Source organism: Pyxicephalus adspersus, chromosome 2 (assembly GCF_032062135.1).
Source record: "Pyxicephalus adspersus chromosome 2, UCB_Pads_2.0, whole genome shotgun sequence".
NCBI classification, from domain to species: Eukaryota; Metazoa; Chordata; class Amphibia; order Anura; family Pyxicephalidae; genus Pyxicephalus; species Pyxicephalus adspersus.
In genome coordinates this window covers 20888315-20960403 of record NC_092859.1, presented here as the reverse complement: position 1 = coordinate 20960403, position 72089 = coordinate 20888315, and the positions used below count along the sequence as shown (strand labels likewise).

Here is a 72089-nt window from a genome sequence, read left to right as displayed (position 1 = left end):
TGAAAAACATTGTAACTTGAATATACAACACTACATTTTTTAGGTTGACAGAAAACTATTGAAATGATTGGAAGTAAGAGGCAGCGGATAGGAAGTGGATGGAAGGTGGTAGAAGGTATATTTATACCTTTTATTTATTGACAAATGTACATGTGCCTTTTTTTGGAAAAACATATACAGGTTTGAGTAGACATATGGTATGAAAAAATAATAATAAAAAGTAGACAATCCTTTTATGTTAAGTAAAAATTCTGTGTGTGCTTTTATAAAGTATAAAAAAATGGTGCAGCACCGCCCTCTAATTCTCGAACACCTAGGCAGTCGAGAATGAATGGGAGCGCAAAGCCTCCAGACATACCTACGTCAGGCATCCCGAGAGGCTCTTGGGCACTCCTTCTGCACATGCCCGAGCATCTCAAGCATGTGCAGAAGGAGCCTTTTTGCATGTGCAGTGAAATCAGCAATTTTTTTTGTCATCCTACGTCACCTGATCTCGCGCTGGGGTCGGGTGAAGTAGGAAGAAGAACAGGAAGAAGAAGAGAAGATAGACGCGCCCTGAGCGCCGGCTCTGGGACGAATGCTGGGACCATGCAGGACCCAATGCAGGACACCCCCAGAGTGATCGGACTGCCCTGCGGGCTTGAAGGTAAGTGTTTTATTTGTCGTTTTGGGTTTAGTTTCCCCTTGGAAATAATATCCCCATAGCATGAAGAATGTCTAAATCAAGGTCAGACAGTAGAAAAGCTACTCAGAGGTTAGCACTCTTTTGCAGCAATAGGTCACAGGTCCATTTTGCAAGGAATTTGTCTGTTCTCCCTGTGTCTGCATGGATTACCTCCAAGTACTCCAGTTTCGTCTCACATCCCAAAAAAACGCACTGTAAGGTTAATTGGCTGTCCTTTAAAAATTATCCTTAGTCTTCGTTAATGACATATGGCTATGGTGGGTACATAGATTGTGTTAATGCCATATGGCTATGGCATATGAGGCACAATTAGGGATATGACAATGTAAAGTGCTGTGTAATATGTCGGTGCTATATAAATACTGGCTAGTAATAATAATATTAATAATAATAATAATAATATTAAAGCTGTCCATATAGTTTGTATACTTTTATGGACCAGAACTGTATACAGAAATAACATGAAAGATGCGGCAGCAGTGAAGAAAAATAACAGATCTTTTAAAGGACTACTTTTTGTGTGTGTATCAGCAGCAGTAACAGCTGTATTTTCATTTTTCCTGCTGCAACCTCATCTATATTTTATTTTCTCATCCTTCTTTTATTGGGATTTAATTTTATCTTTATTTCAACATTGAATTTTTTTTTTTTTGGTATTAGGTTAAGAAAGTCTAAAAACTATGAGATGATATTTAGAAACTTCAAATGCCTTTAATACTTACAGTATAGATGCAATGTAATTGCAATCTACAAAGAATCAATTTCAAACATTTTAATAACATAATTACAAGTGACACAACTGGATAAAGATTGAGAAAAACTCTACTAATACAGCTTAACTATATACAAAATTTGAATAAGTTTAGTTACTAACGGAAGATTTTAGAGTGCACTTGTGCTTGGTTTAAATGAAGTATCTTCATTATTGCTTTTTTAACTTCTGCATTTTTAAAACTATATACAAGAGGATTTAACAGAGGGGATACTACAGTATAAAAAATGGAAAAGACCTTGTCTGTGCTATCTGAACTTAAACCCAAGCTTGGTCGAAGGTAGATCCCAAACACTGTGCTATAGAAAGAGATGACTACAATCAGGTGGGAGGCACAAGTGGAGAATGCTTTGGATCTTCCCTCTTTTGAATTAATTCCTAAAATTGTACAATAAATGGACACATAGGACATCAGTATCACAAGCAAAGAAACAATCCCCATTACAAAACATAATGAAAAAACAACCAACTTCCTAGCATAAGAATAAACACATGTAAGTTTTAAAAGTGGAGGAATGTCACAATAAAAATGATTAATTTTATTTGAACCACATAACGGGAATTTAAAAATAGTTATGGTATGAGTGATAGAAGCTAAAAAGCTACATAAGTAGGCTCCAAATACTAATCCCCAGCATGTATGTTTATTCATCGTGCTGTGGTAAACCAGTGGTTGGCATATAGCAACATAGCGATCATATGCCATGGCAGTCACCAAAAAGCTTTCAGATGTGGCAAACATGGCAAACAGAAACATTTGACTGGCACATGCTACAAAGGAGATGGACTTTTTTTCTGAGACAAAATTTGACAGCATTTTGGGGGTGATAGTCGAAGAATAACACAAGTCAATGAATGATAGGTGACTCAGGAAAAAATACATGGGGGAAAAAAATTCTGTGTGTTTGTTTTTTTTTTTAAGTACAACACCCTTAAAAAAAAAAAAAAAAAGGGTGCAGCACCGCCCTTTAATTCTCGAACACCTAGGCGGTCGAGAATGAATGGGAACGCAAAGCCTCCCGGCATTACTATGTCAGGCATCCCGAGAGGCTCTTGGGCGCTCCTTCTGCGCATGCCGAAGCATCTCAGGCATGCGCAGAAGGAGCCTTTTTAGCATTTGCAGTGAAATCTGCAATTGTTTTTTCATCTTATGTCACCTGATCTGGCGCCTGGGTCGGGTGATGTAAGAAGAAGAATAGGAAGAAGAAAAGAAGATAGCCGCGCCCTGAGCGCCGGCTCTGGGACGAATGCTGGGACCACGCGGGACCTAATGCAGGACACCCCCCCAGAGTGATCAGACTGCCCTGCAGGCTTGAAGGTAAGTGTTTTATTTGTCGTTTTGGGTTTAGTTTCTCTTTAGGTGGAAATAATGTCCCCATAGCATGAAGAATTTCTAAATCAAGGTCAGACAGTAGAAAAGCTACTCAGAGGTTAGCACTCTTTTGCATCAGGTCTAGGTCACAGGTTAGAATCTTGGCCAGGACTCTTTTTGCAAGGAATTTTTCTGTTCTCCTTGTGTCTGCATGGATTTCCTCTGAGTACTCCGGTTTCCTCTCACATCCCAAAAAAACATGCTGTAAGGTTAATTGGCTGTCCTTAAAAATTGTCCTTAGTCTACGTTAATGACATATGGCTATGGTGGGTACATAGATTGTGTTAATGACATATGGCTATGGCATATGAGGCACAATTAGGGATATGACAATGGACTTTGTAAAGTGCTGTGTAATATGTCGGTGCATTATAAATACTGGCTAGTAATAATAATAATAATAATAATAATAAAGCTGTCCATATAGTTTGTATACTTTTATGGACCAGAACAGTGTACAGAAAAAACATGAAAGATGCGCCAGCAGTGCAGAAAAATAACAGATCTTTTAAAGGACTATTTTTTGTGTGTGTATCAGCAGCAGTAACAGCTGTATTTTCATATTACCTGCTGCAACCTCATCTATATTTTATTTTCTCATCCTTCTTTTATTGGGAATTAATTTTATCTTTATTTCAACTTTGAATTTTTTTTTTTGGTATTAGGTTAAGAAAGTCTAAAGACTATGAGATGATATATTCAGAAACTTTAATACTTACAGTATAGATGCAATGTAATTACAACCTACAAAGAATCAATTTCAAACATTTTATTAACATAATTACAGGTGACACAACTGGATATAGATTGAGAAAAACTCTACTAATACAGCTTAGCTATGCACAAAAAATTGAATTAGTTTAGTTACTAACTGAAGATTTTAGAGTGCACTTGTGCTCGGTTTAAATGAAGTATCTTCATTATTGCTTTTTTAACTTCTGCATTTTTAAAACTATATACAAGAGGATTTAGCAGAGGAGATACCACAGTATAAAAAATGGAAAAGACCTTGTCTGTGCTATCTGAACTTAAACCCAAGCTTGGTCGAAGGTAGATCCCAAACACTGTGCTATAGAAAGAGATGACTACAATCAGGTGGGAGGCACAAGTGGAGAATGCTTTGGATCTATATATATATATATATATATATATATATATATATATATACTGAATAACTTGAAATTGTATTGGCAGTTGTTTCCTGGGCTTTAGCAAATGTCTATCATTTGGGGTTCACAATTACCTTACACTAATATGCAGTTCATGTACAATATCATTGTCATTCTTTAAGTAAACATGTACAAACACAAAGGTAATAGAAAACTAAAATATTATATTAATAAAATTTTAAAATGTTAATAGAATGAATTACAATAAAACACTTACTAAGATAATAAGAAAATTGTGAAATGTATAACAATCAGCTATGATCCATGTTCTTTGTATCCACATTTTCAGTATATGCCTCTTTTATATCCAAGATTGTAAACTCTTGGGGCTTGGTTTGTATCCTTAGGATTAATTATAGCAAATAAATATTAGGTAATAAAAACAGAGAAGCACAAAGGAATTTATTAAAATAAAGCTCCACTTTTGTCAAGAGGAAAAACACCAACAATACAGAATCCTATTCACAAGAATTTCCTAATTATTTTTGTGGAATCTCTCTAAATGCACAGTAGTCTTGAACTAAAAATTAAAATAATCACTACACAAACCAAAAGACTGGGTGTCTACCACTTTACCTTATGATCTGTGAAAAACATGTGTTTTTTGCTATTTTTGGGAAAACATAGGTTGCTTCAGGGTACAGATAAAAAAGGAGTATTTTGTAATTAAGGATTTTTAAGGATTTTTGCCCACCAACTCAATGACTAACATGGAGTTCCCCCCTATTTATTAAATGTCCATTAGTTGTTCACTGCAATACAGGGAGCCACAAAATCTAGTTTACAAAATGGGCCATGTACCAATGACATGCTGGGGAGGTGAAGGGGCCTGCAGAAACTATATTTGATGCTAGTAGCCTGACAAACATCCCTTTGGACATCTACATTACATGGTTTATACCCAGCTCTGAATGATTCTGCCCATTTCTTCTCTAGTGAGGTCTGTGATTATATATATATATATATATATATATATATATACTGTAAATTTTGACATTTTATTGGCAATTGTTTCTTTTCTTTATAGCAAAGTACGTGTCTATCATTTGCGGGTTCACATTTACCTTATACCAATATGCAGTTCATGTACAATATTATTCTCATTCTTTTTAGTAAACATGTAACAAACACAAAGGTTAATATAAAACTAAAAAATATATTAATAATATTTTTAAAAGTTTAAATAATGAATTACACTAAAACACTTACAAAGATAGTAAGAAAATTGTGAAATGTATAAATATCAGCTATGATCAATGTTCCTTGTATCCACATTTTCAGTATATGCTCCTTTTATATCCAAGATTATAAACTCTTGGGGCTTGGTTTCTATCCTTAGGATTAATTATAGCAAATAAATATTGGATATTAAAAACAGACAAGCACAAAGGAATTCATTAAAATAAAGCTCCACTTTTGTCAAGGGGAAAAACACAAACAATACAGAATCATATTCACAAGAATTTCAGCAAAATATCACAGATTCTTATCTTGCTTATTTCTGTGGAATCTCTCTAAATGTGCAGTAGTCCTGAACTAAACGTAATTAAAAGATTAATTACACAAACCAAAGGACAGGTACCACCTTACCTTATGATCTGTGTAGAAGTCTGTGACTTTTTGCTATTTTTGGGAAAACAGGTTGCTTCAGGGTACAGATAAAATATAAAATGAGTAAAAAAGGAGTATTTTGTAATTAAGTATAAATGATGCTAGCATCGACTTTTGCCCACCAACCCAATGACTAACTAGCCTGACAAACATCCCTTTGGACATCTACATTACATGGTTTATACCCAGCTCTGAATGATTCTGCCCATTTCTTCTCTAGTGAGGTCTGTGATAGGACTAGCAATGAGCTTCTTTTAATCAAGTGTGACTATTTCAATTTCATCTGCATATTTTTTCATTTCCACAGATTGTAAATTGATGATTACATTTCAGATTTGGGTGACACAAACCTAAACATTTAAATATACATTATCTCCATACCTGGGTACTGTAGCAGTCTGTACATGTATGAAAAGAGAATTCCATATTTTAGGAAGGCCTTTTACATTCTTATTAAGGCCTGCCTAATTCTAGGCCATTGTCATTACCCATTTAAAGGGCTCTCCTCTAACCTTTCTGGCTTGTCAATGCTGTTGTCCCAGTATGGTTCCCTGAGCTATCTGAACTGCTATACATGTGTTCTGAATAGTCAAGAGCTGATGATCTTTCGTTTGTTACCAAGAAATGTATTTGTGCCTGTTATACTGTGCCATACAATGGCAGTGCCACAAGCTAACCTTTAACCAGCAGAGGAATATAATTTTACTTTTTGTTGCCGCTCTCTACTACTAAACACACTTCCAATTTTTATATTGATTAACCCAATGTTCCCTAGAAATTTGTTAGTCTTCTGATGGCATGTTGGTGCATTTGACTGCTGTAATGACTCTCCCAAGAGTTTGATTCAGTATCTAGTACTCTTTCCTTTGCCCTACTAGGGCTCCAGGTACAAATCTTGGTCAGGACACCATCTATATGATGGTGGCATAGGCATTGTGTGTAATACAAATATCTGAAATTTGTGATTAAAAAGGGCCAGACCAAGATGTTTTTTGCGCCAGCACTGTTGCTGTGGTCTGCGATGCCAGAAGCATCAGGAAGGTAGACAAAAATTGCTAGTTTACTTTATGAAGTGGATGACATGAATGCCAACCCTCAATCCTACAATACTTAGCTGAAAAATTAGGCAAAGGCAATGGTACCTATCAATGTAGCAGTACTGGGGGTTTTCCTCTGCAGTTTGTTGGCCTTCCGGTAGCAGCAGAAATGTAAAGTATATTGCTAGGTGGCACAATGGCAAGCATGACATTGGAGATGAATGCCACCCCTGTACGTTGTGTTACTGATTCAACCGAGTTAGGCTCAGCTGACAGGGTGTTGGTGATAGTCAGCCACAGACTCAGCACAGGAGCAGTGTGGGTTCACAGAGGCATCTTGGTTGGCCAGTGAGTCTTTGTGTCAGTCAATCAGTGACATCTACCGACCTTTCGTTCATTTTCAAAAAGGTGGGGAGATTGACATTTTACGGCGACAGTCGTCATTGGTTGTCTGTAACCACTCTGCCAGTGGCACTGAAGGTTCTTTCTGACAGAACACTGGATGCCAGGCACGGAAGAAGCTTGATGGCATACTGTGCAAACTGATTGGCAGATTTCAAGCCTGTACCCAAAAATTAATGGCGTCACTACTGTGAGGACAGTCATCCTCCTTATAACTGCTGTTGTAAACACCACCAGCCAGAAAAGAGCCAAAGTAATCGTGCATCATGCGCTTTATGCGTTCTCGATGGTTGACCCCGCACTTCACTTGTTTGAGGTGGCCGCATTAGGTTTCGCCAGGCATCCTGAAAATCCCCCCTGCCTTGGCTTAGACTTTTGGATGTGTGGGGCCTGCTGTCACTATTGCTGCTGCTGCTGCTACAGAAGGATACGGTGGAGGCAGTGTCCACCTGAGCTCCCTGTGTGGAATGTGGTGTGTGGAACTCCTCACAGAGCTGGTGGCATAGTAGTCTGCTCAGACAGGTCACCTTTTTTTTCTCTTGCGCCGGGATGGGTAGAAACTGTGACGTTTTGTCTTTGTAACGGTGATCCAGAAGGGTGGCCAGCCAGTAATCATCCTGGTTTTTGATGCTGCAAATGCAGGGGTCCCTCCGTAGACATCTCAACATGTGGACACACATATGAAAGAGATGTTCCCTGGGCTCATCCTCCTCCTGTCCCTCAATAGGCACCAAAACATCTCTCTCCTCATCGCCCACCTCCTCCTCTTAAAGCTGCAGCAGTGCCTGTTGTTCCATTGCCCGCACAATGCCTGGGGCGTGACAACACAAATGCGGTTTGGACGGGTCCTGTCCAGCAGCCCCAACATGTCTCTCTCATCATCATTATCATAATCATCTTCCTCCTCCTCTTGGAACTTCTAAAGCTGGCCAGTGTCCCTTCTTGCTCCTCCTGATGCTGGCTGTTCGGCATGGAGTGTAATGTCACCCTCATCCTCCTCCCCTCTTTCTTCCCCTCCTCTCCCATCGCCACATTCTATTAGACCACACAGGGTATTAACAAGCAGGAAGATGATGGGTATGATGTCGTTCCAGCCTGAGTTCCCCCGACTCACAATGTTTGTGGCCTGCTGCTGTGGCCAACATTTCATGGCATTACCGCCCCCTGCTTTTTCCCTCGTTTGTTTGTCGAGAACATGACCCCATGCCGAATCACAAGGCTGTTCTCTCTTACATGTTTGGTAAATGAGATTCGTAAGGCCCAATTTGCTGCAAGATCGAAATTACAAATCTCGCTTGCTCATCCCTAGTGGTATGTATCACAAAGTTTTGGAATCAGTGACCATGACTGTGGCAGAGGACTAGCATTCAAGTTCAACCACCCCTCTCCCCCCTTCAAATTATCCCACTTTCCCCAATAATACACACACAAATTGGTAAATGGCTCGTAGGCTGTGTTATTAGAAAACATAAATAACCTTTACAAACCTTTTAATTATACTCAAACATTTTAACCAATATTTTAATAACTTAAATAAATAAATAGCATAAATAAATCAAACAATAAACATATAAATATCAACCATAACATCTACAATATCCCTATTAAACCTATAAAGTTATTGGTCATTGAGGGTCTTTTCCCAAGGCATACAAACCCCTCCTTTGGATCTGCACCATCAGGATAAATTTATGTTCCCAGCCGTAACCCAACCGGCTCAGGAACAATATTCCTAATACTATGCAGTCCTCATCCCAAACACTCCAACCATTACCATCACTTTACCACAATTTGGAGAACTCCTTACCAAAGACAGATCTCCAACCCCTCACTGATACCACTCCGAAAACCACTTACCCCCAAGGACCCTACTGCACAACAGTAACCTTTATACCATTAGAACGGGAGGGCTGGAAACTTTTCTCTGCGCTGCCCTCCTAACGATTAGCCCACCCTCCTTTACCACCCTATCTTAAACTTTTTTCCCACCCCCTCTCAATTCTACTTTACCTTCAATCTCCCTTCCTCAACCGTTAGTCAGGCCAGCGTCTGCACCCACTGATATGATCACAAATATGCATGCTGGGTGTGCTTGTGTACAAAAATCCTGTTTGCCCCATGCGTAATAGCTATACACACTGGCATGAGAATAATATTTCCAGGCCTGTTAACTGTAGACTGCATCATCAATGAACAATTCTGGGCACCCTTTTTGCTATTTTACAGTAACATGCAATTTTAAGGCATGGCATGTTTGGTATTTATTCACGAACCAAATAAAACACAAAACACAAAAAAAATTCACAAAACACAAATTACATATTATTAAAAAATGGATTATTTTGTGTTTGTGTGTACTGTGGATCCCTACTCTGCCCTTCTTTCTAGTTAGGGAGGTGGCATAAGGTTAATAATAGCAAGGATATATCTATAATAATACACATTAGTTATATATACTAAACATTTTGGTGTAATACATGGTATAGCAAATATTGTGTGATATAAAATAATCTGCAACTACCATGTTTTTTACAAAATATATATTTTGGGGGTTTTAGGCAATCTTCTGGCTCAACATGTATGCAAAAAACAAAAAACATTATTTTTATTTTTGTAGTTCATTTATGACTATCTATTTTGTCACTGCTATATATATATATATATATATATATATATATATATATATGTCTTTTGTATTTCTTATGATACTGCTTATTTATTATTTGAATTGTAACAATAATACTAAACAGTTAACTGATTTTCAAATGAAGCACATTTCAAATATTGGTTATAGTTCATATTATTCATTACCATTAATAACTTCAGAGATTATCCCCGAGATGCTATCAGTGTAATTAGTCACTATGGGACGTACTGTGTTTACAGGTAACCAGTCTATTGTCAATTACTAAGAATTTAACTGTATTATTTCTGTGGGGACTGGCTCTCAGCAGATTCTCTAGTACAATTCTCCTTGGCATTCCTGTTTGTTTCAGATCAGTCATTTCTAACAGAAGCTGCTTTGCCCTGATGTAACCTTTGTAAATGCTTTGCAAGGCTTTCTAATGCATTAAGAAAGTGGTTTCTGTCAATTGTATATGAATGGCAGAAAGTTAACATACATTAACATATAGGACTTGATTTATTAAAGCTGTACAAGAATGGAAAAAATGGATCACCCAGGTTCACCCATAATAGTCTATCTTCTCCAGCCTTAAAGAGCTTTAAATAATCAGGCCCATATAGTCAGTGACATAAATTAAAGCATATATGTAATCCCAATCGTTGTGTCATAAATGCCATATGAAACACAAAGATCCTAGTGTTTCATATGGACTAAACTTTTTTTGTTCCTGATTATTCAGTTCATATCCAATGTATTTTTAAATTTGTTATGTATATAAAAGCACAATAACAATCCTATTTACAGTAACAACCTAACTCAAAATGACTTTATGTGGAAAATGAACCACCTCTCTGTATCATGTAAATGTAGTTGAGGAATAGTGAGAAAGAAAGAGGTTTGAGGCTCTGGTTAGTTCTTTGAAAAAAAAAATGTGTGTATTCGAACTTTTTTACATTGATAACAAATCATAGTACATGAAGATACAGTATTTACCACTGTCCTGTTAGACATTAACAGGACAGGGGTTCAGCATACTATACTTGTAGACAACTATTAGAAAGTCATTACCGTCACACAAAAAGTTTTTTATGACTGTATCGTATTGTGCACTAATCCGACGCGTTTCGCCATGGTGGGATTCCTCAGGGATAGGTATTTTAGAGCACTAAACGGTCTGTGTGTACATCTAAGTATGCAAAGTGTGAGAGATACAAAACAATAATCAAAAATATGCATATAAGATATAAGTCTAAAATCATGTATTCACCAATATTTATGGATAAACAGTGTATCCATGAATTGTGGTGAATATATGATTACATTATATACTTTTATACATTTTGTTTAATATTGTTTTGTATCTCTCACACTCTGCATTTCTAGATTGTTATGTCACGGATATAATTTGTTACAGTTTATGCAAATATTGATGGGTTCAATTTGAAGTTTACACAGAGAGATAACACAAAGACTTGAAAGATTATACTATTTAATAATAAAGACAGATAGATAAAACAATGCAGTTACAAAGACTAGATATAACATAAATACTTAGCTGCGGAAGTGAGTTGCATTCATCATCCAAGGAGTCGTCCAAATTAATGGCTTGGCAGATGATCAAAAAACATGTTGCATACAGTTACTTCTGGTCAAGACTAGTTATAAAGCATGGTACTGTGTTTTTAACTATCCAGGAAACTGAGACAATGGCCAGTGTTTGACCAGTACTGACCAATGATCATCCCTTAAACCAGTATTTTACCTTATAAGGATACCAGTTAAAGGATATGCTGCATTCCTTTAGGATGACCTCATATATGGTATACATGTACCAGTATATACTGGTAAAGCAATATTGTTGGTGAGACATTACTGATATTAAATAAATTGTGCTAACCCAACATAGATGTACACACAGACTGCTAAAATACCAAAAAACTTTTCATGTGACGGTAATTACTTTCCAATAATTGTCCTGTAAATTTCTAACAAGACAGTGGTAAATACTGTATCTTCATGTACTACGATTTGTTATCAATGTAAAAAAGTAATTAGCAAAGTCAATTCTCCCCATCCTCTTTTAACCTCCCTTCTTCTAACTTATTACCTGTATTTATCCTTTGTTCCTGATTTCTTTTAAGGCAAACAAAGGCCATGGCCTTGGGTGCCATGTTAGCAAGGGGCAACATTTGTTCATCCCCTCCTACCCTGTGACACATAGCTGTCCGCTTCCCTTCCTAAAAACCCAATAGCTGGTGTACACATAGCTGGAAGCTTACATTTTTTAAGGCCCAGTTTCTCAGGAACCAGAAGATGTAGGGACCTGAAGATATAGTAGTAAAAACAGGTACACCTTAGCTATCTATTGCAGATTTGATGGGGATAGGGATAGATGCAGATTTGATAGTGCATGTAGTAGTTTCTGCTTATTGGTCCAGAGATAGTAAGAAGGGAGCAATATTTGACAGGTCAGCACTGTGATAGCTTTAGTTTTGAAACTTTCATGCTGCTGGGAGAACAGAGGGCAAAAGCTCTTGGCTTTTGAGGAGAAAAAAGTCCAAATCAAGCCCTGTGTATGGTGGGTGTGGGGTTAGTTCCAACAAGTTTTTTGTAATGAAAGTTTTATTGAAATTTTCATAGGACAGAAAAGTAACAAGTCAAGGTCAAGTCTGTAAACTTAGTGAAGATAGGTCAAACAGTTTACGTCAACATGGTTACATTTTAGGGAGCAACCAAAAAAGATGTGGGTGAGTCCCTTCAGCTAAGACATTAGGAGTCTTGAATTTTTCAGGGGAGAGTTTTTGAGAAGATTTTTGGCGTTGGAAAAATATGAACAAAAAGATGTATGTTCATAAGTTACAGTGTATATGTTTTTTATTTATGTATAGATGGGGAAACATGTAAAATTAAAATATTGTATTTAGCTTTCAGTTCGCAGATTTGCACCCAAACAGCCCTGGGCATACTGATTCTTCCCTATTCAACTTATCAGTGGTCAAAGGGATTGTATCTTGAATATGGTGATTTTTCCAAACCCTCTGTGGAAAAGTTTGTCCCAAGGTAGAGAGAGGTAAATTATTAAAATAACTCCTTGTAGAGGGCTGTAAGTTTTATTGCTAGGTAAGTAAGGCCAGTTTTGATCCAATGAAATGGGAAGAAGTGTTTGAGGGTCAAACCTGTCTGTGGGCTGAGGGAGATATTTAATGCCTATTAATTATTATTATTAGGATATCGAGCTGTAGAGCGTAAATTCTTCCATGGAGACATATGATTAATAGTCAAATGTTATAGTCAAAAAGTCAGATGTTATAGTCAAGTTATTGTCAAATAAATAGTCAAAAAAAAAGTTAATTGGCTTCTCCGTTTCAGCTCAATTTTTGTTAAATATTTAATGACCCGATGGAATATATTGTGTGTTTTACACCTGAGGTTAGATTTAAACAGTTTTAGAACCTGCTGAAGACTAGATTTTTTTTATTATGTCCTGATACATAAAAGACTGTATATACCTGCCTGCTGCTACAATCTTTGCAACTTCTTCTGCTACGCAAATCCTGAGTAACCTATTCCTCTGCTTTATTATCCAGACACCACTAACCAAATGGTTTTTCCAGAAGCCTTCTAAAACCAGGCTGCTCCTGGTATTGGAAATAACCCTCCACTGAACATGCTGGGAATAATTCCACTGCTCTGTCTAGTCTTCCTCTGAAGAAGCCCAATTGTGGGAATTAGAACGCGTCAGGAATTGGGATCAATTTGTTCTGCTTCCTTAAGGAACGGTCACCTCAATTATATTAGATTTTAGAAACACACCTGTGTAAAACCTCCTGCAAAGGGTTGGTAAAAAAAATGATTGTAGCACATTTTCAACATGTCCTCTGTTAAACTAATACATGATATATACCAAAAAAAAACCCTCTTTATTTCATTCCTGAACCTGCCAGTTCAGACAATTGTTTTGTATTTTCTAAAAATCCAAGGACTGGCAAAAAAACACTGCAAGTGTCACTCTTTGTTAGATGCTTTGGTGACTACGGCTTACAGGGATATACACATTACATATCCCAGGTGGCTGTAAGCTGCTCCCACTGTGCATGCCTGAGATTGAGCATACGACATAAGGAGCTTTTTCTATAATGTAAAAAATGTCACCTGGTTTCATACCTGTGCGGATGCACAGCATCTGTTTTGTGATGGAAACTTAGGTTGAATGACAATCTTATTTCATTTTCTATTTCTGCTGATAGTCTTTGCCATACAGCTTAAAAGAGCCTTAGGATTTTGTACCATATGTATTATAAAACTACTGGATAACCTTCACATTTTTCATTGTGAAAAGCTTTAAAATGCACATTTAATATCTTTGTTTCCTAAACTGTATATCAGAGGATTAAGACGACTAACAGGTGTGACGTTCAAGTTGAAAACGCCTTTTTCCTACCCTCTGATGATTTAATGCTAATAATAATTTTTATTATTTTGACATATGACAATAAACTGAACAAAAATGGGAAAATTCAACACAAAAATGCTTCAATAAAGATCATTTCTTGAAATCCTGCATCAGTGCAGGAGATTGTCGATAGAGCTTTAACATCACAGAAGAACTTGTGAATTTTATTATTATGACAAAATTCTAATTTTGATTCCAAGAAGGTCATAAAAATTGCATTCACTAAGCCTGATCCCCAACTCAATGACAAAAGTAACATACATTTCTTTCTATTCAAAACCAGCTGAATAGAGTAATAGACTACAGATAGCAACATAACGTTCATATGCCGTGCAGGACAAAAGAAAAATTTCTGTACTGCCCATGACGATAAAGAAAAAAGTCTGTGTCAAGCACGTTATAATACTAATTTTTTTTTCCTTTTGGTCAAAAGGATGACCATTAGTTTTGGGAGTGTAACTGTAGGGTATACGTGATAAATTAACAAGAAGGAGGTACATTGGAGTATGAAGGTGAGAATCACAACAAATCACACTAATAATAATTAGATTCCAGACTACTCCAATAAGGTACAGCAATAAAAATGCATCAAAAATGGGATGACGTTCTTCTGAATAGGATGAAAATGCTAGGATGTAAAATTATTTAAATTGTGTTATATTGTCCATTAACATGCTGTACAGAGATCACAAGTTGTTAAGTACTTCTTAACTTTGGAATAACCTATAATAACACATAAAACTTTTCTGACATGTTTGAAAGTCTCTTTGTGACTGATCAACAAACACTTAATTTGTTTTTTTAGAAAGAACAAGCCATTTATGGCACTAAGAGTGTCACAACTGTTCCTTGTCCCTGGTAATAGATATCACTTTTCATAGATATTGGCAGAAGATGGAGCAGTTTACCCATGGTCACAGGTATAACGTTTCCCTATTACAGTATAATCATTCACTTTGCTAAATAAAGGGATGGAAAGAATCAGTATAATTAAAGTATTTTTACCTTAGGTACAAGTATAGGACTGACCATACCACTGACCAAATTAAGATTTCCTTAATGTCACAACTGAATCTTAATCATATCAGCCTGATATGCACATAGAAAAGCCTATATTATGTATAGCTTAGAATCGGGATTATAAATATATTTCTGAAAATACCAGGAGAGTCACTGTGTTCCGATCTGAATGGCACATAGCTTCATTATAAATGCTATTTTCTGTGCATATCATTAATTATTCATTACTGCATTTTAATATTATGAGAACTGTGCAAGATTAAATCATCATGGGAGAAGGACTGGTAACTCCTTGTTAATATTACTGAAATGAAATGTATGCGAGAAGAATGGTCAACAAAGAGGAATACACTGATGTACTGATAAAGGTGTAGGACTATGGAGGACTTTTGTTGTGGCAAAACAAAAGAGCAGAGAAACTACTATAGGGGGAAGTACCCCCAGAGAGGAGAGCTACCTAGAGGGACAGAGTCTTGGACTCTTGGGATAGAAGGAAGTTGGCCAGAGCAACCAGAAACCCGATGACAATAGCTTTAAGTTTTGTCTGTATCATACAGATTAGGCTATGTGACTTGGATTGTGATGTGCTTGTTGTGTAATATTTTTTCTGCATGTATGTCTCTGTATACAATACAATGCAAACTTTTCCACAAAAGGTTTGGAAAAATTAACATATAAAAGATACGATCCCTCCGAGTTCGCTCAGTAGTTCTATGTTCACTCCTTTGCTTACAACCACTTTAAAATCTATAGGAGGAAGTTTGTTGTTGAATTAATATTCATTTTCTTATATGAATTATCATCATGATATTGATATAATTTTGTGTACATATTGACATCAACGAAGAAAGGCCCAGAGCCCCACAAAGAAGCTTATATGTGGAGGGGCTACATAATGGGGTGACAAGGTCCCCCAACAGAGTAAGGGTTAGGGAAAAGCTAGAAGGAGGGGGTTAGGGTGAGATGATTGTTGGGTAGGTGGGGGGAAGGTGGGGTCAAGGAAAATGTTAAGAGTGCTGAAGTGGAGGGAGGGACATGGCCAGTTGGTGCTGGTAGGGAGTATAGTTAAGTTATTGTTACTTTGGGGTTGTTTATTGTTATTCATGTTGTGGAAAATAAAGAAAATTTTGTTGGGATTATATCTTTACCATTTTGTACAATAAAGAACAGCTGTGTCAGCCAATTCTGTTCTAGAGTTGGTGTCTGTGCAGTTATTGGGTGACTGGCCAAGGGGAGAAGGGGGTGTGGGGAGGTATTAGAGGGGGTATCGGGGCTACCCTAGTTTAACAAAACTTTTGTTGTTTTCACAGCGGAAAAGATTAGTAAATGGGGGCTGGAATGGTAAAGGTGAAAGTAAGAAAAAAGTAGTTAAAAGTAGTGAGTAGTATGAAAGGAGAAGATGGAAAATGATATAGAATACATGGGAGAGGACAGATACTGTGAAGAAAAAATCTTTTCCTAGCATTTACAAGTAGAGTGAATTGTCCAGTCTATATAATACAGCAGCAGTCCAATATACAGTATGGGGAGAAGTTTGGAGTGCCCAATCCTCCAGAGTTTTGTAAGAAAAAGAAGTTGGCAGTTTATTGTTGAATATTTAAAATTCAGACAAAACTGGAAATGAAGGAACTCAGCTTTTTGAGCTAAGAGTTCAGGGTGATGAGGTTTGTAAAAGGAATACAAATCTCAATGGGATCCTATCTTTAATATGGTGATTTTTCCAAACTCTTTCTGGAAAAGTTTGTCCCAACGTAGAGAGAGGTAAATAATTAAAATAACTACTTAGAGAGTTCTCTGAGTTCTGTTCATAGATAGGTAAGGCAATTGCTAATCCAATTAAATAGGAAGGAGTTTTTGAGGATCAAAACTATCAGTGAGCTAAGGGATCTGTTTAATGACTCAAATGTTTTATGATTTATTTTAGGGTAGGATATGGAGCTGTAGAGCTTAAATTCTTTAAGGAGACAAAAACTGAGAATTGATTAAAAAGTCACATGGCTTCTCCATTTTGGCTTCATATTTGTTAAATAAAAAATGACACAATGGAATATGTCGTGTGTTTTACACCTGAGCTTAGATTTTAACAATGTTAGATCCTGCTAAGAATAGGATAATAAGATAATGTCCTGATACATAAAATCTTGGATTTTAGATAGGGTGTACATTCTCTGTCCCAAGACTGTATATACATTTAAATATTGGAAAATTACACTTTGGATGTAAAGAGTATATTACAGTAAGTAAATAACCCAAAGATGGTCAAACACAATTATACATTTTTACCCTTTTATAATCAGAGATCATTAAACCTTATATGCCTTCAATAGATTTAGGCATTAAAGGCTTAAAAGGCAGCAAACAAAAAAATGTTTTTTCAAAACTGTTTATTTGGTAGATTGTTTTCATACACCCTATTTATGTTTTATTTTATTATATAAATGGACAAACAATATAACATGCATTTGGAGCTTGGAATATTTTTTCAGAAACATTATATGATCACCTCAGTTGGCTGTTGGGATGAATATACTGGGACCCACTTTGAGTGAACCCCTCACGAGTTCAACAGTTCAAATTTTGGAAATGAATTTATGTTTTTATTCTCTAGATACTTTGCAATCTACAGTTTGTGCCAGTGAGTTATTTTGTAGATACCCTAGAGAAGAGAACAACCCTAAGTTGTAGAAACAATGATGTCCAGGTGTTCGTGGAGCTTGTTTTTAGATGTTGTGGGTTAATCCTATTACATTTTCTGTTTCTGCTGATAGGCTTAGAACAGTTTAATGATTTTGTGCCATGTGTTTTTTTTTAACTACTGGATAACCTTCACATTTTTCATAGTGACAAGCTTAAAAATGGCACGTTTAACATCTTTGTTTCTCAGGCTGTATATCAGAGGATTCAGCATGGGAGTTACCGATGAATACAAGACAGAGAAAAAGTGATCCATAGCATCAGAGTTTTCAGCTGGTGGCCTCATGTACATGCACAGAATGGTAACATAATATAATATGACAACTAACAGGTGTGATGTGCAAGTAGAAAATGCCTTTTTCCGACCCTCTGATGATTTGATGCTAATAATAATTTTTATTATTTTGACATATGACAATAAACTGAACAAAAATGGAAAAAGTCCATACAACAAGGCTTCAGAAAAAATCATTACTTGAAATCCTACATCAGTACAGGAGATTGTTGACAAGGCTTTAACATCACATAAAAACTGGTTAATTTTATTAGTATTACAAAATTCTAACTTTGATGCCAAGAGGGTCATAAAAATTGCATTCACTAAGCCTGATCCCCAACTCAATGACAAAAGCAATGTACATTTCTTCCTATTTAAAACCAGCTGATAGTGTAATGGACTACAGATAGCAATATAACGATCATAAGCCATGCAGGACAAAAGAAAAATTTCTGTACCGCCCATGATTATAAAGAAAAAAGTCTGTGTCAAGCATGTTATAATAATAATTTTATTCCTTTTGGTCAAAAGGATGTCCATTAGTTTTGGGAGTGTAACTGTAGGGTAACATATATCAACAATTGATAAATTTGCTAGAAACAGGTACATTGGAGAATGAAGGTGGGAATCAAAATATATCACAAATATAATAATTACATTCCATACTACTCCGATAAGGTACAGCAATAAAAATGCAACAAAAATGAGATGTCGTTCTTCTGAATAGGATGAAAATGCTAAGATGTAAAATTCTTCAAATCGTGTTAGATTGTCCATTAAAATAGAGACCACAAGTTGTTAGGATTTTTAGTATTTCCTGAAAAAATAATGTTTAACATTTGAGTACTTGGTTAAATATATAATACTTTAAAGCCAATATCTAGAAAAAAATATGTAGTTTTATAGTTTTAAATTTACAGTAACAAGGTAAACTTTTTTAAATGAAATGAAAGTCTTGCAATCACTGGGCAAAAATATACATATAGATGTAGGTTGTTGTTGTTAAACCCACAGGCTGGGTTTGTTGTTCAAATTGTTTTATTATTAACTAAAAAAAATATTAAATATTTAAAAACTTTGCTAAAAAATATGATACATTAAAGTCTATACATATGTAAAAAATATATACTTTATAGGACCCGTACATTTTACATTTATTTTGACAGATTCATTTAAATATTTACTTTTTAATTTTATAGAAATGTTAAATTTACCAGTAGCGATGTAATTAAATTAATTAAATTAAAGTCTTGCAATTGCTAGGTGTACATATAGCTAAATATTGTATATAGATTACATTTTCAATTAATCAGTACTGTGTTAGATGTGTTAACATGAGCTACATATACCCCAAAATACAAAGTGTAGCAGTGGAATAAAAACATAGAAATATACAGGAAGCACTTTTTAACCCTGGAATCTACTCATGGTTACAAGGAATCATATTTATATACATTTTCAAATTACAGTGTAATCATTCCCTTTTGCTAAATGAACAGCCTAAACTCCTTTAGCATCCTTATGCAGAAATTAAAATTTTACAGTATACTTGTTTAAAGTTTTTTTAATACTTGCATAATCTTTGCTCTTGCTAAAGTGTAAAATTTGACTTAAATAACATGAATATTTTACCAATAACATAACAGACCAAGTTCCACTTTTTCCAAAGAAGAGGAAAATGAAGGAAAGAATAAAAGCATACCTAAACTCAGAAATTTCACTTTACTTAAAAGGGTAGACAACCCTTTTATGCAAAGTAAAAATTCTGTTTGTTTGTTTTTTAAGTGCAATAGGCGATCGAGAATAATTAGGAGCGCAAAGCCTTCCGGGATACCTACGTCATGCATCCTGGGAGGCTTTTGGGTCCTCCTTCTGCGCATGCCTGAGATGCTCAGGAGCCTTTTCGTTAGAAGAGAAAAATTTGCTGATCTCACGCATGCGCAGTAAGTTTTTTTTACAACCTACGTCACCTGATCTTGAGCCTGGGACAGGTGACATCGGAAAAAGAACCAGGAAAAAGAGGCGAAGGTGGCGGCGCCCAGCTCAGAGACGGATGCTGGGACGACGCAGGACCCAGATGGAAGACACCTCCGGACCGATCGTATGCACTGCAGGATTGAAGGTAAGTGAATTTTCTTTTGTTTTCACTGTTTTTCAGTTTACTTCCTCTTTAATATACTTAAAGCATTTTTAACTTAGGTACAAATATAAAATGCAGTCTGCAAAGCTTTTGATGCATATGTCAAGAACCAACCATATTACCTTAAATGATGGCACAACTGAATCATAATGGCCTTACATGCACACAACAAGGCCTCCCTTTGTTTGCATCTGTAGTTAGAATCAAACTTATAAATATATTTCTGAAAATACCAGGTTCCCATCTGAATGGCATGTGGCTTCATTATGAATATTATTTTCAATTCCATTATTTACATTACCATTATTGATGCAGTCTCAATACACTTCATTAAGGAGCCTCTTTGTCTAACTATTACATCAAATGCTAAATTTTAACATCTTCATTAAAAAAAAAGTATAACTCAATATTTTATTATGGAAATGGCTAAAGTGCCATTTTTTATTTTTTAAATTTTGTATATTTCATCTGTTACAGGGGGTTTCCCTCACTTTTTCTTTAGTCTTTGCCTCAGGAAATGTGTATGTACCAACTTTTCTTGTCCATTCCAGGTTCCATGCTTTTCCTTAAGAGGAAGGAGGGCCCATAGTTAAAACATGTTGCCTCTTTTCTACAACCTGTCCCCTAAATGGTTGTATGGGTTGGGGGTGAGGCTAATGGGGTAATTTGATAGCCCCCTGTAATAAAGGGGCTCCCCAATAGCCATTCACTTACTATAAGGAATGAGTATAGGGGTACAGAAATACCCCTTTCCAATTCCTAGGTTAAACAGAAGGTGAATGTAGTGAACAGTAGTAGAAGCAGTAAATTACTGTGCACAGTGCTGGCTTTCTGATGTGTACAAAAAAGTTTGGTTCACTTGAACAGGGCTAATGCTTATCAGAACCGTCTAAAAGTATATCCAAATTCAAACACAATATTCACGTCAATCAGGACAAATGACAACCAATGGTCTGAATATGCTGACAAAGGTTGCCAAAATAGTTTTTCAATTTTTATGGCCAGCAGGCTAAAACATTTTGGACACCTATTTTTTTTTTTTACAAATATTAACAGTGTTGGTAGTGCTCTATGTCTGCAAATTGTGGGTGTGGCTAAATTGTGGGCACAGTCACACTTTTTAGGTTCTGTTAGCCTTGCCTTAGGACCTCTACAAAGCCCAACAATGACTTTAACAGACCACATTCCTAATGCATCAGGATAAGATGGCCTCAGTGTAGGAATGCCTAATCAGGCAGGAACACGGTGGGTCAGGGTGAAGTAGTAATACAGACGGAGGTCAGGGCAAATTCAAAATAGCAGAATCGAGAGCATGCTGGGCAGAGTATTATAACACACTAAGGATCCCGCAACCAGGACCAATAACTAGAGAGGCCTAAATAGGACCAGCAGCCAATAGCAGGACAGGATAATGACCAGGAACCAATCTGCTCATTGGCTGCAAGGCATACTGTCTAATTCCCTTGGTGTGCTGGGGACATTGAAATGGACAGAGTGCATATGATTACAGGTAGTCCCTGGGTTACATACAAGATAGGGACTGTAGGTTTGTTCTTAAATTGAATTTGTATGTAAGTTGGAACAGGTACATTATTTTATTAAATGCAAATAGGAAATATGTTTTTCTCAACATATTATTAGTCAGCATGGTATATAAAATCCTCACTGTGAATTAATCACAAACAAAGCAAAAAAAGAAAAACTTCATGGAGCCTAGACATTCATTAACTTCTGGAGCAAGAGGTACTTTAATATGCAAAAAGAAACAACTGCAGAGTTTTGTCTTGGTCATTAAAGAGTTTCAAGAGATTGCAGAAGAAGCTCACCCCCTTGGATAACCCACAACCTCAGCTTTGTTTAGCAAAAGATTTCTTCTGCATGTCATGGAAACCACCCCCTCCAGCCTCAGGGAAGCGCAGGGAAGCCCCATTCGTATCTAGGAGGCGTCCGTATGTCAGATGTCCTTAACCCAGGGACTAACTGTAAAGGCAAGACGCTGTAAGCTGCTAAACAGAGTTGGTGGGAGCGAAGTGATAACAGTTCCTTTACCCTAGTTACCCCAATTCATCCCTGCTGTTTTAAACTTTTGAACTGCCTTCATCTTTATTTTAATGTAATTTACAAAAGAAGCAATGTAAGTGGCATTCCTCCTACTTACCATCATACTAATAAACTTTGAGCTGTGGATATTATTATTGTCAGGGGTTCCCTGAGTCCTAAAAGTTATTTCAAGGGTTTCCTCTTTTTAAAAAGGTTGGGAACGACCTTTGGATGGTGGTGGTCAGGATGTTACGGAGAGTTGGCTGACATAGGGTTGTAAGGTTCATCCTGATTCTTTCAAGTCAGCTCCTGGTTCTGAGGACAAAACTCAAGCTCTTGAAATGTGTTTATTTGGAGCAGCCAGACATTGTGCATTTAGGGTTATTGGCTTATTGGGGTTTAAGATGTATTCATTCTGCCTCTGCTCGATTTGTTTAATTTTTAGAAAAAACTTCTTCAGGAGTTTACAGAAGCAGCTTAGGAAAAAAGGCATCTAATGTAATGTAGTGATGGAATTTTCAGAAATACACAGGTTGCACAAGCACGGAATCCCTTTGTAAATAGTCACTTTGCATAAGAATAGGGTTCATTATTCCAGTACATAACCAATGATGTCAACATGCCAACATCAGGATCCTGTCTAGCTGTCTACATGTTGAGTAGAGGCAAAATTAATATATCCTAAATCTAAATATGAAAAAACGGGAACTCCCTTGAATAGAGTCTTTACTGGTCAATTGGATAATACTGAATTTTGGCCTTAATTGGCACCTATTTATGTAATATGAAATGTGTATGTGTTTTAATGTTTTAGCCCTGCCTAACTATACAGATTATAATATGTAATAATGTAATATAGGCTGATGGGGCATCGGACATGACCCAGAGATGGGTCTCTAGATTCCCCTGCTCATTCCCTAACCCCTCACCCCTTAGTACATTGGGTTATTATGGCACATCCTCATTTGTAAACTGAATTTTGTTTTTGTTTGGGTCGATTTTATGATCTTTCCAAATTCGAACAGCAAAAATAGTTATGGGAATGAAAAGAGGGGGAGTTGTTTTGTAAGTTGTCATTAATTTTTTTTTATATACTTGGTTTTACATTATTTCTGCTAAGCTGAATTGGGGTTTAAATACACTTTTTACAGGACTGTGTATTTCAACAACAAATTTCTCATAAGATTTTATGTGCACATAATATATTTTAAATATGTTGTTTCCCTATAAAAGTCACTATTGTACAGATATTTAAAATACTTTTTGTGCAGGCCGCCATCTTGGATGTGAGATTAGCAGCTCCTGTAGACACAAGGCTATAGAAGATAGACTATCATGGGTGAACCTGGGGGATCCAAAAACTGGGAAAGGATTTCTTAAAATAATTTGCTATTATTTGGCAAAGATTTTCAGCAGTAGACCAGATCCATTTCAGGTTTGCTGGGTAACCAATGATAGTCTTTCTTTGCTAAATTAGGTCTAATTGAATTGATTTGCTTAAGCAATATAGGCTGTTCACATAGCGAAGGGATTTATCCTCTAAGGATTTTTCACTTAGTTTAGATGAAACCCTGTTGACTTTGAAACATCCAATCATACACAAGGAAAAATCCTGCATTTAGGATTTCCTTGCAAATGATTGGGTAGTATCACCACATTTACCAAGCTAGGGGAATTATTCATTTTAAGGTTATAATTCACCTTGGTAAGTGAACAGTCTGAATTCCTTAATTTAATTAATCGCCCTCTATGTTGTCACTCAAGTGATGCTCTATAGCAGTCTTTCTCAAACCATATAACATAGGGAAACACTCGAAATAACTTTCAGGTCCTGGTATAATTATTGTATCCACAGCTCACAGTACATTAGTGTGGTGGTCTGTATATACTCAAGGACCCCCTAGCAACATCTGGAGGAACCCTGGCTGAGAAACACTGTTCTATAACATTTATTTTTATTCATCCTTTCCTATATGTTATGCTACCCATACTTTTTTGTCTCAAAAAAATTATGGATTTTTGTTTTATTATGTTTTTATTATTATTGCTGGGAATTGTAATTACATGTTTTTCATCAACAAATTTACCTCTTATTGGAGTGATGTGCTAATGAGTCTTTTGTGTATAAAGATGAATAGGTGGTGCTTGTCCAGTTCCCAAGGCTATATGGGTTTTTTTAAAATACAGTGAAAATGTAAACCTTCTCTAACTAAATTAGATTTTTCTAAACATCTTTGAATGCAGGTAAGACCACAGATAAACCACCACCACGAGTATTGTTCCATGCTATATGTTGTATATATTTTGCATTGTATGCTTTTTTTTTAATAAAAAAAATAATATTTGGCTATCCTGTACACATATATATCAAAAGATGTAAAGATGAATAAGAAATATTTCTTACCAAGTTTTCACCTTCCCCATTATTGCAGGGCAGAGATGGATATTAGGGAATAAAAATGGCAGGCCAGCAGCACTATGATGGTCTGATTTAGTTTTGACCTCCCGTTCTTGTCCTAAAATACAACAAAAGGAAATAGGTTTACAGTATTTTTCCTGCAGGATAAAGGTGCACAGACTAAAGATTTGGTTTTGCCAATAGTCGCTAAACTTTGCCCAAATCCCAACTTTTCCTGTGCCAGTGACATTGAACACTGATCCAATTACTGGTACTAATTTCCAACTGAATTGTAAAAGACATTTCCAAGAGTGTCAATATTCTGAATATCCTGCAGTTCTCACTGATGAACAACAGTTATTTATTCATACACTAACACCGCAATGTCAATATAGTTGTGGGATTGTTTAATCTGTTCGACTTGAAAAAGTATTGCCCAAACTTGCAGTATCCTTACATCTCTTTAGGCCACCCACTGATTGTTGACTTTTTTAGATACAACAGAAGTTCTTCTATATAAAGCAAATGAGTAATATTATAAGATCTGTGTTTAGTTTTTCCATAGTGAAACCCAACAATTACTGAAGGCTTCCAATGTCTATCCAACCATTTACGATATTTCTTAGTTCTTACCCTGCATTTACCAGTTGATGTCTTGGTTGTCCATAAACTGACTGTAAATTTTGCTTTTTAATCATTACTGATTAAACATTATGGACAAATAAATACAGATAAACCCACTTCTGGACATATCCAAATGTTTAACACATTTATTAATTGTATATCCATTCTGCAGTAATTTTGTTATTTGGAAAAAAAAATTTCTGCAGACTGATTACTAAACAACTAAATTGTCTGACAAAAAATGCTTGCTGATTATAGCCTGGCCAATCAGACATCACAAAATGAATTTGCCATTGTTGCCTTTCCTACAAATCCACAGACCCAGCCAATACTATTCACTGGAATTCTCATTATCTACTTGATAGCAATGATGGGAAACATGATCATTACAAAGCTCATCATCCGTACCGCTCAGTTGCATACTCCTATGTACTTCCTGATATGTAATTTATCTGTATTAGATATGTCTTTTATATCAGTCACTGTTACAAAGCTTTTGGCCATCACAAAGACCAACAGGAACATTTTGTCTTTTAATGGATGTATATCGCAAATGTACGTTTTTATTGCAACTGCAAATATAGAGTCTTTTCTTCTGACCTCCATGTCCTAAGACAGATATGTAGCAATTTGCAATCCTTTGCTCTTTCATTTAATTATGAACAGAGTTTCATGTTTCTTTTTGTCTTCAGCTTCCTGGCTCCTTGGTTTCCTAAACTCATTACTGCTGTCATTGCCTTCATCGAATTTGTCATTTTGTAGGTCAAACATAATTAAGAATTTTTCTGTGATCTCAAGGCTCTTCTAAAATTGTCCTGCAGTGACACGGCTCTAATTCAGACTATTATACTTGTTGATAGTTTTATCATTGGTTTTTTACCTTCTTCTTTGACATTGGCCTCCTATGTTTATATCATTTTTAGTGTGCTAAAGATTCTTAGTATGGAAGGAAGAAGTAAAGCTTTCTCAAACTGCACATCACACCTTACCACAGTTTTCCTTTATTATGGCACAGGGATTTGCTTGTACATGGTTCCTGATACTGAAAACTCTCAAACCAAAGATAGCATTCTTTCATTTGTTTATGTTGCTTTAATTCCTATGGTAAATCCATTTGTTTATAGTTTAAGAAATAAGTATGTTTTGGGGGCTTTGTCAAAAGTAACTGGATTGAATAAAAGAGGCAGGATGACTTTACAAAAACAAAGCTCAAAAATACATGTTAGTATAAATGTATCACATGGTAACTATATGTATGTTTAGTTCTACATTTTCATAACGCTTATAATTTAAAAATCCCTGATATCAAAGTGTAAAAAATTCAAAACAATTGTTTTTGTTTTTTTTGGTACTCCTTATTTATTCTCATTTGCTTCTTCTAGCTGCCACAAGAGAGCAATAAAATGTAGAAGGGAAGAGTACTGTCCATTTATGATACAAGTGAAATACAAATGAAAATTCTGCAGAAGTAATTACATTTCTGTACACCTAAGCACCACCCTAATACTTAACCCTCCTCTGCCTAAATGACTAAACCAACCCCTAAAGAGCCCAATCTGATAACCAGTGGAGATTAAAAGTGGATGTTTCGGTAGGGTAGTCATCTGTTGTCACCATCAGGAAACCCACCCTGACTCGAGCCGCTCATCGATTGCTAGAAATTATGTACACAGAAGCTTGCAAAGAGCAAAAACACTGGAATGGGGCAGATGGTAAAAAAGGCAAAAACAAGGATTGTAATTTTTATCAAATATTAGCTTTAGTCTGGTCCAGAAGAAATTATTTACACTCTGATTTGAAAAAAGAAAATAAGCATTTTGGGCTATTCTTTATAAACTAAATTCATCAGCTCCTCCATTCTCCCGGCTACATCTTTCATGGAACAGTACAGTAGTGGGGCAGCTTGTCTGTGCAGTGATTGCACATATTAATTTGTAGTGTGTAATGTATTATAAAATTGTACATGAATACAAGTGAGGTTCTGGACCATCCGGGTTCAAAGCAAAATCTACACATTTACATTTTGTAGAATTGCTGATTTAGCACCCCTTTACTATTATGAAGTCCCTTTAAAATTTATAGGGTTAACTTCAGTGCATTCTGTATAGTCTCAGAACCAGCCCTTTAGGGAGTGATAGTTGGCTGTCTTCTGTCCTAAGCCAATGTCCACTACCATCAATGATGCCGCTGACCAAGTATGGTAGCATAGGCTAGAAAACCTGTATACCCATATATTGTATGCTCAAAGACTGACACTTACATTTTTTGTTTACAAAAGATTATCCATGCCTTGCAATGCAAATGGAGTGCCACAATGTGTTTTTTTAAACAACCCAACATCCCAGTAGTCTCTTCGTTGAATTTTGGTGCCTTTGGTTGCTGTAATAATTATCCTAAGATAATAAAAACCACTAGAATTTCTTCCCATTTACTTTAATGTCTTTTTTTAATTCAGATGATAGAAAAATTATAAGAAAGGGCTGCTGATAAAGTGAAAAAGGAAAAATTAGTGTAGGAGTGGTCTGTGTTGGTAACCCATACTATATGTCATGTAGGTACCTAAATGCTGTGTATCTTTAGGAATTTGGGGGCAAGGGAAGGAAGGGTTTTTATCCATTCTTTACAGCTATCTGTGCTTTACCCTAACTCCTTTTTGCCTTTTTTTACCCTTTTCCACAACATAGTATAATGGTGGGCATCCTATGGTTGTCAGTGGTGCCCCTGCTACTATGCCTCCAGTCTCCCACTTAGGGGGCACCAAGGCCAAAAACTTTCCACTAGAATAAAATAAGGATATAAAGAGTAATATTAAATATAAATTATTATAAATATAATATTACCTTAAGTTAGGGTACCTATATTGTGAGCCACCTCACAGGAGCCATTGCACTGTAAAAATGGTATTTGTAGGTCAGGTGTGATGTTTTGGTGTCTCTTGCATTTCTATATAATCTCTATTTTTGTCCCAGTGAAAGAAATAATGACACCAATAATATAGTTTCATCACTAATGTCAGTGATGGGGCTTAATAAATCCCACTGACACCAACAGTTTAGGTATTTTCCTCCTTTAGGCTCAGATAATGTCACCTATTTAAACAGACATTAGTTTTGATTTCTTTTATCCCACCGACACCAATGATGGGAGTGGTGGGGGGCTATTAATAAACATCTGTTTAACATCACTGGTACAGAAATGGTACATTTTTTATATCACCAGCAATGGAGTTTATTTACTCCAACACCAATGAAATTGTGGGTATTTGCCTTCCATTGACAGCAATATTGGGATCTGGTATGGAATTAATCTCTTCACATTATTAGGAGACTAATAAAATGAAACGAGATTAATAAATGACATGAAGAATCAGGAGGCTGCTGCTGCTGCAGATATGTACATTTCAGTGTGTATATTTAGCAGGTTTATTTTTGTGCTTTTTTTAACAGAACATTTTTGCATAATATAATAAAGTTTATTTGAGTATGTATAAAACTACTTGATGTAGATCTGTAAAAGTTGAAGTGGAATTACATCATTAGGTCTCTGCTGCACAGAGCTCTATCTATTTTTAGTCTATGACACTGACGTTTGGAACTATTCCCTGCGTATCTGAGATCTAAATAAATATTCCAAATGTTATATAAAAATACCTACAGCAGAACATTTGGGTGACTAATTTATATAACAAGGCAGCATTCATACAGTGCAAAGTGATTTTCAGATGTTTAGATCATTTAGATCAAGATCAGGATTTATTACGATAAATTGTCTTTGCTTCTCAGGTAGTATCCACAATGCTGCAATTATTACAAACTGTAAAGGCATTACAAACACCTAATCTGGAAAATAATGAATACTTTTATTAGATTACATTTTTTTCTTGTTTTAAAAGCTATGAAAGTAATTAAACATTGTTTTCCCTATTATATAAGGATAATAATGCATACTGCACATAGCCCTTATTTACTAAATTGCTAAATTTAACTATTTATACCAAATGCCAACTGGCAAACTATAAGTATAAAAGGATCTCAAAGAATTTCTAAGGGTTTTATGCATGTGTTAATAAATTAACTTTTCATATTTTTAAAAAAATTGGTATATGTAAATATGTTGAAATGTATTAGTGGATTATATTAACTTGAATCTATAATCTTTGTTCTTATGAAGATAGATTTGTTTGGATATAAAATGATCATAGAGGATTTTAAAAGGGGTTTCTGCATGTATTATAAAGTTTAGTTTTTCATTATTTCTAAACAATATGTGAAGAAAGAAGGCTAGAGAAAAGAGGTTTGTGGCTACCAGGTTGTTTGCAAACCTTGGTTATGCATTTGTACATAAAGGATCAATACATAATTACGGACATTTATAAACATGTAGTCACCTAGATCCTGTTTGACATTTCACAGGACCTGGGTGTTTAATGCACCATGCATACGTGCTCCTAATAGTCAGGAAAAACACACAGGGAGAATTAGGGGGGAACGTATTTTGCCGTGTATAATCTGACACCTTTCGCCACGGGTAGGCTTTTTCAGGGATATATTACTTAACACGCGTAACGGTCTGTATTTATATATAGAAGGTATACAGGACATATTGCTGATACATTCAATGTAATATTTTTAAAGTTCATATACCATAATAATTACCAATATAAACTAATATATAGTTGCACAGACATTGGTTATAAAATTAGTACAAGGATATGCTGATACAGGATATCATCAGAAAAACAATAAACAAGGTAGATTCGTATTTACTTATATTTCAGTGTTGAAAATTCAGATATGTGAACAACCTATAAAAGTAGCATTAGTGAGTGCTACACAGGATACTTAAGGGCTCAGTTGCTGGTGTTGCTGTATTAAAATAAATTATGTATACATTTGATGAGTCATCATATTAATACCGTATTTCCCGGTGTATAAGACGACTTTTTAACCCCGAAAAATCTGTGCCAAAGTCAGGGGTCGTCTTATACGCCGGGAACTTACCTGCAGCTTGCTTCACGTCCAGCGCAGTCAAGTCCCCGCGAGTCCTCCTGTGCACGCTGCACAGGAGAACGCGAGCCTGCACAGGAGGATGTGAGCCTGGATTGGCTCTCCAGTAGAGAGCCTGGATTGGCTCTCCAATAGAGAGCCTGGATTGGCTCTCCACTAGAACACGCCTATTCATTAAGAAGGAACGCGCCCATTCATTCCTTAGTGGACTGTGGAGCAGTGTAGGCTCCTCCTGTATCCCTCCTCCAATTACTGTACTGTACTGTTCCTTCTGCCTCTCACGAGATCTCCCTCTGCCACAATAGCGAGATCTGACAAGAAGGAACAGTACAATACTGGGCGTATAACACAACCCCCAACTGATTGGTTAGAGTGGTCTGCCAATTAATTGTCTTATACGCCCAGTCATCCTATACGCCGGAAAATACGGTATATATAAAGAGAGTCTTAAAGTATTATGTTTTGATTGGTACATACTTAGGATGAGGTGTACTTTTAGTAAACCTCAATACAGTAGTGTTCAATATTCAGAGCAAAACAATTCATCTTAAAACATCAAGTGAATGTTTCAGTTAGACTTGAAGGAATAATTAGTAAAGAAATATACAGAAAATACAACACCTCCAACAGCATAACCATAACTCAGTGGTTATTTACTGAATATATCTTATGTCTTCTGTATGCATTGAACTACTTCTTTTATATATTTATATGTCATGTATTACCACTTCTATATATAGATATATATTTATTATGTATTACCACTTCTATATATAGATATATATTTATTATGTACTACCACTTCCATATCTGTTGCTATTTTCTATGAATTTCTGCCTGCCTGGTCATCCATTCCTTCATGTCCTTTGGATTCCCCCTGCCTAACACTGGGACTTGCAGGGGACTGGAGGCCGCTTTTTAGTGGTTTGATGGCTTACAGGCATCCCCTATGCCTTGGCCATCTTCTTTCCCCCATATGATCCGCCCCAAGTTGGGCGGATCACCCTCTGCGCATACAGGGGACTAACCAATGTCTGTCAGCTGGCTGTATGTGAGATTTGGGGCCTTAGTGACGGAATTCTTTGCATACATGGGAGGTGCCGCACCTATGCGCCTGGGTGGCTGCGCTGGCGCTGCACACCACGTGATAGGAAGCAGATGCCTTATCAGGCACACTTCCAAATCAAATAGCCCTCTCGGCTGCTTTCACCTGCACGCGGCACTCTGATTTTGTTCATCAAGGATTACCAAGGTAAGTGACTATCACACCATCACTGTACTATTTGGCAAAATACTTTCCCAAATTGCATATTATATTTATATATCACCTATGTTTTTAGCTACTGCAGAACTCTGCAACCTATAAACTACTTTGATACTTGAGATACACCTGTCGCTATTGGCCCGCAGATCATTCTGACAATAAGGTAATTTCCATACTTTATTTTTTCACGTACTTCCCCAATACTTTAAAAGAATAAATACTTAAAAAACTATACACCATACCCAATTATTTTAGGAACTGGAAGGCCTAGTCCTGTCCACATATCATTAACCAGTGAACATGAATGGATGAATGCACTTTCTCTGAATTTGGAAACATCCTCTTGATGTTTTAAGATGAATTGTTTTGATCTGAATAGTGAACACTACTGTAACCTTACTAAAAGTACTGCTCATCCTAGATATGTACCAATGCAAATATATCTTACTTTATATTGGTAATTATTATGGTATATAAACTTTTAATATTATATTTATTGTATCCACAATATGTTTTGTATACCTTCTATATATACATACAGACCGTTAAGCGTGTTAAGTAAGTTGTTCCTGAAGAAGCCTACCCGTGGCGAAAAGCATTGGGTTATACACAGAGAAATACAGTCCACCTAATTCCCCTTGTGTGTCTAATATTAGGAGCATGTATGTATAGTGTATTAAACACCCAGGTCCTGTGAAATGTCAAACAGGACCTAGGTCAGCGGTCGCCAACTTTTTTGGTACCGCGGACCACTAAAATTAACAGCACATGTGCTGGGAGCCGGTTATCAATCAAAGGGGAGGAACCTCCTCATAGTGACGTCATACTGCCATAACCCCACCCACTCTGCCATCCCAGATCTGAGCCTTTGATGGGAAAGTGGGTGGGTTGTGTCATGAAATAGAGCCCGCCCACTTGCCTGAGCCAGGGATTTGCACAGGCTCAGTGGTCCGCTGCTCTGGCCGGTGCGTCCCCCTGGCGGGGTCCTTCTCCTGACCCCATTTGGGGGTGCACCGGCCAGAGCCGCGGACCACCAAAATCTTCTCATGGACCACTGGTTGGCGACCGCTGAATTAGGTGACTACATGTTTATAAATGTCTGTAATTATGTATTGATCCTTTATGTACAAATACATAACTAAGTTCTGCAAACAACCTAGTAGCCGCAAACCTTCTTTCTTTAACCTTCTTTCTTCACATATTTATATTTGGGAGGTGGCTGTAGTATCTAGGACCAATTAGTAAGTAGAGAAACATACACTATTGTCTATTTCTTAAAAAATATTGCAAGGTATTTATGGATTTTGATAAATTGTATATAAATTGATAGATAGATAGATAGATAGATAGATAGATAGATAGATAGATAGATAGAGTGAAAGATAGCTGGGAGCCACGTTAATAAAGGGTGCTTCCAGATTTCACATAAATCCCCCACCCACAGACCTTCACATCACTAGCTATATTGTGGAAAAAAGCCAAACAGCCTCCTTTCTGGTTGCCTGGTAATGTAAATAGCCATACATATTTTTAAATAGTATTTTGTCATTAACATATGTGTACACAAAGTTAGATTTCAAATCCAAAGCAGCCAAAAAAAATCTTAAAATAATTTGATTGGGGTACTTGTGATTTTAAATTGTAAAAAAATCATTATATAATTGCATGCCCAAAATGATTGGTAAAAAGATATTGGGCCTGATTAAATAAAGCTCTCCAAGGCTGGAGAAGATAGACTTTCATGAAAGAAGCTGGGTGATCCAGCAAACCTGAAATGGATTTCTTAAAAATAATTTTCTTTTACTTGGTAATCTTTTTAATCCTGGACCAGATCCATTCTAGGTTTGCTGAATTACTGAGGCTCTCCCCAGATTTTCTATCTTCTCCAGTCCTGAAGAGCTTTGATAAATCAGGCCAAATATGTCCATTGCTTATGTTGCAATCTGAAGAACAGTTATCTAGCTAGAAATAACACTGTGTAAGCTGCTCAAGCAGATGTTCCCAATACAATGCATAGACTTATTGGTCTGCTTCCTCAGGAGAAAAGAGGTAATTTTTGTTTTCTAAGTCTTCAAAAACAACCCGTAGGACTTATGTGTTTGAAAACCTCAAAGGAATAGGAGGTCCATCATGTAAATCCTCAACAAAATGACCAGGGCAAGTAAAGTTCATCCATATATATGTGTGTGCATTTGTGCTGTAGTCTGATGATGTTGTGTAGGGGTCATGTTGGACCACAGAGGGCACATTAGCAAACTTTAGCACTTAAGCCTATTTTACCAAAAAGGTCAGTTGTGCTTGGAAATACATCTAAAGTACAAATTTATCCTTATAGCTGTCTGAGTTCCTGTTAGAGAGATTTACCTTCCTAATTTGTCCTGTGTCTATCGTCATTGAGACAAAAAGTGATGGGAAATCCAAAATGATACATGTGTTAATCAAACAGGAGATAAGAGGAAATCTTTCAATAAAGACAGCTTGGTAAGAAACGAATATTCTCATTTTGGAGGGACTTCATCCCACTTTCTGTTTTGTCTATAGTAGTGGAAATAAAAAGGAATTTCAATTAACAGAATTATTATCTATTCAAAACTCAAAAATAAAGTTTCTGTTTTTAAAATACTTTAAAAAAAGTTCTACACTAATCTATAATTGCTTCAAGAAATGGAAAGGGAATGTTTTCACAACAGCATAGAAGCTCACTGATCAATTTTCTTTGCACCCTTTTTTCTTTAAGATTTTTTACAAAATAGAAGTATATATTTATTACAAACCATTTTTATAATAATTCCAATGAGTGCTAATGTGAGCTGGTCATATTCTCATCAAATAAATGTAACTAACCGAACAATGAACAGAGATTTCTACCTACTTGCATTCTCTGGAATGACAGATTTCTCATTTCTTATCATTTTCGGAGTTTTATCAATGTATATGTTGTCAGTGCTCGGTAATATTATTCTTATCACAGTTGTGTGCATAGCTCCACATCTACATACTCCTATGTATTTCTTTTTATGTAATCTATCTGTCCAGGACATTTTGTATGTATCTGCCATCCTGCCAAAACTTCTAGCCATCCAAATAACTGGGGACACCAACATTTTATTCACTAGTTGTGTTTGTATATGCAGCTTGCCTGGATACAGAGTTTTTCTTGTTAGGGGCCATGGCTTTTGACCGCTATGTGGCAATATGTGTCCCCTTGAGGTATTCTTTAATTATGAACAAGAAAATATGTATGACATTGGCTTCTATCTCCTGGAGTATTGGTTCCCTGAATGCAGTGATGTTTGCTTTTCTAATATCTAATTTGAAGTTTTGCAACTCTAGAAGTGTTCACCATTTCTTTTGTGACATTAAGGCCTTGCTGAGGCTTGCTTGCAGTGATATCACCTACATGTACACAGTAATATTTATTGAAGGTGGGTTAATTGGGTTCCTTCCCTTTTTAATGATTCTGACTTCCTACGCTTTCATTATATCTGCCATTTTGAAGATTCAGACTTTGGTGGGACGAATTAAGACATTTTCTAACTGCTCCTCACATCTTACTGTTGTTTTAATGTTCTGTGGGACATCCCTCAGTCTTTATATGAAACCAAAATCAAAAAACTCAATAGACAAGGATATGATCCTCTCTTTGATGTATATTGCAGTAGTTCCAGCATTAAATCCCCTGGTGTATAGTCTTAGAAACAGAGAGGTATTGAAAGTCCTGCAAAACCAAAGGGCTGAATTCTAAAATTGTACTTGGTTGGTAAAACAAAGAAAAACACAAACTGGTCAATAATTTAGTCTAGGCATGAACAAAATGTATCCTCAAACCTCCATTCATTCCCTAGAGGATACCCCAAAATACATATATATGTGTATACATATGCAAGAGAGACTCAACACGCTTTGCATGTAAAAAACCATCAAAGCTTTACCAGGATATATTCAATTCACTATTCTATAAATTGGTTCTATGTGGCATCACTAGATGGCCATAGATAAGAGACAAGATTTAACAGCAAGGTAGGTGAGGATCTTAAAAATGGTTTTAGTGTTAGCCTAGGATGCAAAGAAGGGGGATTGCATAAAACAGAGAGTCAGGAACATGTTTAATGGTCGTAGTTCAGCTACAGTAGAGAGACACGGACCTTGACAAATCATTTTTTTTTTTTTTAAGCACATGATTTTATGTCATATACTGCTTAATAAATTATTTGGATTTGATTTTATTGTTGATAGAATTATTCAAATAAGTGACAGAAACGAAGAAGAATACTGTTATAGGGAGACATGTGCAGCTGGCCAGGATCTTGTAACACTCTAAGTATCTGCGTTTTGGACCCCACATTGTCCTTTTTTAAAAAAAAAAAAAAAATGACAAAAAATCTAAACAAGTCCTTTAGTGATAAAAAGCATTCTGGTGGTAATTTCCCTTATAAATCAGCCTCTTCGTGTTTTTTTTATTTTTTTTTTATCATTATTACCCCAACATTCTAGAAACATTTTGTGGTTCTCTCATTGCTATACACACAAATCTTCTTTTAGAGTCCAATATCAGTTGTATATTGGGGTGCCGTTACATATTTAAACCAATATAAATGTAAATGTTAAGGATCACTACATCATTACACATTTAAAATAATTTCAAGATGGTGTTGCTGAAAATGTCCCTAAAAAATGTTCTTATCTATAACGCCATATATAGTCAAACCATCTAGTATCTCCCAACCATATAATGTAATGGTTTGTGTTTTTTGTATAGTACCCCCAAAGCTGAATGAAAGTGGGCACCCTCTCTCTGCTGTCCAATGTTTAATTTAAATGTTCTTTAATTTGGTAAATGACCTCCTTTGCGTGCGTTACCATGTCTTTTTTGACAATTGCTTGTATATTAGCCTCGAAACCATCCAAATAAATAAGTACTACCACCCCCTCTAATTTTGGAGGCAAAATCATGTTTATGGGTTTTACAATAACCTAAAAGGTTGATAATGCAAACTGGGTAAATAATGAAAAGCAAGCTAATTTAGTCACAGAAACTTCCCACTACAAAAGCATATCTATTCCTGTTCTTGATTATGCCTTGTGTTACTTTCATGGCTGAACTAAACATGTGTTTTTTAATGTTTAAAATATTTTTTTAAAACCCTTGCTTTTTCTGATTCTGTCACAACTGCTCATTCCAATATACAAAGTAGAATGAAGTAAGGGGTCAAAAATTATTATTTAGAAACATAAGGTAAGCTTTGGCTCCATAAAATCCATGGTCCTTTTGGATCAGGTGGGGTCCCCCAGCCATTCTCTTCCTCCTCTTCTTGGTTGTCTACAAAACAATTACCAGGGGTTAAATGAATCGTCATGTTGCTAATCTACATGTAACATTGAATTTTTCTGCACCCTCTTCTCCTGATGAAGCAGGTTTGCGTAACACGTAGAGTTTGGGTTATATTATAACAACAATGAAGCTAATGATGTTCTACCTTCACTACAGTTTGTTGAGCTATGGATATTGATTTTATTCATCTTGTACATAAAAAAAATTGTTTTTATTGTTATAATTATGTGTGATCAATGTATTAAAAATCGCTTTGTATATTTAAATCGGTGGTATTAATTAATAAATTGCTTTAAAGATTTTGTGTATGCTAATATCTGATTCTGCATTTCTATATATTTTCTAAGTGTGGCTGTGAAGTTATGGTTAGGCCAAGCACATGATACAGATAGGAAGTGACCATAGAAGCATGTGCACAATTTTTATATTACCATGAAAAGATAGACACAATGATAAGTCAAGTTTTGCCACCAATGGGCCATTCTAGACCCATTTGTCTGTTAATTGCTAGCCTAAATAATCTCTCCTTTCTTGGGGACTTTAAAAATACCACCCACCCTATGATAGGTAAAATGTTTTCATTCAGATTGCCATCTGACCACTGTGTTCTCAATGTACATGCAACAAACATAATTTATTGTGGAACCCAGTCACATTCTCAATTCAGATTTTGGCACCTAAATTCCAGGCGACATAAATACTACATACCTCAGGAGGTAAATCAGGAGGAATCATTATTAGGAAGATCTGAAATTGTTAACAGATAATGACTGCTGTACCAAAACAGTAGTCTCAGAGAAATACCCCTTGGGATAACAGAGCTTTATTTATAACACACAATAATAGGATGACATTAATGCAAGGAAAGAGCTGATGTCACATGTAAGTGGTAAATTGCTACTCCAATGGATGACTATAAAACAGGTGATGATGGATCATACATAAAAATGAAATTATCAAAAATGTTCAGTTCTGTTGAGCTGTATCTTAAGTTATTCTGGTAGGGTAAGTTATCAGTAGAAAAAAGGACAGTGATTTCGGCAAAACTAATATGAAATGAAATTATGGAATTTGCCATACCAGAAATATTACTAAAGTGCAAATTATCAATATCACTTAATGAGTTGGTTAAGCTATTTTTTTTTTCATTTTTAAAAGGATTTTTGTGGGGTGTTTTGTATAGTTTTGTATTTTTTAGTTAAGCCTATTTATTAGGCAGGGTAGATATGTCTGTCCATTGAATACTCCAACAGGATTGACTGTCCTCTTTTTCCAAGTATTTTATAAAATGGAGGCCACTGTGTGAGGTTGCTGTGTCCCATGTAGTGCTCTCGGCATATTGTTGCAAAGGACCCTTCATGACTAATGGAAGGTTTACATTTACTGTATTTTAACATAATTTTGCTCACTTCAATGCAATCACTGTCTTGTGACAGTAAAGAATAAACTTTACATTAAATTTGTCTCATCACCTGTTCTAGCCCAAGCAGCGCTCACCTTGCATATTTTAACTGCTGCTACACAAATATCACACAAATGACCTTGACTGCTCTAATGATTCCATTCTGATATGCCAAAAATCTGACTTCATAATATTAGAAACTGTATGCATCTAAAGTAAAAATGCAGAGCAAAATTTACATTACAATTTGTATAATCACTTCACCAATTCAAGTGTAGGCTTAGTTAAAGACTAAAAGCAAATAAAACTAAGCACATAAAACTAAGCTAGGTAAAAGCAACTTCAACAACTAAAATAAATGCTTTCAGGCATTCACTTACATTTAGAAATTTGGCAAATGTATTATTCTTAATCTTTAAAACAAAAGCAGGACAAAATCACTGAAGCTATATCATTACTTAAAATGTAAGCAAAATGTTTTCGGTATAATTTAAGTTTTAGGTAATCAAAACTTTTTTTTGTCACAGCTGTACCTTCTGTAACCGTTGTTGATGTAGTAAAGTTTTAGGAAAGTGGGCCTGAAGAAAATGGTCCTTGGAATCCTTTGGGCATTCTAGTATGCCTTTGAGCAAGCCCACTGCTTTGCCTATCAAGATATATAGGCAATGTCTAAAAGGATAAAAAAAAGAAAGTTATTAGTTAATGTGGTTGAGTTAATAAAGCAAATAATAATATTAGTAATATTAATTAAAATCCTTAATAAATAAGATAATGTGTTGATTTTAATTTAGGCATTAAGTCATGTGCAATATATAAATTTTTTTAAATGTTTTAAAAAAATAAATAATATACTCATAATATACTATAAAAAAATGTTCATGAAAGACAATTTACTGCTTTTACACTAATAAATCCACTCAATTACACCTAATACAGTTATTTTGTATTGAATGCAATACAAATAGATTTGAATTTCCCGCCAGGCTCTGAACAGAATGTTCACATGCACCGATGTCACCGGGAACTCCCGGTGACTCATTGGATGCGGAGGAAGCTGGCCGGAGGAAGAAAGAAGACGCCAGCTGATCAGGTAAGGCTGGATCTATCATTGTTTTCATGGTTACCGGTCTCAGCAACTTTTTTTTTACTCACACTTAGGGTTACCGCTCGGCAGGTTAATGACTAGTGTTGATGTTCGAATTCAGGTTGTCCCTATATTCGACCCGAATATGGCTGTTCGAATTCGGGTATACCTGAACCGAATTTTGCTGCATTCGACAGCAAAAATTTGTGAGGAAAAAAAATTTAATGACCAAGACAAACTCTGCAGTTGTTTCTTTTTGCATATCAAAGCACAGCTTGCTCCAGAAGTTAATGAATGTCTAGGCCCCATAAAGTTTTGTTTGTGATTAGCTCACAGTGAGGATTTTATACTGTAACTGACACAACGCTGCCTAATAATATATTGAGACAAACATCTGTCCTAATTACATTTATTAAAATAATAAACGTGTTCCGACTTACATACAAATTTAACTTAAGAACAAACCTACAGTCCCTATCTCGTATGATATCTGGGGACTACCTGTTATAATATATTTATTGATAATTGGTTTATTAAAGAAAACATATATTATTATTTTGTCAAAAATGTTATTTACCTTGAGATTTTCACTGTTTTATTTCTTCTAGTATGAATACCTGTTTTCCAGACATCATGCTGAAACCTAAGTTCTACATTGTGGCCTTTCATTACTATGAATGTTGGTGGTACATTCTATTCGTTGGAGTGTTGCTGTTGTTTTTAATAGCAATATCTGGAAACATCCTAATAACTCTTCTCATATGGCTTGTTCCTCATCTCCATACCCCTATGTATTTTTTTCTTTGTAATCTATCAGTTCAGGATATTATTCATGTGTCTGCCATCTTGCCTAAGCTAATGTCTATTATATTAACAGGAAACCATAACATTTCTTTTCCAGGTTGCCTAACACAAGTTTTTATGTTTGTGTTTTGTTTAAATACAGACTTTTTACTTCTTACATCCATGGCATATGATCGCTATGCAGCCATATGCATTCCTCTTCGATATTTTATTATTATGAAATTTGAAAAATGCTGCTTGTTGGCTTCAGCGTGTTGGGTTATTAGTGTTCTAAATGCAGCAATGCACACATGTTTGATGTCACAGTTGCCTTTCTGCCATACTACAACCATCAACCATTTCTTTTGTGATGTTAGGGCCATGCTTAAGTTGTCCTTAGGTGATACAACGTATATAAAAGCACTCATGTTTGCTGAAGGTGTGCTTTTCTGTTTTATCCCCTTTGTACTCATTATAATTTCCTACATACATATCATATCTACCATCCGTAAGATCCACTCAACAGTAGGAAAATTCAAGTCGTTCTCTAGCTGTTCCTCACATATTATTACTGTAATTCTTTTCTGTGGAGCATCTCTAGGACAGTACATGAAACCAGAATCTGAACAGTCTGAGGAACAGGACAAGATGTTGTCTTTGCTTTATATTGCCATAGTTCCCATGCTCAACCCTTTAGTTTACAGTTTGAGAAACAAAGATGTATTACAAGCTTTGAAAAAATTGTTCTGCCCTAAGTTGTTTTGACTTATTTTAAAATATTATATAAAGCTAATGAATTGTTATTTGACATTTATTATTGTCGCCAAGACTAGCATCTCATTAGTATGAAAGTAAGACACAACACAGGTATAAAAAGGTTATTGACACATGGACACTCTGGATAACTTTCATGTAATCTACCTAATACAAAGATATGATGACCTCCCAATTAATTAAATTATCCAAAACTGTCTGCACTTTAGTACTAAAAGTGGGCGATGTTCTAATGGGCATTTCTAGGTACTTGTACTTTATATCTTTAGCATTTTGTTTTTTAGTTTTTATATTATAATGCAATGATATTCAAGTATTTATGTTCCTACTTCATACAGATATGTAAAAGTTTGTGGAATTGCATCACTCATTAATAGAAGAACAAAGAATACACTTCAAAGTCTCTAATTGCTCACGGAGCTTTACCTATTTTTAGTTCATTACTTTGACTTTTGGAACAGTTCCCTGCATAACTGAAATCTAAATAAACATCTTACATAATATATATAAAAAAGCAACAGCAGAACAGTTGGGTGACTTATGTATTCGACAAGGTAGCATTTATACAGTACATAGCAATATTGAGATATCACTGGTATGCATTAGATTATTTAAAAACAGGATCCTGATTTATTATGATATATTGGCTTTGCAGGTAGTAGCCGTATTGCTGCCTATTATCACAAATTCTGGGGATCACAGACACTGCATCTGGAATTTAATCTTTAATTAGATCTTTTTTACTAGCTATGAAAATAATTAAACATTGCCATCACTAATATACAAGGAAGATCATCAAATTCACTGAGTATAATTGACATTTATTATATTGTTAAATTGAATTATCTGGTGCAAGTGATAAATTACAAAGCTATGGGTGTAAAATGATCATAGTGGATTGTATTAGTGTTTTATGCATTTTTCATTTTTTTAAATACAGGCATATATAAATATCTTGCAAGTTATTAGTGAATTATATTAACTTGCCGCTAGATTGTTATTCTTGTTAGCATGGAGTTCTTCTATATCTAATACATAACTTACATAAAAGTAGATTTGGGTTGATTTACCTAAGGAGTTTAGGCATCTTACTTAGAAATGTGAATTGTTCTCTTGCAAGGGAGATTTCTTCTGCTATAGTAAATATAGTGATGATGTGGCAAAATCTCAGTAGGCTGACAGAGAATGCACACAAAGCTAACGTAAACAAATATATTGTTGTTTTAATATCAGCCTTATGCAGATAAATGCAACATCCAAATTAACTAACATAGGAAACAACAAAACTTAATATTACTTACATTGTCAATAACAGCTTTATTACATCCTTTAAAAAGTGTTGGTAACAGCTGAATCCAATGCAAGTTACCAACATGCTTAATGATGCCATATCCTCTTACATTTGAAGGAAAATACATTTAATTAATGGGGCTTTAAAAGTATCCGTATCCAAAAAAAAATCAATCAATATAATAGAACAATATTTTTATTGATATGAAATCAATCCTATAAAAAAATGAATTTACAAACTGTTACAATTTTAAAATAACTTCCTGGCTAGGAGCAGGTTATCAGAGTATACACAACAAAAGCATGAATAATTAGCTTCTGAATATCACAGCGAATAATGACAAAAAATGGCGTCCCAATGCTCCAATCTCTTTTAACAGACCAAATCTGCATCTTAGAATTGGTATTGGAGAGAAGTTTTTTAGACAATACAGATTGTAACAACAGCTAAATCAGCCCCTGATAACATCTATTCTGGAGGGTGGGACACCAGGTCAAGAAAATCAAATCCTATCCAATATTAAGACCTCATCAGCTGCCACTGGCTGTTGTCCTCCTGATCTGGCTGTGGCGCCGTGTAGGGTAAGTGGCACCAGAGATTGAGAGATTGGAGTATTGGGATACCAGTCCTTGTGGTACTTCAGTACTCTGCCCAGGAGGCTATTTTATCATTGTAGCAGTTTGCAAACCCTTTATTTTGCATAAAATATTTTTAAATGAATAAAAAGTCTTGCTTTTTTATATTGATTGATTTTGTGGATCCAGATGCCTTAAAAGACAAATTAATTAAATGTATTTAGCCCCAAAATATACCTAAATTTAAATAATCAAGACCAGGATTTCTTAAGCTTCTTAGTTATTGCCTGGCAATAGTTATTTGTGTTTTGCTTATGCCTAAATATAACACAATACGTCTTTGCTACAAGCATTTATAATCTCTTAAAAAATCTGGCTAAATTTGGACATTTATGATTATACAACATTTAGGATGATTTTAGGTTTCATTCTTTCACATAAAGGACTGTTTTTACAATAGCATTGTAATTCACTGATGGCTTTATTACTTTGAGTTAATTATTTTTCTTTTATATATCATACAAAATAGAAGTATATATTTTATACAAACTATTTTAATAATAATTAACATGAGTGCTAACGTTAGCTGGTCATTTTCTCATCACATAAATGTAACTAACAGAACAATGAACAGAGATTTCTACCTACTTGCATTTTCTGAAATAACAGATTTCTCATTTCCTATTGTTCTCTGAGTTTTATCAATGTATATGTTGTCAGTGCTCGGTAACATTATTCTTATCACAGTTGTGTGCATAGCTCCACATCTACATACTCCTATGTATTTCTTTTTATGTAATCTATCTGTCCAGGACATTTTTTTTGTATCTGCCATCCTGCCAAAACTTCTAGCCATCCAAATATCTGGGGACGCCAACATTTTATTCACTAGTTGTATTATACAGATGTTTGTATTTGCAGCTTGCCTGGATACAGAGTTTTTCTTGTTAGGGGCCATGGCTTTTGACCGCTATGTGGCAATATGTGTATTCTTTAATTATGAACAAGAAAATATGTATGACATTGGCTTCTATCTCCTGGAGTCCTGGTTCCCTGAATGCAGTGATGTTTGCTTTTCTAATATCTAATTTGATGTTTTGCAACTCTAGAAGTATTCACCATTTCTTTTGTGACATTAAGGCATTGCTGAGGCTTGCTTGCAGTGATATCACCTACATGTACACAGTAATATTTATTGAAGGTGGGTTAATTGGGTTCCTTCCCTTTTTAATGATTCTGACTTCCTACGCTTTCATTATATCTGCCATTCTGAAGATTCAGACTTCAGTGGGTCGAATGAAGACATTCTCTAACTGCTCCTCACATCTTACTGTTGTTTTATTGTTTTGTGGAATACCTATCAGTCTTTATATGAAACCAGAATCTAAAAACTCTATAGAACAAGACAAAATACTTGCTCTCTTGTATATTGCACTGGTTCCAGCATTAAATCCCCTGGTGTATAGTCTGAGAAATAGGGAGGTATTGAAAGTTTTGCTTAAGTTTAAGGGTGAATTCTAAAATTTCACTTGTTACTGAGATGGTGAAACAAAAAAGCACATACTACTCAAAATGTATTCCCCAAACCTTCCTTTTTTCCCTAGAAAATACACCTTTTATTATTGTCCTTAATGTATTTTATTCAAATCAAAATAGCTTTTTTCAGCATACTAGAAAAAAACTTTGCTTTTCTTCAGCAGAAAGAGAAAAGAGGAAAACCAAGTTACAAGCAGTAAAACAAACTCCCAAACTGGCAAAAAGGCTCTCATGATTTTCTTAAACTTTTGAATGGTAGCTTTCACTTAGAGGGGTACTGTCCACTTTGCTCCAAAACTCTGCCTAAGGAGACTGGAAGCCAAAAATGAAGAATATACACCACCCATCCAGCATCAATCCCCGTTTTCCAGTAATATTGGCTTGTATTATTTCTGAACTAGCAGTATCTGGGAGATTCCAAGAAACATAGAAATATCCATAGAACTACATTTTCAAAGATCCCTTTCCTTATACATGATATAAATGTCAAGATAAGAAATTTGATTCACTTAGAAAGAAATCAACATTTAAAAAAAAGAAACAAACAATGAAAAAAGAAAAGTACATTTTAGTCAATAGTGAAGGTAACTTTGAGTTTTTTTCAGGGATGCAATGTGCTTTCCCCAAACAGCTAGGGCAGTGCCTTGCAACAATATTGGGCCTATTTTTGTTCTTAATTAGGTGGGTGATGGCAAAAGAAAGACCCTTTTAGCTTCAAAAACTTAAAGATCATCATTTAAACTCCCTCAATCATTGCATTAATTGGTGGCTGACAAGGCACTGTACTATTTCAGTACCATATTATATAAGTAATATATTGAACTACCTCTCCTAATTACTCCGGAAGCCATAGATGCCAAAAAATAAGTTTATCTATGAATCTGCTAAATATTTCTCGATTACCCGGACACCTTTAGTATCTGGAGGTGCTTGGGGTCAAAAGGATGTAGTAGGATAAAGATCAATCGTCTTGTGCTACTGTCAGAAAATTAAGTTATTATTGTACATTGGTTTTCTTTCAATTTATTTCCATTTAACTCAATCTTCTGACGTGGATTTGAATTCTGTGAAACACATAGAGATAGATGGCCAAGAAGGGGAACATTGTACTTTTCTGATCCCCTTGTGGTGTAATATATGAAACAGCTTGTTGTTTGTTTGATTAATAAAATTTTTGGATATATTTTAACTTGTTGATGGTGTGATCAAACTTGCTTGTTAGAAGTTTTATTTCCAAAAAGATTGCCTATTAGGGGTGTGGCATTTTAACTTTGACATATTCTTGCTGAAAAGTCAAGGTATTAACAATCTATTGTTTTACTGCTACTAGAGAAGAAAAAAAATGATAACTTTGTACAAAATCAAACAGAAGAAAACATTCTTCACTATGCACAGTTAAAGAGCTCACCTTTACCCACAAACAATTCTTGTTTTCAATATTGTTGCATAAATTAAGTAAAGAAAATAGAACAACTGAACAGAGCAACAACTACAAACAAGCAATAGCATTTATAAAAACTGACTAGGAAAAGCAATTGGAAGAGGTAATGGTTTCATCAGTCTACAGCTTGGATAAGTGCATATACAGACAATGTTCACAAACTTTCTGGCCAATACCCACCACCTGGGTAAGGGAAAAAGCTACCCATGCCCTGTGTACCAAAAGTAAAGAGAAATTATAATATTCAAAAAGTTAATTTTCAATTGGGGAGAGGTATGGACTTTGACTGAACCTTTGCAACACTTTTTCAGTGATTCTGTTATAGATTTCCTGGTATTTTTCAGATCAGTGTTCTGGTGCATGACTTTTTTCTGGCAAACTTTAGCTGTCACACAGATAGCTGAGAATTGACTACTTTGGTATACAGAACAGTTCCAAGTCAGCTCAAAACCTGAAAGGTGCCAAGGTCCCAGGGCTCTAAAACAAGCACAAATCATCATCCTCCAATATCTCTACTCTGTCTAAAGGACATTTTTCCAGAATCTCTATGGTTTATTCAGATGTACCTTAGCAAAGCCAAAGCATACAGACATGTTATTTTTGAGAGAAGAGGCTTTTCATGCCAACACTTTCAAACAAGCCATACTTATTCAGTCTTTTTTATAATTGTACTGAATTTTTGCAATCAATTTGAGCATTGCATGGACCTGACCTTTACCTGACCTGACGTTGAAAGACATTTTCTGGGATATCCGTTTCTTGGATGATTGTCCACTGTCTTGAATGTTTGTGAATAATCTTTCACAATGATGGCCTCCATATTGTTTGGAAATGACTTTAAAACCCTTCCCAAATTTCTGGGCAGCAAATGAGATTATTGCTGATGTGTTTCGTCCTTGGTATTGGGTTAGCACACACCTGGATGCTCCAGACCAGCAAACTGCCTAAAACTTTGAACACTTGCTGAGGTTCAAGTAATTAAGTGCATTTGATTAACAAGACCTGGCTGCTCTCTTACCCTCTTCATTTCTTTAGAAGTGGCTTCTGCATGTTGACATTATTACATAAAAAGTGTTTAAATCATAATATGTTGTGTGCTGTTCACTTGAGGTTGTATTTACCTAACTTTGAGAACATAAAACTGAAAGAGGGTGTATTTTTTACCCATGACTGTATAATATTCTATATGCTTTATAATAAATAGCTGCTATAGCCATCTATTTTAACCTCAAATCATGTTTGCTGGCTTATTATTTAGATGTTTAAAACTTAGGGGGTCCAAAAATTGCTGGCCAGGAAATTATGACGGCTTCTCTGAGCTACTCTGATCATGGCCTATGTTCACATCTATTGTTACAACTATGGGCCTGATTATTATTATTATTATTATTAATAATAAAGCTCTCCAAGGCTAGGGAAGATACACTTTCAATAGTAAAGCTAGGTGATCCAGCAAAGCTGGTATAGATCTGGTACAGGATTCAAAATATTTGCTAGCAAATAGCAAATGACTTTTAAGAAATCCATTCCAGCTTGCTGGATCACCCAGCTTCACTGATAAATGTGTGTCCTCTTCAGCCTTGGAGAGCTTTAATTAATCAGGCCCTATGCCATAGCATCCACAGATCATATGAAGATCATTTGGGGATTGTGTTATTTCTGCTTTTTAGGCTATATTTAATATGTTTTTTATTATTTTGATATACTGGTCTATGAGGCTCTATATAAGTGTTTTTGCCTTTATCTTTCCACATATGTGTTGTACTAAGATTGTATTAAAGCTGTCTTTTCTGCATTTAGTAAACTGTGTAAACTTTTCTGTTCCTGTTTTTTCTTGTATAATTTGATTTTAGATTGACATAACTCGACTAATAATGGGTCTTTAAATATATGAATTGTATTTTCCTAATGTTCACTCCTTATGCACATTGAAAATTATTCTTTTCTGAATACTTAAGTGTTACATAAAAACAAAAACAAATTACTATTTTATTGGCACAATTATTCCCACATCATTTCTATAATTTATTCCTAAAATTAAAAATCTTAGGTGTAATTAGTTATTGAAGTAAATGTTACATGTTAGACTATAAATATCTGACTTCACTTCAAGTTTCACCTACAGGCAAATTGTTTTATTGGAGAGTGAGGGGAGTATTATACTAAAGTAACTTAGGACAACATAAATAATCTTTATTGGTGATTGACAATACACTTTCTTTCCCTTCAGTTAGTTCATTGATCTAGGGGGATGGTTTACAGGTGATTTATATTGGGGGCTTATGGGGGCTTATAAAGTGAACTAGACTTTGTAGAATTAAAACACACAAATAAACACACATTTAAAAAATACAGAAATTGCGTTTATATTTGTAACATCTACGTGATAATGAATCTTCTGAGGATCTCATTTTCACTGTTTTGAGGGATCTTTATAACATACCGTATTTTTTGCCGTATAGGACGCACTTTTTCTTCTCCAAAACTGGGGGGGGGAAAGTTAGTGTGTCCTATACAACAAGTGTGTTAAAAAATAATTAAAATAATATACTCACCCGATACCCAATCTTGCGTGTGTCTCTGGCTGCATGCAGCGTCTGTCTCTTCTCTCCTCTGCCAGCATCGTGTCTTCTGTCTGTAAAGCAGAGCGAAAGAAGCCGGCACAGCGCCACCTGCTGTTCCCTGTCCTAACTGCCGTACAGTGGAAAAAAAGCACAGAGTGATCAGAAAGGGAATTTGAAAGGCATAGAGTGATCAGAATACCGGTATGAATGGCACATGAGTGATCAGAAGGGGAATAATCTTTCAGAATCTTTTTTTTCTAGATTTTCCTCCTTTAAAATTGGGAGCGTCTTATACAACGAAAAATACGGTACTTTTTTGTCAATATTCAAACAGCACTGTTTTAACCTTCAGTCAGTTCAGAAAGTTGTTAAAGGCTAAATTCAGACTGGCAGTTTTTGCAATAATTTTTACCCCTCAAAACTGCTTGCACAAAACGGTTACCATTGGATCAAACGGGTCTATTAATTGTGGCCCCTGCCACCTCAATAGACTTAAATTACAAAAAACAGTTGCTTTTTTTAAGTATTTTTTATGTAAATTCCATAGAAAATAACTTTTCCAATGCAATATTGCTGAACGAAAAGCTTAATTTGTCTTTGAATGTTTTACTAGTTATCTTATGACAACTCGATTTCCAAATAAACAGGTCCATAGTGAAAATGTAAAATGTGCTGTAGTCCATAGTAAGATAGGGTGGTGTATTTGTTTTTATAGTTCAAACAAAAACACACAATAGTGTGACTTTTCAGGCCAATTAGAATCCAGTGTAAAATCAATAAAAACCTTTATTCAAGTACAGAATAGCATGCGGCTCCTTTTCCTATGTGACACACATAACTATACTTCTGATATAACCAACAATAGAAAGCTCTCAACATGAAATGCTGATAGATTTCTTATCTTGGTTACTAGCTTTTTACAATTTGAAAATACAGGAATTTGATAGGGTTTTAATGGGGCTGCCTGTGTTTTTTGCTGCCTTCCATTGCTTGTTTTACACCATGTGCAGAAAGTTTTATGGACAATCATGAGCATCTCATCATTGTAGATGTCCTGAGGAAGCGGTCACATTTGCCGCAAAAAGTGTCGACTGATCAAACACCACTCTTGGTGTCTATACAAGAGATTCGATGCTCTATGTATACAGTTTTCTATGCAGCTGTTATTATCATTGTTGTTGCTAATTTGTACTTGAATAAAGGTTTTTATTGATTTTACACTGGATTCTAGTTGGCTTGAAAAGTCCCACTATTGTGTGTTTTTCTTTGAAGTATAGCTTGTATCAGGGATGTGGTGTTGCAAATAGAACTATAGAGGTATTCTCACACTCTTTTGCTTATTTGTTTTTATATTTAAATAAGGTTTTATTACAAAGTTCATATAAATCTATGTACTATAACAAGGATGTAAATTATGTGATGCTACACATATTTATTTTTTGAACCAGCCTATGAGCAAGATGTGTAAAATATGTTCTCTGGCCATGTGTCAGTGTGTGTGGGGTTATTCAATTTCTTATTTAATTCATTTTTAAATTATTTTTCTAGTTAACACTTTCATGAGCAACATGTCCAGGCCACATTTTGCCATTTTAAGATGCATTGGTTATCCTCAAAATAACTATTTTACATACTAAATAGTTTATGCATGTTTCCTAGAGACAAACAAGGTTTTAATTGGAACAAAGTTTTGTAAACAGCCAGCTCGATTTTTTGTTGTAAAGTAACAAATAGACAAAAGTTTAAAAATGTAGCTATAGTTTGTTTACTGTGTAACATGATTTGTAAAATGAATACTATTCTAAATATTTATGATGAGTACAGGGACCTCACATTTGTGTAGGTTTTAATATATATATTAGATTTTTTGATATTTGGCATTTACTAGTACAAAGCTGGAAACTACCAAGCCAACTGGGACCACAGCAATGTACAGCAGTATGTGATAGTAAGTAGGTGACATTTAAAACTAATATTGTAAGTATTTCTTTACATCTGCTGTGTACAGGAAAGTTTAAATTGTAATGGAGGTTTGTGTATTTATATGTATTCTGACCATGTGTCAGTGTGTGTATGAGTGAGGGGTTATTTAATTTCTGTTTGCTTCTATAGAAAGAGACTTCAGAGGGCTTTTAGACATCTAGTGCCTAATTCTGATATTTAATGTTCGCAAGTCCAATATAGGTTAAGTAATTTAAGGACATTTAAAATATACAGTATCTATGGAAAAAGTAGGTCTTCTGCATACTCCTCAAAAACACCAAGCTTACATAAAGGTAGAGTAGCATTACTTGACCTTTTTAACATGTGGGAACTCTTCGAAAAACTTTTATACCTTAAGAAACCCTGCTATAATTACTATATCCACAGCTCACAGTACATTATTGTGGTGATCAGTAGGAGGAATTCCTCTTACATTGATGGCCAATGGGAATAATGTAACCCTTACCGATAGCCAAAAAGTTAATTGGTGTCACATAAATGGACCTGAGAGGAACACATTGCTCATTGCTCCAAGAACCCAAGCAACCTTTGAAGGTACCCCAGGGTTCAACAGCAGTACCCTGGTTAAGTAACACTTGAGTGGGATATTTTTAAATGAAAACTTTAGGCTATGCTGTATATAAATAAAGCTGTACATTTGACATTCACCAAACATTCACTGTAGGTTTCTAGTGTATTTGAAATGCAGTAAAATTTAGTGATTGATTTATAACCATATATAATTTGCAGATCAACTTAATGCAATGAATGGCGTTGTGAAAAACTTCCCATTACTTAGAGATTCATCCCATGGCTTTCACTAACTATTCCTACCTGATGAACATATTTGTTTTTGTTGTCATTTTAACAATATATATGAAGTCTCTTCTTGAGAATTGGACCATTGTTTTAGTTGTTTCTCTGGTCCAAACTTACACACTCCAATGTATTACTTGTTTTGTAATTTGGCAGTACAGGATATATTATACACTTCTGCATTCTTGCCCAAACGTTTAGACATTTTTTATCACCCAGGACAGTAGCATCTCTATCCTTGCATGTATCTCACAAGTTACCTTTTTTATATTTTGTGTCGATGTAGAATTTTTTCTTTTGACCTCAATGACCTATGTTCAATATATGGCTATATTTGAATAGTGTTGGTCGAATATCTCACTATTCAATATGGCAGCTATTCGCTCGAATGTAGCAAAATTATTCGGGTGGTCGAATTTCAAAGTCGAACACCATTAAAGTCAATAGGAGGAAAAATTCGGGTTTTTTTCAGCACTGTGTAGAGCTTCTACAGCCTCCAAACAGATGTAAAAAGATACATAGCAGAGCAATCAGCAGAACTTTACTATGCTGATTGCTCTGCTCCCCTGATTGGCTGAGGAAATGGAAATCCTGATGATGCCTTTGCTGTCATCAGGCTTTTCCTTTCCTCATGGAGCAGAGCAATCAGCGGAGCTTTACTATGCTGACAGCTCTGCTCCCCTGATCATTGCTGCAGCCCAAGAGGAGCTGTGACATGTTCTGTATGTGTAATACATGTCACAGCTCCTCTTGGGCTGCGGGAGTAATCAGGGGAGTGGAGCTGTCAGCATAGTAAAGCTCCGCTGATTACTCTGCTCCCTGATTGGCAGGAAAGGGAAACCCTGATGATGCTTGAGCTGTCATCAGGGTTTCCTATTTCTCAGCCAATCACAGAGTAGTAGAGGTAATGAATGGAGATAGTATCTCCATTCAACCTCTATTGCCCTCGTATTGCCTGCGGTTACTGCTAATTGAAGGCACCTGCTTTCAATTAGCTGTGACCGCAAAGTTCCCACGGTCCAGGAATCCCACAATGACATTATGATTCATAATGTCATTGTCGGATAACCTGTAAAAAATAAAAAAACAAGTTTAAAATAAAAAACACGGCTGTCGAATCCCGTGTTTTTCGGGTTGGGTCTACCCGAATTCGAACAGCCATAGTCGGGTCGAATAAAGGGACAACCCGAATTTGAACATCAACACTATATTTGAAATATTCTCAGATTATGAACAGAAGTGTATCTATTCTGCTAACCTTTGCCTGTTGGTTTATTGCCGCACTGAATTAATTAATGATAACTTTGATGATTTCAAAATTATCCAATATATGGAACTCTACCACTTTTTCTCAACCATTCCTACTGTAACATAAAAATGTAATTTTGTTATTCTGCAGTGACAAAGGTCAAGCAGCTGCTATAAACCTTATAATTTTTCGGAATGTATCATTTTGGGACTTGTTTTTTGCTGATACTTACATCATACATGTAAATAATATCTGCAGTTCTCAAGAACCAAAGCAAATTTGGTAGATTCAAAGCCTTCTCCAGTCACTCTGCTCATCTAATCATGGTCACTGTGTATAGTAGATCAGCTCTAATCCTCAACATGAAATCCTGAAAGACTCAGGAAAGGGACAACATGATTTCCATAGGATACATTGCTAAAGTTCCATTACTAACTCCACTAGTATATAGCTTAAGAAATAGGGAGCTCCTAATATCAAAGGAAAATAGATTTTCTCCAAGGTTTTGGACTTTTGAAACAATATATTGGACACAATGGACTGTGCACTACATTTCTGTTGATCAAATTGCCGTTAAACCAAATATTTTTAGCACTTTTATACCCTATAACCCAGTATGAAACTATTTACCATTTCCACCATGGGACATTTATTTGATGATAGTATTACCTAAAATAAGTAATATACACATATGGAGTATTATTGTAAATGTTTTGATGCAAGATCCATTCTACTTTTATTTAAAACAAACATTTTTCACGATAAATTTAAATAATTAAACTTAAAGTTACACCTTTTCATAATAGATTTAATTAGAAAATGTGCAAATCAAGCATATTGTGACATGGTACATTTTAGTCCAATGTGAAACTCTTATTGCTTTGATTAAAAGTTTGGTTAATAGTGGTAATTTATAGACCTCATTGTTTTTTTGGGGAGGATAAAATAGGATTTTGTTTGCCATAGACATAAAAGATTAAAAAAGTTTTTTTTTCTCTATTTAGTGTTTACATTTAGGAAATAAACATATTTACCTTCTTAAAAAATTACAGAAGTATATCCTTTATTTTAAGATTTGTCTCATATAAAATAACAGTAAAGTATCTTCAAAAAAAAAACATGATTTTTGCTCTTTTTTGCTCTTTAATAAATTTCACATTCAAATATAAATTTGAAAACCTGGAAAACAACCAGAAGGTGATAATTTCTTTGAAGTTAAATGTAATTGACACGTTTTTTCTTTTTATGTAAAAGACTTAGGAGCATTTTTTTAGTGAAACTGACACTCACATACAATATATATGCACTTGGTATTTATACAAAAGTTGATTGAGATGTTGCTTAAAGGGAAATTAAACTGAAAAAAAACAACTCACCGTTACCTTCGCAGATTCATCGTTTGTTCCGGAGGTTTCCTGGATCCGGTCCCACATCATCCTGGTATCCACCTTTATCCCAGGGGCCGTCATCTTCTTGCCCTTCTTCTTATGTGCCGTAAATGGGAAAAAGCTCCTTCTGCACATACTAAAGAAGCAGCCAGAATTTAAATTAATAAAATACTTGAGTATATATGATTAACTCAAATACTATGCTATATGTCTCAGTACCCACAGTAGTCACATCAAGGCAAGTTTACCTGTAGGAGCATGATAATGAAAAAGTGTGGTTATTTTTTGAAAGAGATAATGTTTTGGGTCTTTTTGGCAAAGCGTACATGAATATGATTGTAGATAGGACTTTTTCCATTGTTTTCTTGCTCTTTCAAATATTTGTTAATAAGCGCAATTCAGGTAATATAGCCATAGCAGATTATCTACCATTAACCATCTACATCCCTGCTTAATGTAGCCTGTATGCTACCAAGCAAGGTCTGCTTTTTTATACCATCCTCTTCCCATGGTAAAGACTTTGGGGGTCAAAGATTGCTGTAGAATGTACCATATACAATCCCAACAACCGGTTACTCCCCTGGACTTGAGTATGCAAAGGATAGTGGACAAAGCCAACAGGACTGGCAAACAACCAGGACCACGCAAAAGTAGTAAAGGGACACAGAGTGGGTTGTTTTCTGGATCACCCTATCACCAATGGTCGTTTTCTGAATCACCCTGGATCACCAGTCTATCTTCTAGGTAATCAGGAAGTTTTTTGTGGCTACAAAAACAACACAATATGTGTGCAGTGTATCCTAAAAGTACTTTTGGATTTTGATCAGTTTTTTCTCTTGAAGTTACATCCCAGTTTGCCTGCATTGGATCCTCACCAATTAAATGGGATAGTCTCTGCTCTGATGTGTCTAATGTGATCTAGTGCTGCATAATATAAAAATAATTTCTCTTCTGAAATTCTGAAATTTGGAAAAAATGTACGTCCTCTACAGTTAATGAGGAAGAAATATTTTTGGTGGATAAATGGCCTAAAAGTGGACATATGCAAAAATGGATGATAGAGAGAGATAGATCAATGGAGCCAATGACAATGCTGTTTTTGTACCATCTACAGTCTATGTCTGCCACTCTAAAGAAGCCAACAAAGTTTACCATGCAAATCTTTTTTAAAAATAATATACTGTATATTTCTTTTCTTACATATAGTTTAATTTGTGAAAAATTAAGACTCCTAATTATAAATAATTAACTCCCTAGTTAGTAAAAATTTAAATAGTTAATAATTATTTTCTCCCACAATGTCTTTAGAGATCAGAAACTTAAAGCATTTACGTAGAATTTATCTTCAGATATGTTTGCATTACATCACGACATTAAACATTGAGGTAATCATATTCTTGTAGCAGTTGTCAATTAATTTTGTAAGGCAGTATCTAAATACACATGGTTAGTTTTTTAGTTGTTAGGGATTATATAAATGCATTTCTGTTTGACCTGTAAGAAATTAAAATGCAGGGTGACAGTATTTACGCTCAAGTTCTAAAATGTGTGACAGTATTACTTGTCAGATTTCTCGATTAATTTCAAATATACATATATATACTCAAACTGTGCAAATAGGTTAGGAATTCATGTAAAGGCTGTTTAATATGGAATTAAATTGGAATACATTCAGGGAAATGTCTGCGGTCACAGTAAGTTGACAAATTATTATTAATATTATTACTGTACCTTACTACCACCCTCTACAACTTTGTACAAAGTAATAATTCATAGGAAGTATACAGTGATGCTAAAGAGAATGATAAGCTTATAAAGTGACTTGCATATTTGTTCTAGGATAGAGAGTTTCCAAAAATGTCAGAAATAGCAAATAGGATAAGCATAATGGGCTCTTATCAAATTTGTCATGTTTCACTTTCCCATTTTCATTTAGATGCAAAGTTGCTCAAAAAGTCTGCTTTTCTCTTTTGTAATTGTGTTCTTTCTTTCCGTCTTTCCTTCTTCCTTTATTCTTTCTTTCTTTCTTTCTTTCTTTCTTTCTTTCTTTCTTTCTTTCTTTCTTTCTTTCTTTCCTTCTTTCTTATGACATAGGCAAAACTTTTCTTAACCGTCTGAGGAACTTGGTAGACTAAACTATAATACAATACTTAAAAAAAACTTAGTATGTTAATTTAATGGGACGTGTTCGTGTTTGCAGGAATTGTAGAAACACTTATACAGTATAATGTTACATGGATGAGCAATAATAGGTAAGGCAATACTGTTTTTTTATGTTTTATCCAGGAACATGTGCTCTAATTACACTTTATATCCAAATGATTTTCATTTGTTGGCATTTGCTAGTTATGTAGATTTATGCCAGATTTTATTTATTGTTGTACTTGTTATTTACCTGTTGACTGTAACTGGAAACATGATCATTGTAATGTCTGTTTGTTTAGTATACAGTCTGCACACTCCAATGTATTTCTTCCTATGTAACCTGTCCATCCAGGATATTATCTATGTCTCTGCTATTCTTCCTAAACTAATATTCATTATAATAACTGGTGATGATCGAATATCCTTCCAAGCCTGCTTCACTCAAATGTTCATGTTTGCAGCTTGTGTCGACACTGAATTTTGCATACTTACCTCTATGGCCTATGACCGATATGTCGCCATATGTTTGCCTCTGCAGTATCATATTATTATGAATAAAAAGATTTATGTACTATTGGCTGCTACATCCTGGCTTGTCAGTTCTATAAATTCATGTATTTTTACTTTTATAATATCAAAGTTATCCTTTTGTGTAACACTAAATGTCAACCATTATTTTTGTGATCTAAGGACTATATTAAAGCTGACTTGCTGCAAAATCAGAACAATAACCATTATAATATTTATAGAAATAGTGCTTTTGGGGATTGTTCCCTTTGTTCTAATTGTAACCTCCTACATAAAGATTATATCCACTATATTAAAGATTCATACAATAGAAGGAAGATTGAGAGCTTTTTCCAGCTGCTCCTCTCATCTGATCATTGTTTCAATCTTCTGTGGGACAGTTCTCAGTCTGTACATCAAACCTGAGTCTGCAAATTCTGAAGAGCTGGATAAATTCCTCTCATTATTGTATGCTGTTTTGGTTCCACTTTTAAATCCTTTGGTTTATAGTCTGAGGAATAAAGAAGTACTCAAAGTTCTCAAAGCTATCACTAGCAGAAAAATATCCAGATAACAATTTATTCTTATTTAGAATACAGTATGTGGTGGTGTATGACATGTAAAGAATGTCAGGAAGTTGTTATGTGATAAGCATCCATACCAAACACAGTTGTGGACTTGATCATGTATTAACTTATTTTTTCCCATTTGCATCTAAATGTTTTTCAAACCACTTGAATTGCTAAATATGTTTGTATTGTATTTACTATAAATTATTGCACCTAAAATAGTACTTCTGTGCCTGTAGTAGGGTTATAAGTTACAGACCCCCTATTTTACTTGATTTATCATAGATGACATATATTGATTTTTAGTTATGTTTATCTAAAAAAACTTCCTTACATATTGCACTGTACATTGCACATCCTTTTGCAATAGGTGTCTTTACTGCCTAAGTAGTTAATACTTTATTGACTGTATACTCTTTGTTTTGATCATGGCTTATATGTATAGAAGAAATTATTAAGATTTTAATTATGTCTTTGTTAAAGGGGATGTTTTAGGTTTTAGGGAACCCCTGCTATAGTTACTATATTCACAAGTTAAAATACATTAGTGTGGTGGTCAGTGAGAATATTGCATTTTACATTTCCGGCCAGTGGAAAGAATGTCACCCCTACAGACAGCCAAAAGATCATTGGTGTCAGTTAAACTTTCTTGAGAGGCAATAACTGTACTCAAGGAACCCCTAGAAACTTCTGGAGGAACCCTATGGTTCCACAGAACCCTGGATAAGAAACAATGCTCTAGATTCTGATCTTCCCTCCTAACCTTACATCAGAGATTTCATTTTTGGGAAACATTTGTTAGTAGATAATAAGATATATATGTAAAAGTAGATAATAAAACTATCATATTTTCTTTGTTTTACTTTATTACCTTTTTCTAGAATATGTTTATACTTTTTAGGTAATAGAGATACATTTCTGTTTTTGGTGCATAATTATTGCAGCATAGAATATATTGTGGATCTTTGTCCAACCAAGAGGACCAGTTAACCATTTAAATTGTTGTCTAGCTATTTCAAGAAATGTATTGCTTCATTCAAACTTAGTTGTGGGAAGTCAGGTAAAATATTTTGATAGTAGGAGATTCACAACTACACTTAACATGTCAACAGATAACCAGATATAGGCCCTAAAAAAAGAAACAGAAACCTAGCAGAAAGTTTCTCAAAAAGCTACGATTGCTCACTCTTATCTGTGTTGACCTGATTAATGATTTAAAAATTTGCAACCTAATAGCAAACTATTTTCCCCTATGATGGTCTAAATTTGTTAGTCTTGCAGACCTTGCAGACCTGTTTCTTTCATAAACCATGCCCCATGTAAACTTTTAGATTAATAAAATAACAAAGGAGCATTATAATGTAGGTAACTACAATATCTACAAATGCATCATGTCTCTAGAAACTTGAATTAGTTTCTTGTGGTTTTCAGTACTGCTTTCAGGAAGATCATGTGCTGATATGCTTTATAAACATCTTTTCTTCCTTTGCATTAAACTTCCTATTTCATAAAGTATGACAAGATTTTTGTGCCCTAAAAACAGCAGGAGGATGCTGTTGTATTAATTGAAAATCCTCGGTCCTTTCTGAGAGTCGGAGTAACTGGTAGAAGAGTCTTTAAGAAATGCCTTCTAAAGGTAAAACAAAGAGAAGATAGATGAATTGAAAGAACATGACCCAACTGAGTATAAAAGATATACCTGATATGCTTGGTGAATAAGGCAATGCAAAAAAAGCATCTGATCAATATATAGAATTCATTCAATCCCCCAAATAAATTGACAGAGGCATTTTTATTATTATTACACAGTATTTATATAGCACTGACATATTAAGCAGCACTTTACAGGCTATAGTAATGTCACTAACTGTCCCTCAAAGGAGCTCACATTCTAATGTCCGTACCTCAGTCATATGTTATGAATTTATGTATGTTACCCTTTTAATACAGCCTGAGGTCAATTTTGGGGGGGAAGCCAAATAACTATGCATGTTTTTGGAATGTGGGAGGAAACCGGAGTACCTGGAGGAAACCCACACAAACACAGGGAGAACCTGCAAACTCCATGCAGATAGTGTCCTGGGCGAGATTCAAACCTTGGACCTAGAGCTGCAAAGGTCAGAGTGCAAACCACTGAGCCACCATGCTGAAAGGATTAATATTTTAATATATTAATATATTTTGATGAAATTACCCATGTTACCATATTTCATATTTAAAAGAAAATGTAAAACTTTAAGTAAAAATTATTGAAAAACCATTACATATTTGTGAATATCAGCACCCCAAAAATTACTAATAACTAGAGAGGAACATTTATTCACCAGTCACTGTAATTAAAGCACACACACAAAAAATAACTTTTTTTAACCCAGAGAAGATCATATACTAAGGTTGAAGGCCACATAAATTTATGACCTAAATCCAAATCAGGAGATATTCTCCACTCTTCAATAGAAGACAAATGACCTTAGTGGATTAAGTTTGTTTCTGCTAAATTGATTTGTAATGCTGAAAAGTCAAACTTACTGTATAAAATATCTCTTCATTTTTTTACATTCATTTCTAATCCTATTTTATATACATTCTTTTGGGTGGTCTGGTCAAACACCTTTTTTAGTTCTGACCACTAACATATTCAATTTCTTTTTCCTAAAATTTTATTAGGTAAATGCTTTATTTACTAATATGGTAGCTATTGCACAATATTCTAATATTTTTTGCTGTTCTATGCAGTGATCCCTTTAGGTTTTTGGCTACCCTGGGGTTTACTAATAACCATAATAAAGTATAGAATTTCCCATGGCACACCAACAAAAGAACTATCTAGACTCTCAAAAGTCCTTTAAGGTTTGTGGTAAGAACAGTATATAAACCTTTAAATATTAAATATCAATGTAAAAATGAAGTATTAGGAACTGAGCTCCTGCTGCTCTAATTTACTTATTTGTTGTTTATTTTTCAGTTACAGCATTTTGAAAGATATGGGAGTAACTTGGTCTACTTCGATTTACAGGTAATCTAGAACTGTAACTGTAATATCAATGTTCTGTCTGTTCAAGCCCAGGTCTGCTTAGGAAAAGACGACTAAAGTCTCAGACACTCTATACAAGAACAAAGGAAGAAGAAGAAGCAGCTGCTCTCCAACAGATTCCAGCAATCTTATTGTTCACGGTACAAACACCCTAAACAAACCCTTCTTAGGACCTCCACAGTAACAGGATCAATCCTAGTCATACGCTATATAGGATAGACCAGTGTTTCTCAATCATGGTTCCTCCAGAGGTTGTTAGGAGTTCCTTGAGCAATGAGCATTTTGTGCCTCTTGGGTCAGTTAATACTAACACCAATGATCTTTTTAGCTCTCTGTAAGGGTGACATGCTTCCCAATGGTCAGCAATGTGTACCACCACACTAATATACTGTGAGCTGTGGATATAGTAATTATAGAAGGAGTTTCCTGAAGGTCTGAAAGTTAGGTAAATGGTAAAAAGTACGAGAAACACTTAGAATGTTTACTAGCTGTGATATGTTCAAGGTATTATCCTCTATACCAAATTAGCGTTAATGCACTTGCATGAAAGTGCAGTTTATAAAATATGTTACAAAAAAGAAAAGGGATTAATAGAAAAAATGTATTAGTGATTGTGTAGAAACCAAAAATACTTATTTAGAGAAGCATGCACGTGTACATATTCTTGATGGAACCTGAAAAAAATAACACATACAAGAGGCTACATGGTACTGTTTTCCATTGCAAAAGAAATAATAGTAATTTGTATGTCAACATGTTACATAGGACACTTTGATAGATGTTTAATTAAATGATTTTTAAACAATAATAAATGAGTGTACAGCACTTAATATTTTTACCATATGACTTTTGAAAGCATATAGGCTTCATTAATCTGTATTGTAATAAAATTCCTTTAAAATGTATGAAATGTAACAACTTCCTTGTGTGGAGGTTATTTTATGTTTAACCTTTTTTTAATATAGATATTTAATTAAAGTTTGCTGGCATTTATATATAGTCTTGTATGAGATGATATGTGTATTTATAAACCCAAAAAGTCTTTTTTGTTGTTGTATCAAGTCCATATTATATTCATTATATCATTGTTTTGCAAATGTCATGACACATGATTCCCCAACATCTATTCTTCATAAGAAAAGTGCCTATACAGGTTGACAATCGAAAATCCAGCAATCGATAACCCGGGTCCTTCAATTTCCCGACATGAATTTTGGATCACATTTTCAATACCGTGCCTGCATTGCAATATTTGGCCACAAATGTTTTCATGGAACTGTTCTGCAGAAACAGCAGTTAGGTCTTGCTTGCTAAACTAAATACACATTGATATGTCCCTGCTGCCTGCTCCCCGGAACTGTGCCAGATGTCCGCGGGTGCTGTGAGATGAAGGATGCCTGTGGGTGGAGGTGAGTGTAAATTTTAAAAAATCCAGGATTTTTGAAAATTTGGCACACCTCAGGTCCGGGGGTTGTTGGAATTTTGATTTTCAACCTGTATAAATATTAATAGGTGCAAATTAATTTCACACAACACTCACTATTCCATAATTTAATGTGGATAATGTGTATTTTAAAGTAATTCTTTCCTTTTAAGCTGTGGATTTAAAACTTATGGGAAGTGTTGAATCTACAGGTTCAGATGTACCAGCTGTTTGCCTTATGCTGACTTTAGGTCAAAGTTTAGGTGAAAGTTAGGTTGTATCTGTCCTTTAAACACATATTATTATTAACGACAAGAAAGTATTTCTCTCTGGAAGGATTAAATATGCACCACATCCCCAATAACAGTAGATAATTACAAAAATAATTAACCCTGGAGACTTTTAAGGTACTCACTAATAGACGATCACAATATTATAAAAACTTTTCTTGTGCTACTTTATTAGATTCCACATAGATTTTTAAAAAACATTATAAAAACCAATGTAACAGTTTTTTCACTATATTTTACGTATACAAACACTTTGTCAATTCCATGTCTAACAAGTGCCACATTAGCGTCCTTGACACATTTCACCCAAAGGCTTCATCAGAAGGACATATCTGCATCAATTTCATATATATAAACACATTATTATATATTTGTGTAGTTTATTAGGACATTACTATAAATTTTTTTTTTTTTTTTTATTTTAAAAGCAGGCATAGACATGCAAATAATGATACATCCCTGCAAGCATTCCATATTCTGGCATTTTCCAAAACTCAAGGTTTGTCAGTAGTACTTTTTATAAGCATTTTATTAATGTACTTAATTTCATCAGTGGGAAACCTGCTTATTACATCTCTTGTTTGTCTGGCCTCTACGTTGCACACACCTATGTATTTCTTTCTGTGTAACCTTTCAGTACAAGACATGCTTTATATCACCTCCATTTTACCAAAGCTTATGGCTATCACAGTGACAGATGACACCAGCATATCATTCACTGGCTGCATAATGCAGATGTTTATGTTTGTATTCTGTCTGGATGCAGAATTCTTCCTGCTGACCGCCATGGCTTATGACCGTTATGTAGCTATTTGTAAACCTCTTCACTACTCTGCTATCATGAACAATAGGGTTTGCTTGCTGCTGAATGTTTTATGTTGGATTGCTGGTGGATTAAATGGTTTGATGCATTCACTGATGGTGTCTAAATTATCGTTCTGTAAATTACAGGACATCAACCATATTTTCTGTGAACTTAAAACAATGCTAGCAATCTCTTGCTCAGATACATCAAAAATTATTACTATTATTTTAATTGAGGGATTATTCATTGGGGTAATTCCATTTTTTCTAATAATGACTTCCTATATATTTATCATATCTGCCATTTTAAAAATTCGCACATCAGCAGGTAGACTGAAGATATTCTCCAGTTGCTCTTCCCATCTGGTTATTGTTATTTTACTGTATGGAACATCACTTGGGTTTTACATGAAAACAGATTCAGAAAATTCTCAAGAACAAGACAAACTTTTTTCACTACTGTACATTGCCGTGGTTCCAATGTTAAACCCATTGGTGTATAGTCTGAGAAACAAAGAGGTTGTAAATGCTATGAAGACGTTATTCAAAATAACCAAATTGACTGTAAGGAGTCAATATTACAATAAATGAGTTTTGATATACTGCTACCCTTTGTGTGACCCAATTCTCCCCACAAAATGCAATATATTACAAGGAGAATAATTCTTCAAATAAATAAAGTATGATTAAAACACAGAGAGAATTTTTACTCAATAAGTGGGTTTTTACTTTGCTTAGTGAATAAGGATTTTTTATTCCTTGCATTTTTTTCATAATGATTTAAAAAAGCTTTGCAAAGTTGCAATTGGCATACATAGTAAATCAACTCAAACATGGTATAGCCAACAAAATTAGGTTATGAAACCAACAACTAAAAGAGCACTGGGGAAAAAAGATCATAGATGAGTCTCTGGTTGCATTGATTAATATAAAAATTTCAAGTCAATGTTGACTCTGGTCATGAGGTTGCAATACGTTTACATGCAGGGAACCACTGCTTCTCAGGAGATGCTACATGTTGCTCACCCTGGTAGCAGCACCATGAAGAATAAATGGAGGCAGCAGAAGTGGGTACTAGTACCGCTCACTGCCAACACCTGTCAAATATTTAGACACTGTTTTCTTAAGAACTGGCATTGCGGTGCCAGCAACTGAGCCAGCCAAAGACTTTTAGACACAATTTAAAATGGTCAATTTCTCCCATTTTTGTTTCAATGCCGTATTGTTATAATTGCTCATTTTTTTATTTTGTTCTAAAAGGCATTGAAGATTATTTATGGATATGAGCAGGGATCCTACAACATGTATTATAGTTTTTAAGCCTTCTCTACATTTTCATAATAGAAAATCATCATATTATCAAGCAAATTTGTTTTTAGTTGTACTTTAATAAATTGGACCCTAATTCCTTACAAAATAGGACCAGGTTCATTCCTTACAAAATAGGTGGGTTCCTTGGAAGCAGGTGTCAAAATTCAATAGCAAAGCCCCCCTGTATTACTATGTTACACTGACACCTTTATATTATTTTAGGCAATGGCAAAATTATTGTTGAATAAACAGGATATTAGCAGTAACGTATAAATTCATCTTACATAGGGGGTATACAGAGGTGACAGCTGAAGTGGCTAAAGAATAATGCATTGGAACATTTAAGAAAAGTAAATAGGTGTCTACCCACCCTGGGGGCTGCATTTAAAGCGGGGCTTTATATAATAAAAAAATAGTTTTTTAAATTTTGGTAAATCAGCTCATCGCAAGACAATCTAGTGTCTCAGATACGCCTATTCATTTAGGCTTTGGCAATTAGGTAGCTTCCATTCTAGTGCCCGGGAATCGCAAAGGGAATCCTCCTGTTTACAACCCCGGGCATTGGAGGTTAATTAACCTCTAGTGCCCCTGGATTGCAATGGAACTGCAGATGAACTCTCAATAGTGTTTGTAGGTCACTGGGCTGTTCATCTGAGTTCAGATTGATATTCATTGATAAATACAGCCCAGGGAGCGTGGGAACTTGCAGTCACAGCTGATAGGAGGCAAGGGACTGCTTTTAATTAGCTGTGACTGCAGATGAACTCTCAATGGAGTTTCTCTGTTGAGAGTTCATCTGCAGTTCAGTTCCCATGGTCACCGGGCTGAAAAGTACAGCCAGGTGACTGTGGGAACTTTGCAGTCACAGCTGCTTGGAGGAGGCACGAGAGTGCTTTCAATTAGCTGTAACTGCAGATGAACTGCTGTTCCGTATAGAGATTCTCTATCCAAGAACACTTAAACTTTCTATCAAATAGTTGCTGAATTGAACACTCAGCTGTTTGACCAACCTTAGTTCTAAGCCTTTTATTAAAGTGATTGTCTGTCAGGAATCATCAACTGCGGCTCTAATTTTAGCAAATTTTGGTGCAGTTTTAGAAAGCGACAAATCGTGATTCAGTTTGTTGCTCCGAGAATTATAGCAGCAGTTTGCCATGCGCCCAGAAGTGGCCAACTGTGTGGTTTCATGCCACATGTATGTAAAGGGTTAAAGAATTTAGGGTATTATTATTATTAAAAAATAAACAGGATTTATATAGTGCCAACATTTTACACAGCATTGTACATTAAATAGTAGGTATATATGGATACGGATTACTAAGAAAGGAATTATTTACCTAACCTGGTGAACCTATTTTTACATTAAACAGCTGGTCATGTTCAGTGGTGTACAAGCACTGCTAAAATCTGCAATATCTCTTTTTTAGTATTTCTCATTCTCTGTACCTGACAATAGTGTTTTGTAACATGCTATAGAGATATATTGACTGTGCTTTATATTAGCATTCGCTTCTAAAACATAAAGTTTCTTTTTCTATAAAAATCCAGCATGCATGGACATGGATTTAATAATACCATTGAATATAACTTTGAAATTTTGGCATTTTCCAAAACTCGAGTCATACTGATAAATATATTTGTTGGCTGTTTGTTGATGTATGTAATGTCTGTTTTTGAGACCCCTCTTAATTACATGTCTTGTATGTGTGGCGCCCAACCTGCATACTCCAATGTATATTTTTCTGTGTAACCTCTCACTACAAGACATAGTTCTTTTACGTTCTTACATTTCCTCGTTTCTACCAAAGCTCATGGCAATCACATGTAGGGGTCTGCCTTTTTCTATCTGTTAGCTGAGTTGTAACTTTGTAAATAGCAAATAAAGTTGTTGAAGTTTTCCTGCCCCTGATAGTGGCCTGGGAAACCCCATCAGGATATAGAGAAATGCAGGAGGTACAGGGACAGAGATGAGAACATGTGCTCAGCCAGGATAGGTGCCTGCATCCCTTCCAGAACACACTGACTGCCTTGTCTGTATGTAGTGCATTATTATAATAATTCCATCTGTATTATTGGGGTATATGTGAGATCTTATCAGAGATCACTTTGGGATATCCCTACTGTCAGGGTATGAGCTATATACACAAATATATATATTTGTGCTGCCCTTTTCAGTTATCTTTGCTGATCTGCACCCTCTGTCTAGTTACATCTAGCATAGGTTAGGCATCCGATGGCCCAAAGGTAGCAGAGGTCCGGTTGCATTGGCAGATTAGTGTGATTGTTAGGGTCTAAGTGGTAGCGCAGATAGATTGTTCCTGAACTCTGGAGACTTTGCCTGCATTCCTGCAATACAGGATCACAGCACACACAGACAATTGTCGGTTGGAGGATTTCCTTGCTGCTGTTTTAAGGATCATCTCATCAGGACATCTTTACTACAATCAACTCCAGAGGCCTCTGCAACTCATCCTGACACTGATCAGTACTGGAGGTATTTGTGGTAATAGACTGTATATATACCCGGGTATATCTGTGCACAATTCTCCTCAGGACTCTGCTATGTGCTTGATATGTGTACTCATTGCTGTTTATTGATGATATATATTGTTATTACTGTTTTGAGATATAAAGCTTACAAATACTCTAACCTGTGTGTTCATTTAGCTGCAATGGTTAATGTTGCATGCTGGGTGTAGTGGTTCCTCGGATGCTGTTTTATATTACTGTTATTATTTCTGGTTAATGTCCCAGGAAGGGAGCCCCTCTGCTAACAGAGACCCTGTCCTGGGTGGAGGCACTGCCAACTTTATTATTATCTCCACTCTTCCACATAGTGAAGGCTCAGGATCCTCTTTGTTATCTACAGGTTAGCGCCATAGCTTGTTTTGTGGGATCCATTTACATGACCCCCCCATACCAGGGCTACACACATTAACAGGTTACACATCTATATCATTACTAGGCTGCATAATACAACATGTTATGTTTGTATTTTGTGTTGATATGGAGTTTTTCTTACTTACTGCTATGGCTTATGATCGCTATGTAGCTGTTTGCAAACCCCTTCATTAATTTACTATCATGAGCAATGGTAAACCCGATAGTATTCGGCCTGAGAAACAAAGAGTTTTAGGAAACCAGGACAATTGTTCTGAAATACTTTATTACCAAGGAATAGGAGAGGAGAACATTTTACAACAATATGTACACTTTTTTGCTTGATTTACCCCCTCTGGGTGCCCATTCTCAAGCACTAGAAATCCTGGAGAGTTTAGTAACATTTTAACAGGTTTCCAAAGTTTTTCCAAAAGGTTGGAAGTCTATGAAAGAGGTTTGAATTACCCTGATATTTGCTGATTACCCTGAGATGCAATTTATCAATTGAACATCACTATCATTAACCTCCCTAGCGGTCTAGTTTCCTCAAAATTTCCATGCAAAAAGCGGTACAATTTTTTGCATGGAAATGTATTTTTCATTGTAGGCTGTAATTGTTAGGCATAACTCACTGATATTTAATAAATGTATTAATAAACTTAAAATACCAAAACACAAAAATCTATAAAAATAAAAAAAATGAAGAAAATTGAATTTCCCGCCGATCCTACCACCCGCACCGACGCATGTATCGACAACACTGGGAAACCCTGTAGATCTCGTCTCTGCACTTCGCGGCTGGAGATTGGAGGAGCAGGATGTGTCCCCAGGACCTGCGGGGACCAGCAGGACGCCGGGGACAGAACAAGGTAAATGTTTTTTTTTTTTTAGATAAAATCGACCCCGAGTGTAATTCTGGATTACCACTTTTTGCAAGTAAAATTCACCCTGAATCACACTTGGGATTACCATTAGGGGGGTTATGTGAGACCTGAATAAGTGAAACCTTAAAAAAGCATAAATTGTTAAATGTCTTACTAATCTATTTACAGAAGGCTATTGTTAAATTGTAATGTGTAGCTTTGAAGTACAAAGAAAAACCAGAGTATAGGACTTCATATATATAGAGAGAGAGAGATTGCAATAATAAAAGTAAAAGAGATAAGCAAAAGAGAAGATACAGTGTGTATTATACGAGTAAGTAGATACCAGTGAATATCCCACAGCTTGTGGGGGTATTTGATATATAATGAATACATATTCTATTTGTAAAATATATTAATTAATATTGGTAAATAAAAATTGTAATGTTAGATATTTGTGTTTTGGTGTTGTGTCTGCTAAAAAAATCTCTATTGATTCTATGAGAAGGACATCATAAATGTCCAATGGGCACCACTTCAGTGTAGATATTATACTTTTTCCATTAGACAGAATGGTGTTATATGTACAGCACTCATTTGTTCACAAAACATTGTTTCTAATGACAGTTATCTGACCCTTGTGCAGGGCATTCTTCTGTAGTTTGGGGGAAGGTGAGAACTGTGTGTTCATAACTAGTGGTGCTTGGAACAGTAAAATTCTAGTTATTTAGCAATGATCAAAAATCAGAATTGTGATTTGGATTTTTTTTTTAAATGAGGTTTACATGCTTATTTTGGGTGGAAAATCACTAGGAAGTGTTTCTTCAACATATTTTAGGAAATGGGTACATTATAAGGCAAGTCTAAATCCATTATTTATGATAAAATCACCTATAATTCTGCATAAACTGAGAATTTTTATGCCACAATAGGAAAAATTGCCAATATATAATAGCAACCAAATTCTGGGAAATCACTTTGTAACAAATCACAAATAGTTTTCCCTTTTTTGTTATTCACCAGTTTTCTCATATTTTGATTTTTGTTGGTGTACAATCAACAGCAATATTTTTTAAGCAAATTTTAGGGAACTCAGACAGTCTGTATCCATTTTTATGAAAGTTGCACCTATAATTGTAGTGTAGATGGATGTGGTGAGGGTACTGGGGTACAATTACTGCTTGGCATTGGAATTTTTTGGATAAATCAGGTCACCATTCCAGGACTGGTTTATTTTAAAGCAGAAATCACATTTTTAACTTGCTCACCATCACTGTCTGCCTATGACAGAGGCAGCAAAGGTAATGGGGGTCAGCACGGCTCCTGAGATATTCAGCCGGGAGGATTCACACCTAAATGGAAGTATTTAGAGGTCACCGGGCTCCATGGATGGTGGGTGATTTAAGACTTTCCAGATGGGGATAACAACATAGATTAGAGCTACAACACAGATCATGTTGCTCCACGAATGAGTGTGACAACGGGCCCCACAGATGGGGGTGACAACGTACATTAGGGTGACAGCGGGCTCCACTGATAAAGAAAATAAATAATTATATGTTTTCTGCCTATATTCGGTGTTCAGGTTCTTTATATAGTAAAGGTTCACTTGCTAGAATTGATTACACCAGAAAATGTTAGGAGAACAAATTGTTGGAATGTTTTGTTGGTGATCATAAGGATAGTTTGGTCTTCTTGGTAAGGCATTGTGTGAGTTTGTGCAACTTCTTGTGAATAACTTAATAAGTTGAATGTTTATGCCTGGGAGCATCTGGATAGCACTTGTCCAGAAATTTGGCCTAAATAAGCCTTCAATATGGCTATCATATTCCTTCCACCTGTAAATCATCACTGGCCTCCCTCAGCCCTGTTACTGTGGACGAAGTCTTAACTCTTCTCTCATCATCTCCGTCTACTACATGTCCACTTGACCCAATTCCCTCTGATATACTCCGTGCCCATACCTCCACCCTGGCCCCTGCCCTAACCAAACTATTCAATCTCTCCCTTTCTACTGGTAAATACCCTTCAGCTTTTAAACATGCCATAATTCTCCCTATCCCAAAGAAATCCTCACTGGACCCCTCCCTACCCTCCAACTAATAATAATAATAATAATAATATCAGGTTAGATCCTCTACAACCTGCAATGAGAGTCTCCATGTGTGTTAACCTCTTGCTTTTCGATCTTCACTCTTTTTACTTTGTAAGTTTCTGTTCTTATATAAACTTTCAAAATGTTCACCGTAAGCAGAGGATTTTGTTTTCCTTATCACCACACATGAAAATGATAATGATACTGCGCAGGAGTCTGGGAATTGAAGGAAAGGATGTGGGCAGAGAAGAAGGTCAGGAGATGATGGCAAGTTAATGTGCCACATACATGGCCACTTGTATGGCCACTTCTGTACATATATTGAATCTTTAATTTCCAAACTGACACAGCCACTTAGAGGGACGGACATTCCAGTGCAAGCTATCGAGAATAGATAACTAATATTAAGTCCGATGGTAGTGTTTAAGTCTGCTTCAATGCAGTGTTTCTCAATGTATTTAGCATGAGGGTACACCTGAAAAGTTTACAATGTCCACAGCTCACAGTATATTAGTTTGATGGTCAGTAGGAAGAATGCTAACATTGCTGGCCAGTGGGAAAAATGTCACCCTTACAGATAGCCAAAAAGATCATAGGTGTCACTGAGCTTACCTGAGAGACATAAAGGGTTGATTACTTAAGGAACCCTAGGGATCCCCAGAACCCAGGATGAGAAATGGATAAATAGCATTTACTCTCTGGATTACTATACACATTTAGCTTTTGGCCATCAAGTGGCAGAACTAGTAATTTTTTTTATTATACATTGAAATGGGAAATGTAGAGAGATTGGAATGGTGAGCAAACTTCCCAACAAATTGATAGAATAATAATTTATCAAAATACTCTGGTGAAAATTCTCTTGCACGATCACAATTTATTTTTCTGGGTAAACAGCCCATATTCCTTTAGATCAGATTTACAACTATAAAACAGTACTGTATGTTGTGCATTGTGTGTTGCATTGTCGTGCCAACTATTACAGGTCTGTACCTTAGAATGAATAGAACAGCAGCTCATACTATGAATTGTTTGTGAATCAACCCTACATATACACCATAATTTGTTAAATCATTGGGCCTTGTTCACCAAAGGTATCCAAGAATGGAGAAGATAGACTAATATGGGAGAACCTGGGTGATCAAGTAAACCTGGGATGAATTTCTCAAAAATCATGTGCTATATATTAATATATGTTTTCAATCATGGACCAGATCCATTCCAGGTTTCTTAGATCACCCACTTACTAAATATGACCTTCAACAGGGCCAGCAAAAATCAGATTTTCTACAACACTACCTAGGCCGAAGCCTGGGGCGCCATGCCAACCAAGGGCAGGACTTCTCTGTAACAGACTGCTTGAACTGGTACAGTGCCAGTTTTCCATAGATGCTCATCACTGCTCACTTATTTTTATTGTGTGCGAGTCTGAGGTATTGGTGCTGCCATAATGTAGGATAGCAGAATACAAACAGGGCATCTGTGAGAAGATGAATGCCCCCGCAGAACTTGGAAAGGTCACATGACACTTGTTTACTTTCAGAGGTTTATCCTGCTCTGAAATTGGAGCATGGGCTCTCATGTGGGGCAAACGGTGCAGTCTGAATGAAAATCTCAACTTGGCACCTAGCACCTTAATGTAATGGTGTGTCGTCAGGGTGCCAGGCGGTGTGGGTGCTACAGATGGCAGCAGCACATCATTCATCCCATGGGGGGACAGTAACAGGAATAGGAACCTTCCCGGAGCGAATACCATCTCCTCATTACTGTGTCAAAGGTGTATAACTTAGACAGACCTCTAATCTCTGCTGCTCTGTTACTGAATGCAATGTAATGTGCATTTTTCACTGATAATGTATTTATTTTATGCTGCCAGAATAGGTGGTATTGTATTGTATAGTACTAGTATGGGGTATGTATTGTATACTACAAGAATAGGGTATGCATTATATAATACTAGTATGGGGTATGTATTGTATAAAATTAGTATGGGGTATGAATTGTATAGTGCTAGTATGGGGTATGAATTGTATAGTGCTAGTATGGGGTATGCATTATATAATACTAGTATGGGGTATGTATAGTATAATGCTAGTATTGGGTATGTATTGTATAGTACTAGTATGGGGTATGTATAGTATAGTGCTAGTATTGGGTATGTATTGTATAGTAGTAGTATGGGGTATGTATTGTATAATATTAGTATGGGGTATGTACTGTATAGTGCTAGTATGGGGTATGTATTGTATGGTACTAGTATGGGGTATGTATTGTATAGTATTAGTATGGGGTATGTATAGTATAGTGCTAGTATTGGGTATGTATTGTATAGTAGTAGTATGGGGTATGTATTGTATAGT

The 72089-nt window shown here is 35.5% G+C and overlaps 4 protein-coding genes and 2 pseudogenes across 4 annotated transcripts; 5 read left to right on the top strand and 1 right to left on the bottom strand.

The window, feature by feature from the left end:
* Window positions 1-17959: 17959 nt before the first annotated feature.
* On the bottom strand, window positions 17960-18895 carry LOC140322349 (olfactory receptor 5V1-like). The gene has a single exon (XM_072398924.1). It carries the CDS (start codon window positions 18893-18895, stop codon window positions 17960-17962), a length of 936 nt encoding a protein of 311 aa, XP_072255025.1.
* A 15545-nt stretch (window positions 18896-34440) lies between these two features.
* LOC140322348 (olfactory receptor 1468-like) lies at window positions 34441-35335 on the top strand (annotated as a pseudogene).
* Window positions 35336-40041: 4706 nt separating this feature from the next.
* LOC140322347 (olfactory receptor 1J4-like) lies at window positions 40042-40956 on the top strand. Its single transcript, XM_072398923.1, has one exon. The coding sequence runs from the start codon at window positions 40042-40044 to the stop codon at window positions 40954-40956; it is 915 nt and encodes a 304-aa protein (XP_072255024.1).
* A 2501-nt stretch (window positions 40957-43457) lies between these two features.
* LOC140322346 (olfactory receptor 1E5-like) lies at window positions 43458-44352 on the top strand (annotated as a pseudogene).
* An 11746-nt stretch (window positions 44353-56098) lies between these two features.
* On the top strand, window positions 56099-57034 carry LOC140322345 (olfactory receptor 13F1-like). The gene has a single exon (XM_072398922.1). It carries the CDS (start codon window positions 56099-56101, stop codon window positions 57032-57034), a length of 936 nt encoding a protein of 311 aa, XP_072255023.1.
* A 4415-nt stretch (window positions 57035-61449) lies between these two features.
* On the top strand, window positions 61450-63171 carry LOC140322344 (olfactory receptor 5AR1-like). Its single transcript, XM_072398921.1, has 2 exons — window positions 61450-61472; window positions 62208-63171. Exons 1-2 carry the CDS (start codon window positions 61450-61452, stop codon window positions 63169-63171), a joined length of 987 nt encoding a protein of 328 aa, XP_072255022.1.
* The last annotated feature ends 8918 nt before the right edge of the window (window positions 63172-72089 follow it).

What these genes read in the sequence shown, in the direction of transcription:
- LOC140322344 (XM_072398921.1), top strand. Translation starts at nt 61,450, where the DNA reads ATGAAGGATGCCTGTGGGTGGAG. An exon ending in AAGGATGCCTGTGGGTGGAG is followed by an intron (nt 61,473 to 62,207) that starts GTGAGTGTAAAT and finishes TTTTAAAAGCAG; the next exon opens with GCATAGACATGCAAATAATG.
- LOC140322345 (XM_072398922.1), top strand. Translation starts at nt 56,099, where the DNA reads ATGTGCTCTAATTACACTTTATATCCAAATGATTTTCATTTGTTGGCA.
- LOC140322347 (XM_072398923.1), top strand. Translation starts at nt 40,042, where the DNA reads ATGCTGAAACCTAAGTTCTACATTGTGGCCTTTCATTACTATGAATGT.
- LOC140322349 (XM_072398924.1), bottom strand. Translation starts at nt 18,895, where the DNA reads ATGGACAATCTAACACGATTTGAAGAATTTTACATCTTAGCATTTTCA.